We start from the raw sequence: 72,089 nt of genomic DNA on the forward strand, positions 1-72,089 counted from the left end.
ACAGAGGGATTTTTTTTTCAAATTTTCTTTGTATTTTTATTGTTTTTTAATGTTTGAATTTTATTTTATTTATATTTTATACATATTAGTGTATACATGTCAATCCCAATTTCCCACTTCATCCCACCACCACCACCACCCGCCACTTTCCCCCTTTGGTGTCCATACGTTTGTTCGGACAGAGGGAATTTTTGCTACCAATTTTTGCTCAGATTTTACCTTAGTTAAGAAGTTAGCTGTTCAACAGCATTAGTTCATGCTTTCTCCCAGGGCTAGTGTATATTTTTAATGAGCTTAAAAACAAAAGAAGCCAAAGATGAGATTGAACTCAATTAACATGCCAGGATTGCCATGAAAGTCACATCCTTGTGTATATCTGTGAGGTGACGGTGAGGAAAGAATTGGAGAATAGGGTGGGGGAGATCGCATGTTCCCTCCACGCCATCCTCTCCATCACACCCCATCACTTATATCCTGAAGCTCCTTTGAGTGTGTCCATCTCCTTATATTCAAGAGTTTCTAATAATATGACAAAAGCAGCACTTTAGATCAATTTGGCAATGAACCAAAATGGACTGGAGCTGACCAAGATGAGGAGAAGGAGACCTGTGGAGAGCCTGTTACAGAGATAAGAGTTAGATATGAGATGGTGAACGCCTACATTTTTATGGTGTCAACCTGAATGGAAAGGAAGGAATAGAAATGATATTTATTTTACCCTGAAGGTTCTCAGGCTCCACCATCCTGTGGATTCAATTAACATTGAAGCAACATTAACACCCCAAGTTCCCTGGATCATCACTGCCACCTGCTGGTGTAAATCTCATCTTCCCCATTCATTCCTGGGCCCCCAAAGGGACCTCTTAGAGGCTCCCATCCTTCTGCCTCAGCCTCCTCCTGGATGTAGGCTTCCTACACACCGCAGGAGGATCCTGCCTCAACACCACTGAACTGGGGCTCCCTGAGTGCTGACTGCTGTTCCCAAGGCTTCAGAAGTCTTGAAGTGACAGAGTGCTCCTTGACTGCCAGCTGAAAGTACGCCAGAGCCACACTGTGCTTGAGCAGTGCTGAGGAGACAAACACTCCCCCCACCCATTTGTTCTTTGTGGAGACTTATGGCACACAGAGCCCCAATGAAGAGTTTCATTAGAGTGGTTGATAATGTTGATTATATGCCACCGTCTCATTCACTGACTATTTCACATGGATATATGTTGACTAATCAACTAGATTGGACAGCCCTCCAGGGAATCTACTTTTTCTGTATATTCAATAGTGCCTAGAGTGGTACAACTGCATATTGGTCATGCTCAAAAAATCCTGGTTGAGTGATTAATAACCAATAAAGATGTGGCAAGATTCCCAAGTCATTGCTTAAAGAGAGGAAACTCCTTCATTCTCTACGTGATAAGAGTGACTGTAAGTGAAAGTAGAATCTATTAATTTGATCATACTATCTTCCGTTATTACTGGGGGCAATAGCCTGTGGGCACCCAAGACCTCTGACAGAGTTAAACTAGAAATAAAAACTATCTGAGACAGATGATCGAGGCAACAGAATGACCTTTGGACCTGTAAGATTGAGGTAGGAGATAGATGGGCCCCTGGGCCAGACAGCTGGTGTTTGTCACGTGGAGTAAAATTGAAACTCTGTTCTCCCCCAGACACTCCAAGGACAAAGTTAGTGGCGGAAGATGAGCTCTGCTAAAGTAAAGAGATAAGGTGCCCGCTCCTGAGGTCAAGGAAACCTTCCCTGTCTGCACATGCGCAAGAAGGCTCCTTGGGGGTCAGAAAGGGAGGGGGCACCACCCCATAATGTGTGTGGACATGTACCCACAGGCCTCTACTGTGGCATCCACCTTAGCAAAAAGTTGCACGGGCATCTTGGGGAGCATTCTAGGACCAGTCAGGTGTGAAAAGAGAAACAAGATAATTGGCCAAATGTAAACAAAGACCCGGAAGGACTGTCCTATGCAAGTGATTTAAATCACCTCTTTACTAAGATCCTCATTCAAGATGCCTGCATTTCTCTACGGGTGCGCATCTCCGCTTAGCTTCTAGCTTCTAACTTACCGCACTCCTCATTAGACAGAACACCCGTACCCTTTCTCTCTGGATGTGTATTTCTGCTTTGCTTCTGTCTTTTTATTATTTATTTATTTATTTATTTATTTATTTATTCATTCATTCATTCATTCATTTAGGCTGCTTTGGGTCTCCGTTGCTGCGTGCGGGTTTTCTCTAGTTGAGGCAAGCAGGGTCTACTCTTTGTTGCGGTGCGGGCTTCTCATTGTGGTGGCTTCTCTTGTTGCGGAGCATGCGCTCTAGGCTCATAGGCTTCAGTAGTTGTGGAGCCCGGGCTTAGTTGCTCCGCGGCATGTGGGATCTCCCCGGACCAGGAATCAAACCCGTGTCCCCTGCATTGGCAGGCATATTCTTAACCACTGTGCCACCAAAGAAGTCCCTTGTTTCTGTCTTAAATAAACTGTTTCTCTGCGTGCTCTCCCATACATTGTGCTGTGTCTCTAATAATAACTTTTGTACCTGTTTTTATACTTTTTGCCTCCTTGAAACATTCTTGCTTTCAAATGGGGGAGAGAGCCAGGGCCACTTTTCCTTCTAGCCTCTAGCCCCTGGTGGTCTAGCGGCTAGGATTCCTGGTTTTCATCCAGGCTGCCCAGTTTCGATTCCTGGGCAGGGAACTAAGGTCTCTTTAGGGCTGCTCACTGCTGTCCCTCCGAGATCAAGATTATACACTGGGGGGCTTCCCTGGTTCGTGCCCCGGTCCGGGAAGATCCCACATGCCGCGAAGCAACTAAGCCCGTGCGCCACAACTACCAAGCCCGCACGCCACAACTACTGAGCCTGCGCACCTAGAGCCTGTGCTCCACAAGAGAAGCCAACTACCAAGCCTGCACGCCACAACTACTGAGCCCGCGCACCTAGAGCCTGTGCTCCACAACAAGAGAAGCCACCGCAATGAAGAGTAGCCCTCGCTTGCTGCAACTAGAGAGAGCCCGCATGCAGCAAGGAACACCCAACGCAGCCATAAATTAATGAATTACTTAATTAATAGAGTAGGCCATGGGAAATAGAAAAGGGAAAGTTGCAGAGATGAATGTTGGCAGCACCTCCTCCCAGCCCTCAGACACCAGGGAAAGGTACCCCAAATCATGTTTTAAAACAAAAGAAAATTTCTCTGTGTACACACAAGCCCTAAGAGGGAAGTTAGTGGAAATACACTCTTTTTTTCCAGTGGCTGGTCCAGTAGCTCAGTTGGTGACAGCAAGTTGCTGAATGGTAACAACACTTCAGATTCATCACTTTGATAACTGTGATTTATAAAAGTAAATTTCTATTTGTCTTCCTCCTGTTCCTGGCACAGAGTTCCTAAAACCCTTGGAATTTCCAGTGAGGAGAGCAATCAAGGTAGCTGTTGTTATGGTAATGAGGTGACTCTCAGAAAGCACCTAAGGATGAGGGCTGGTAGCCAATAGAACCAACCAGGGGATTAGAGGGTTGAACTTTTAGTCCTACTGTCCTCACCGCCCATCCCCCAACTTCCTGGGAAGAGAGGGGCTAGAGATTGAGCTCAATCATCAATAGCCGATGATTTAATCAATTGTGCCTATGTAATGAAACCTCCATAAAAACCCAAAAGGAGAGGGTTCAGAGAGTTTCCTTGGTGGACTCACACATGGAGATGCTGGGAGAGAGCAGGGAAACTCAGTGCCCCTTTCCCCACACATTGCCCTGTGCACCTCTTCCATCTGGCTATTTCTGAGTTATATCTTTTTATAATAAACCAGTAATCTAATAAGTAAACTGTTTCCCTTCCATGAACTACTGAAGCCAATTAATCAAATCCAAGGAGAGGGTTGTTGGAACTTCCCATCTATAGCTGATGGGTCAGAAGCCCAAGTGACAGCCCAGACTTGCAACTGGTGACTGAATTGGAGGATGAGGGGAGAGAGTCTTGTAAGACTGAACCCTTAACCTGTGGGATCTGATGCTACTTCCAAGTAGACAGTGTCAGAATTAAGTTATAAGACACCCAGCTGGTATCAGAGAATTGCTTGGCCATGTGTTTAAAAAACACACACACACACATTGGAATTGTGGCAGAATCATAGCTGATGATGAAATCGAGCAGGACCCTGTGGGGCCCCTGCGTCCAAAGCCTTTCCGTGTCCCCCATTTCTTGTTTGTAGGAAATAGGCTTCATTCAGCCTCCGTGACCTTCCCTGAGTTCCAAAGGACAGGTTCAAACAGTTGCTAATCAGGGAAGGGAGGGGATGCTGAGACAAGGGAGGAGCAGTCAAGAAACAATAGTGCGTCTTGGGGCAGGGTCCTGGCTCCTTCTCAAGGAATATACATAACAATATTTTTGAGCTCTTCTGCAGAACGAAGGCTGGCACCCAGACGGAGGGGGGCCACTTCCGGCTGAGCACAAGATTCCTGGAGCACCGCCCTGTTACCTCATCACCAACTTATCAGAAGAAAGTCACACACCCTGCAGCCCTCACCCCAAATTTTGCCTATAAAAACTTTTTTCAGAAAACCAACGGGGAGTTCAAGGTTTTTAAGCTCTCCTTTCTCCTTGCTTGGTCCTGCAATAAACCTTTCTCTGCTCCGAACTCCAACGATGTTTTAGTTTATTTGGCCTCACTCTTCAACAGGCACACAAACTTTGTTCCATAACAATGATCAGAATTGGGATCAGAATCAGAATCATAAGCACTCATTTATGCAACTGGTATTAAGTGACTACGTGATAAAAGGTATTCAGCCAGGTTCTTTGTTTCCCCCAAAGATATATACAAAACCACGCAAAACAAAACATGCTCACTAATAGCTACAAAGGCAGTTTGTGATGAATTCCTTGAAATTCATAACATAATGGGAAATTAAGGCAAAGGATAAAATTGAAGTAGCACTGAATTTTGTCTCGAACAGATAAGGTTTTGGTAGGTAAAAGGACAGGAGAGTTAAGGTTTTTCCTCCTAAACCAGCTATATCTGTTTTTCAGATATACTGAAGCTGCTAGGTCAAGAGTCTGTAAAAGCGAACCCATCATCACTACAGGACTGACCATTCAAAAAGACAAATCCAGCTGATGGCGGACCAAAGATACCCTTGTGATACAAAAAAGTTATACAAAAGAAAGCAGACCAAAAACTGTGGGAATAAAAATTCAGAGCTACGCAAGACAAAGTCTGGCAGCAAATCCACGCCTTCCGCTGGTGCAGCATCAAACCCTGCATTGAGCCACCTTGGAAGCCCTTCGATTGAAGGGGAAGGCATTCAAGGCAGGAGGTTCGCACAGGCAGTTAAACGCAGAGGTTGTGCTCCCTTGATTTTGCAGCCTTAGAAAACTGGGCCATTCCATCACTACTAACAATGTAGGCAGAGGAGCAAAGACAAGAACGCTTTGCTTTTGAAGTTAAATCCCCACAGGAAAGCTGCTTTGCTCCATGTGGGTAGAAACAAAGAGTTGCAAGAAAACGGTCACATCCTCTAGCACTTTTATCTCCTTGCTGCCTAGACATTTTCATGTGGAGAGGGAAAATTCTCATGGAAGCCTGAGAATAAGCAGGCACCGTGTCTTATGAGCTTGAATAACACTACCTCTGTGAGGTTTAGTAACATGGACTCTGAAGAGCTGCCCCCAACCAAGAAGTTCTGGAGAGTGTTCTTACCTCTTCAGGTCTTTTCATGTAGAAGCATATATCCAGCTGCTTCTTGGGGCTTTCTCCTCAGGCTGCCAGGAGGAAGAGGAAAGTGGTATTATTGGAAGCCAAAGGAATATTGTGGTTTAAAAATAAGCATGAATAAGCTTAATAGCATCAGCTTCCTTCCATAGCCTTCTCACTCTAGCATCTCGACAGGACAGTCCCTGTTTCTGCTAGTGCCAATCCAGTGATGGCAGCACAGCTGGCTTCCACCATCATGGGCTCCTCCAGCTTCCAGAAGGAGCTTCCTAATCTTAAGCCAGAATTTGACTCTCAGGGATTCTGAGAAAACAGCAATAAGAGAAAGGAGAGGAAAAGGGACAGTTGAATAGAAAAATATTTCACTGAGCAGAAATAAGAATTCACTAACTACCTAACATCAGAGCAGTACTTAAAAAAAAGGGGGGGTGGGTGGGTCACAGGGGAGCCTAAATCCAAAATACATGTATCTGGAGATACTGTGGAGAATTTCTGATTTTCAGATCAGGTAGACTTGAAACCAAGCAGGACCCTGTGGGGCTCCTGGACATGGAAGCCTTTCCATGTCCCCCATTCCTTGTTTGTAGGGAACAGACTCCAGCCTCCATGACCTTCCCGGAGTCCCAAAGGGGAGATTCAAACAGTTGCTAATCAGGGAAGGGAGGGGATGCAGAGACAAGGGAGGAGCAGCCAGGAAACAAGAGTGCAGCCTTGGGGCAGGGTCCTGGTTCTGCCTCAAGGGATGTACATAACAATGTCTTTGAGCTCTCTACAGAAGTAAAACCCCCAACAAATGGAGTTAGCATTCTTCATTCCAGAGAAGACCACCAGAGGCTAGATTAAAGGAACCAGAGAAGCTCATTAGGAGATTACCTGAGACCAGAGTAAAGAAGTGCAGGCCCTGTGCACACCCTAATCTTATCAGCGACCTTGCCCTTGAACTATTGCTACAAACACTCCACCAAATCCTCCCAGGTGGGGACACACAGTTATCGAGGACAGGAGCCCACTGTGTCCCCTTTTGCCTGGCAAAGCAATAAAGCTATTCTTTTCTGCTTCACCCAAAACACTGTCTCTGAGATGAGATTTGGCTCGGCATCAGTGCATAGAGGCTGGGTTTTCAGCATCAGACTAAAAAGTATAGAAAATTAACGTTAACAAATACGGTTTAATAGACATCTATAGGTACACAAATAACACCGTATTCCTTAGAAAAGAGAAATTTTCAAATGCTCCCGGGACAAAATTTGTTTAGGCATTAGATTACTAAAATACTTTTAAGATTATAATATGCAATAAAAACTGAAATAAGTAAAAAAAACATAGTGTATATATACACACAAATAGTGTGTGTACATATATATATAATATATATGTACACACACACACTAAAAACTTGAAAATTTTAACAAATTTTCAAACAACCAAAAACAACCTGAAGTTAGAGGTTATTCAGCAATAATGAAAAACTTACTAAGCATAAGCATTTAATTGTAACTTGTGTGTCAAACACTAACCACTTTACACTTAATCTTCATAATAACACTAAGAGGTAGATGCCCTGATCTCCATTTTCCAGGTGAGGAAACTGAGGCACATAGATGTCAAAAAGCTTGCCTAAGATTATATAGATAGTTAGTGGCAGAAGCAGAATTTGAACCGAGGCAGCCTGGTTCTAAAGCATACATCCTTAACCACTATACCATGTAATTTCATATAAAAACACATGGGCATGGCCAAAGCCATAAAGAGGAAAATTCATACCTTTTATTTATTTCATACCTTAATAGCTTTTCTTTTGAATTTTTGAATTTTATTTTTTATACAGCAGGTTCTTATTAGCTATCTATTTTATACGTATTAGTGTATACATGTCAATCCCCATCTCCCAATTCATCCCACCACCACCACCACTTCCCCCACCAGTTTCCCGCCTTGGTGTCCATACGTTTGTTCTCTACAGCTGTGTTTCTACTTCTGCCCTGCAAACCGGTTCATCTGTACCATTTTTCTAGGTTCCACATATATGCATTAAGATACGATATTTGTTTTTCTGTTTCTGACTTACTTCACTCTGTATGACAGTCTCTAGATCCATCCACCTCTCTACAAATGACCCAGTTTCGTTCCTTTTTATGGCTGAATAATATTCTATTGTTTATATGTACCACATCTTCTTTATCCATTTGTCTGTCGATGGGCATGTAGGTTGCTTCCATGACCTGGCTATTGTAAATAGTGCTGCAATGAACATTGTCATACCCTTAATAGCTTTTTATATTAAAAAAATAAGTTATTTAACACAAGATTGCAACATGGTGGCAAACTTTAGTAAATGATCCTGTTGTCTCCTCCTGCACTAAAAACTAGGGCACGGAGTGGGAGAAGGAAAAAAAAAATGGAAATGGTATTACGTTGGCCAAGGATTTACCAGTGTCTATGTGGATGATGTTTAGGTAAGACATGCAGACCTGTGTATATACATTGATACAAGCTAAGAATTGGTGTGAATCATGGCTCTGACTAGCAATGCCACAAGTATTACAACATCTGTGCATATTGAGTTAAAATTAGTTCTGTGCATATTGAGTCAAAATTGAGTTCTAAGTGATTACATCTCTAATGACTTTGATTACAGAAACTTGCTAAATTGCTATAAATGGGGGCCTCTAGGATAAAGTGTTTAAGAGCCCAGGCTGTGGCGTCAGATCTCAGCTTCAGGCTATGGCTTGGCCACCTGATAGCTTTTTGACCTTGGTGGGAAAACAATAGCCACCACCGACTCTATCATTTCCTGGGGTTGCTGTAAGAACTAATTATAAAACACTTGATATGGTGCCTAGCACAGAACGGCTGGAAAACAAGAAACGGTTATTCGCCGACCAAAACCTGACAAACACCCATCTTCCAAAAGTTAAAGTAGGCAGAAATACTTCGTCAGAAGAAATCATAAGACTTCAGATTCTCTGTAGTAATGGGCTAGGATATTTGGACAAGCTCTCTTGAAAACAAAACACACACACACACACACACACACACACACACACACAAAACCACTAAGGGAATTACCTGGCAGTCCAGTGGTTAGGACTTGGTGTTTTCATTGCCCAGGGTCCCGGGTTTGATCCCTGGCTGGGGAACTAGGAACCCACAAGCCATGCAGCACAGCCAAAACCACACCCCGCAAAACAACAAACAAACAAGAACAACAAACAAACACTAAAATCTCTGGGTAAAGTGTTAAAAAATAAAAGAAAAGCAGACATATTTCTTAAAAGTAAGAGGAGCTAACACCATAGTTAGAAATAACCAGAACAAAAGGAACTCCAGAGATAAATGAGCGCAGAAGCCACTTTTGTCCTGAGGGGATCTGCCACTCCCACTAGACTTGAACTTGCATGTGAATGACTTTTGGCTGCAAATGGTACACAAATCAAAGCTCAGACTCATACCAGGTGGGATGTCTAGTGGGACACTCTCCCCTCAGTAAGCCTGGGGCCCAAAGGTGAGGATGAACCAAAGGAATGGAGGTTTTCTGTGAGATCTTGCATCCTAAATGGACCCAGACATAAAGTCTTAAACTAAGATTAGGGTGGTCCTGGATTAGGATTGTTTTCTGGTGCCAAGCAGAAGCAAACTGAAGCAGAAGCTCTCTGGAGGACCTGTAGCTGTGTTCTAGTTCTCCACTTCTTCCTAGAGATAGTTCCAAGTACAATAGTCCAGAATCAATGATGAAGATGCACGTTAAAGATGTTACCATGAAGGAGAAAAGCAGAATCAGGCATGTGTGCATGTGCACACATGGACACAAACAGATCTACAAAGGATTCAGACTGATGATAAAAGCATTCTGCTTATTATGCTTAGTGAAATATATAAGATATGCTCCATCTGCAGGGAACAGGAGACTTTTACCAAGTGATCTTGCAAGTGAGAAAGAGAACCAAATAGAACTTCTAGAATTTAAAAATGTGATAACTAAAGTTAACTCAGTGGATAAGTTAATAGCAAATCAAGCACGTTCATGAATAGGGATAAAAATCAAAAAGAGTTATCCAGAATGTAGCCTGAAGAGACAAACAGAAAATGCAGAAAAGCTGGTAGGAAATAGGAAGTACAGATGTGAGATCAAGGGTATTCAGTTGGGATCAAACACATTTAAAGAGATGGTGGCTGAGAATTTACCAAACCAATCCAGATTCAAGAATTTCAATGAACTCCAATCGGAATAAATAAAAATAAGTCCACACTTACACACATCATATGAAAACTGCTGATAAGCAAACACAAGGAAGATAACCCTTAAATGAAGTCCAAGAAAAAGCAACAGATTTTCTTAAAAGGAGTGTCGAACTAACAGTAACAAGAGACAAAACAGTAGAATGATCTTTCCTTTTTGTATGTTGAAGATTGCTGTTAAGCTAGAATTCCATTTCCAGTTGAAATATTTCTAGAAAGAAGGTGAAATAAAGACACTTTTAGAAAACAAAAACAGAATTTATCACCCAGATAAAGGAAAATCTAACAGATGATCTTTAGGTAGCACATATGACCCAAAGTGAAGATCAGAGATGTGAGAAGGATTTGTGAATTCATCTAAATAAACACTGAATGCATAAACTAGGTCATGCGGGTTTTATATACAGAAAGGTCATTGCATTTTCCAGAAGGAGGGTAGTTACCAATTAACTTTAAACATTGATACATGTTGTAATTTTTAGGATAAGATCTAAAAGGGATTTAAAAAAGAATGTATAATGTCTAACCTCGTAGAGGAAAAATGGAATTATAAAATAATTTAAGAGATGTATGAAAGAAAAGCGTGCAACAAGATAGGGTAAGTACAAAGCACAAAATAAGATGTCAGATTTAAGCCCAAATAAACCAATTAAATTCATATTTTAATAGATTTGAAATATAAGAATAAAAGAATAAAGAAAATCCCTATGAGTTGACATAGGGTGATTTTCAGGATATATTCTTAAGTGAAAAAGCAAGATGCAAAAATTATGTCACATTTTGTGTGAGAAAAAAATAAGAATACACGCACTTATTATTGCAAAATTAAACAGAAAGGACAAATGAGAAATAAAATCAGTGGCCAACAAGGGTGTGGAGGTTGGTATCCACAGGGTGGGAGGGATAGAGAAGGGAATGAGACTTTTAAGCAGAACTTTTTATAGAATTTTGACTTTTGAACCATGTTAATCTTTTATATATTCAAAAAATAAATTGAAACAAGAAATGAGGAAAATTCTAACATTGAAGGCAGATAGAAACAAGACCATATCACAGTGATACATAATTACCCAGAAGGAAAAAGAAAAAATTTCTGACCACAGTACTCTGACAATACACACCCAATGTAATATAGTTCAGTCTTAGAACAAAAAGAAATCTTAAACTAAAGTTTGTTGTTGATGAATCAATTATGAAACATTTTTAGATTACTGCATGACTGAGCAAATATACTGTTGGGAACCCAGGTTCTCATTGTGGGAGGAGAGAAGTACAAATAGCCAGTGTGGGCAGGACAGAAAAAACCCTGTGGTGTTAGGATGAAAATGGAGACATCGTCAGTATGAACTTGAGATTTCTTAAGCTCTTTCCACGGAAAGGGCCTGGAAGCAATCACATCTCTGTACCAAGGAGCACACCTAGCATCCAGATCTTAGTTTTGAATACTATTCCCCACTACAAAGGAACAGCAGGACGTCTTGGAGAAATGCCTGACTTCAGGAGGGAGACAGGGAAAGTAAAAAGGAAGCCTGGAAGATCTGGTAGCAGAGAGTAAAAAAGTGCCCAAAACTTATGGGAACTATCAAAAACACACAGGATCCCGTGACTCAGAAACTTAAAGGAGCTCACAATGGCCAAATATGGGAGAATTTAAACTTCAAAACAAATAGTGACAGGAACAGATTGTAATGCTGAATAAAAATAATTCATAAACCCACACTGGTTCTAAAATCCCTTTCCTTTAAAATGGATGGGGCGAGAGGAGCAAAGGGAAAGTTTTCCTTAGAGCAGGTACCAACTAACTGGTGTAGGAGGAATAAGAGAAATAGAAAATCATTATGTTACATTAGTAGAAATCACCAGTGGATGATAAAATATGGGGTAAGAGATTGTTAGGGAGCAGAATGTGGAGAAATTTGACAGACACCCACCTTAACCAAGTGTTCAAACTTAGTATCAGTAATAATGGAACTGTGTCATGGACCCCTCACACACCACACTGAGGGGAACACGGCATGGGGCACCCCTGACAAAAAAAAATGTTTACCTGGGCCTGATTGTGAAGAGGGGAAGAGTCAGACAGATGCAAATATGCAGAAGGATGTCCTGCAAAATAACTGAGGTGGATCCTTTAAAAAGGAGAAAAGAGAGAAGAAAAGGAAAGAGAGAAAAAAAAGAAAAAATGCCAAAAGGCTGGGGACTTGTTCTACCTACAGAGAAAACTAAGTGTGGTTCATGACCCTTAACTGGGTCCTGGGTGGAAGAAAAATTGTTAAATACTTTACTGGGACACCTGGGCATATCTGAATGTGGACTGTATATTAAATGATAATATTGCATTAATGTTAAATTTTGGAGAGGATAATTATACTGTGGTAGGAGACTGTCCCTGTTCTTAAGAGATAAAGGCTCAACTCTCATCCAGTTAGAAGTATGTGTGTGTATGTATACATATATAAATACATACATGTAAAAATGAATGATATACATATGCATTTGTATATACACATATTCACAGAGTGTAACAAAGTGTTAATAATTGGTGAATCGAATTGATGTTTATTATTCTTGTGAGTTTTCTGTAGACTTGAACTTTTTAAAAATAAAGTTTGGGGAAAATTTAAGATTTATTTATCTAAAAGACAAATATTGTTATACTAGGTAAAGGGAGAAAATCCAACTAGAATATGCAGTGTAAAAGCTACATTTAAACCTAAATATACTAAAAGATTGAAAATAAAGAAGATTAAAAAAAGAAAGCTCAGGTGGCTCTATAAATATCAGACAAAACCAATTTTAAACAAAAAGCATTACCAGAAAAAAAAGAGTTGTCTCATAATGATTTTTCAAAAAGTTCAATTCACAAAGAAGTGATTAAAAAATCCCTAAAACGTTTACATCGAATGAGGTCTTCAACATATAAACCCAAACTGATACAACCACAAGAAGAAATAGAAAAATCTACATTCATAGTGAAAGATTTTAACCTAAATCTCTGTAATTGATAGACTAAGTGGCCACAGTAGAATTCAAACAAGAGAGGAAAAAAATCCAGACATGCAAGGACCCAAAGTTTAGCAGCCACAAACACCTTCTGAAATACTAAAGGATATCTCATGCTAAAGAAAAAAAAAAGAATCCAAAAGGAAGACATGGAGTACAAAAAACAATGGCAATCAAGAAAGCAATTAAACAGATTGGTTCAAGATGGCAGACTAGAAGGACGTGCTCTCACTACCTCTTGCAAGAGCACCAGAATCACAACTAACTGCTGAACAATCATTAACAGGAAGACACTGGAACTCACCAGAAAGGATACCCCATATCCAAAGACAAAGGAGAAGCCTCAGTGAGACGGTAGGAGGGGCGCAATCACAATAAAATCAAATCCCGTAACTGCTGGATGGGTGACTCACAAACTGGAGAACACTTATAGCACAGAAGTCCACCCACTGGAGTGAAGGTCCTGAGCCCCACATCAGGCTTCCCAACCTGGGGGTCCAGCAACGGGAGGAGGAATTCCTAGAGAATCAGACTTTGAAGGCTAGTGGGATTTGATTGCAGGACTTCAGCAGGACTGGGGGAAACAGAGACTCCACTCTTGGAGGGCACACCAAGTAGTATGTGCATCGGGACATGGGAAGGAGCACTGACCCCAGGGGAGACTGAACCAAACCTACCTGTTAGTGTTGGGGGGGTCTCCTGCAGAGGTGGGGGGTGGCTGTGTCTCACTGTAAGGACAAGGACACTGGAAGCAGAAGTTCTGGGAAGTACTCCTTGGCGTGAGCCCTCCCAGAGTCGGCCATTAGCCCCACCAAAGAGCCCAGGTAGGCTCCAGTGTTGGGTCATCTCAGGCCAAACAACCAACAGGGAGGGAACCCAGCCCCATCAATCAGCAGACAAGTGGATTAAAGTTTTACTGAGCTCTGCCCACCAGAGCAACAGCCAGCTTTACCCACCACCAGTCCCTCACATCAGGAAACTTGCTCAACCCTCTTAGACAGCCTCATCCACCAGAGGGCAGACAGCAGAAGCAAGAAGAACTACAATCCTGCAGCCAGTGGAACAAAAACCACATTCACAGAAAGAGAGACAAGATGAAAAGGCAGAGGGCTATGTACCAGATGAAGGAACAAGAAAAAACCCCAGAAAAACAACCAAACAAAGTGGAGATATGCAACATTCCAGAAAAAGAATTCAGAATAATGATAGTGAAGATGATCCAGGACCTCGGAAAAACAATGGAGGCAAAGATCGAGAAGATGCAAGAAATGTTTAACAAAGACCTAGGAGAATTAAAGAACAAACAAACAGAGATGAAACATACAATAACTGAACTGAAAAATACACTAGAAGGAATCAATAGCAGAATAACTGAGACAGAAGAACGGATAAGTGACCTGGAAGACAGAATGGTGGAATTCACTGCTGCAGAACAGAATAAAGAACAAAGAATGAAAAGAAATGAAGACAGCCTAAGAGACCTCTGGGACAACATTAAATGCAACAACATTCGCATTATACGGGTCCCAGAAGGAGAAGAGAGAGAGAAAGGACCCCAGAAGATATTTGAAGAGATCATAGTCGAAAACTTCCCTAACATGGGAAAGGAAATAGCCACCCAAGTCCAGGAAGCACAGAGAGTCCCAGGCAGGATAAACCCAAGGAGAAACATGCCGAGACACATAGTAATCAAAATGGCAAAAATTAAAGACAAAGAAAAATTATTGAACGCAGCAAGGGGAAAAAGACAACATACAAGGGAACTCCCATAAGGTTAACAGCTGACTTCTCAGCAGAAACTCCACAAGCCAGAAGGGAGTGGCATGACATACTTAAAGTGATGAAAGGGAAGAACCTACAACCAAGATTACTCTACCCAGCAAGGATCTCATTCAGATTCGATGGAGAAATCAAAAGCTTTACAGACAAGCAAAAGCTAAGAGAATTCAGCACCACCAAACCGGCTCTACAACAAATGCTAAAGGAACTTTTCTAAGTGGGAAACACAAGAGAAGAAAAGGACCTAAAAAAAAAAAAAAAAAAAAACCCAAAACAATTAAGAAAATCGTAATAGGAACATACATATGATAATTACCTTAAACATGAATGGATTAAATGCTCCAACCAAAAGACACAGGGTCGCAGAATGGATACAAAAACAAGACCCATATATATGCTGTCTACAAGAGACCCACTTCAACCTAGGGACACATACAGACTGAAAGTGAGGGGATGGAAAAAGATATTCCATGCAAATGGAAATCAAAAGAAAGCTGGAGTAGCAATACTCATATCAGATAAAATAGACTTTATTTTTATTTTTTATTTTTTTTATAAAATAGACTTTAAAATAAAGAATGTTACAAGAGACAAGGAAGGACACTACATAATGATCAAGGGATCAATCCAAGAAGAAGATATAAGAATTATAAATATATATGCTCCCTACATAGGAGCACCACAATACATAAGGCAACTGCTAACAGCTATAAGAGAGGAAATCGACAGTAACACAATAATAGTGGGGGACTTTAACACCTCACTTACACCAATGGACAGATCATCCAAACAGAAAATTACTAAGGAAACACAAGCTTTAAATGACACAATAGACCACATAGATTTAATTGATATTTATAGGACATTCCATCCAAAAAGAGCAGATTACACTTTCTTCTCAAGTGTGCATGGAACATTCTCCAGGATAGATCACATCTTGGGTCACAAATCAAGCCTCAGTAAATTTAAGAAAATTGAAACCATATCAAGCATCTTTTCTGATCACAATGCTATGAGATTAGAAATCAATTACAGGGAAAAATATGCAAAAAACACAAACACATGGGTGCTAAACAATATGTTACTAAATAACCAAGAGATCACTGTAGAAATCAAAGAGGAAATCAAAAGATACCTAGAGACAAATGACAATGAAAACACGAAGATCCAGAACCTATGGGATGCAGCAAAAGCAGTTCTAAGAGGGAAATTTATAACAATACAAGCCTACCTCAAGAAACAAGAAAATCCTCAAATAAACAATCTAACCTTACACGTAAAGGAACTAGAGAAAGAAGAACAAACAAAACCCAAAGTTAGAAGGAAAGAAATCATAAAGATCAGTGCAGAAATAAATGAAATAGAAACAAAGAAAACAATAGCAAAGATCAATAAAACTAAAAGCTGGTTCTTTGAGAAGATAAACAAAATCGATAAACCATTACCCAGACTCATCAAGAAAATCAGGGAGAGGACTCAATCAATAAAATTAGAAATGAAAAAGGAGAAGTTACAACAGACACCACAGAAATACAAAGCATCCTAAGAGACTACTACAAGCAACTCTATGCCAATAAAATGGACAACCTGGAAGAAATGGACAAATTCTTAGAAAGGTATAACCTTCCAAGACTGAACCAGGAAGAAATAGAAAATATGAACAGACCAATCACAAGTAATGAAATTGAAACTGTGATTAAAAATCTTCCAACAAATAAAAGTCCAGGACCAGATGGCTTCACAGGGGAATTCTATGAAACATGTAGAGAAGAGCTAACACCCATCCTTCTCAAACACTTCCAAGAATTGCAGAGGAAGGAACACTCCGAAACTCATTCTATGAGGCCACCATCACCCTAATACCAAAACCAGACAAAGATACTACAAAAAAAGAAAATTACCTGCCAATAACACTGATGAATATAGATGCAAAAAAAAAATCCTCAACAAAATACTAGCAAACAGAATCCAACAGCACATTAAAAGGATCATACACCATGATCAAGTGGGATTTATCCCAGGGATGCAAGGATTCTTCAATATATGCAAATCAATCAATGTGATACACCATATTAACAAACTGAAGAAGAAAAACAACATGATCATCTCAATAGATGCAGAAAAAGTTTTTGGAAAAATTCAACACCCATTTATGATAAAAACTCTCCAGAAAGTGGGCAAAGAGGGAACGTACCTCAACATAATAAAGATCATATATGACAAACCCATAGCAAATATCATTCTCAATTGTGAAAAACTGGAAGCATTTCCTCTAAGATCAGGAACAAGACAAGGATGTCCACTCTCACCACGATTATTCAACATAGTTTTGGAAGTCCTAGCCACGGCAATCAGAGAGGAAAAAAAATAAAAGGAATACAAATTGGAAAAGAAGAAGCAAAACTGTCACTGTTTCCAGATGACATGATACTATACATAGAGAATCCTAAAGATGCCACCAGAAAACTACTAGAGTTAATCAATGAATTTGGTAAAGTTGCAGGATACAAAATTATTACACAGAAATCTCTTGCATTCCTATACAGTAATGATGAAAAATCTGAAAGAGAAATTAAGGAAATACTCCCATTTACCACTGCAACAAAAAGAATAAACACCTAGGAGTTAACCTACCTAGGGAGACAAAAGACCTGTATGTAGAAAACTGTAAGACACTGATGAAAGAAATTAAAGATGATACAAACAGATAGATATACCATGTTCTTGGATTGGAAGAACCAACATTGTGAAAATGACTATACTACACAAAGCAATCTACAGATTCAATGAAATCCCTATCAAATTACCAGTGGCATTTTTTTACAGAACTAGAACAAAAAGTCTTAAAATTCGTATGGAGACACTAAAGACCCCAAATAGCCAAAGCAGTCTTGAGGGAAAAAAATGGAGCTGGAGGAATCAGACTCCCTGTCTTCAGATGATACTACAAAGCTAGAGTAATCAAGATATTATGGTACTGGCACAAAAACGGAGATATAGATCAACAGAACAGGATAGAAAGCCCAGAGATAAACCCACGCACGTATGGTCAACTAATCTATGACAAAGCAGTCAAGAATATACGATGGAGAAGAGGCAGTCTCTTCAATAAGTGGTGCTGGGAAAACTGGACAGATACATGAAAAATAATGAAATTAAAACACTCCCTAACACCATACACAAAAATAAACTGAAAATGGATTAGAGACCTAAATGTAAGACTGGACACTATAATAAAACTCTTGAGGAAAACATAGGAAGAACACTCTTTGACATAAATCACAGCAAGATGTTTTTTGATCCACCTCCTAGAGTAATGGAAATATAAACAAATGGGCCCTAATGAAACTTCAAAGCTTTTGCAAAGCAAAGGAAACTACAAACAAGACAAAAAGACAACCCTCAGAATGGGAGAAAATATTTGCTAATGAATCAACAGACAAAGGATTAATCTCCAAAATATATAAACAGCTCATGCAGCTCAATATCAAAAAAACAAACAACCCAATCTAAAAATGGGCAGAAGACCTTAGCCATTTCTCCAAAGAAGACATACAGATGGCCAAGAAGCACATGAAAAGCTGCTCAACATCACTAATTATTAGAGAAATGCAAATCAAAACTACAATGAGGGGGCTTCCCTGGTGGCGCAGTGGTTGAGAGTCCGCCTGCCAGTGCAGGGGACATGGGTTCGTGCCCCGGTCCGGGAAGATCCCACATGCCGCAGAGTGGCTGGGCCCGTGAGCCATGGCCGCTGAGCCTGCGCGTCCGGAGCCTGTGCTCCGCAATGGAAGAGGCCACAACAGTGAGAGGTCCGCGTACCGCAAAAAAAAATAAAATAAAAACTACAATGAGGTATCACCTCACACCATTTAGAATGGGCATCATCAGAAAATCTACAAACAATAAATGCTGGAGAGGGTGTGGAGAAAAGGGAACCCTTTTGCACTGTTGGTGGGAATGTAAATTGATACAGCCACTATGGAGAACAGTATGGAGATTCCTTAAAAAACTAAAAATAGAATTACGATATGACCCAGCAATCCCATTACTGGACATATACCCAGAGAAAACCATAATTCAAAAGGACACATGCATCTCAATGTTCATTGCAGCACTATTTACAATAGCCAGGTCATGGAAGCAACCTAAATGCCCATGGACAGATGAATGGATAAAGAAGATGTGGCACATATATACAATGGAATATTACCCAGCCATAAAAAGGAACGAAATTGGGTCATTTGTAGAGACGTGGATGGAGCTAGAGACTGTCACTGAAATAAGTCAAAAAGAGAAAAATAAATATTGTATATTAACGCATATATGTGGAACCTAGAAAAATGGTACAGATGAACTGGTTTGCAGGGCAGAAATTGAGACACAGATGTAGAGAACTAATGTATGGACACCAACGGGGGAAAGCGGCAGGGGGCGGTGGGGTGGAGGTGGGATGAATTGGGAGACTGGGATTGACATATATACACTAATATGTATAAAATGGATAACTAATAAGAACCTGCTTGTATAAAAAAATTAAATTTAATTTAAAAAATCAATTAAACAACAATGAAGAAGAAATTCTCCAGAAACTCTTTATTACAGGGAATAATAACCCTAGAAATATTATGAGATTATCTTAGTATGAGAGTTAGATGGAATAGAGGAAGGAGGAAGTGAAAGCATGCAAACATTATCTTGTACAAGAGGAAGTTATAGATTCTGGTTACCTGGTTACCTCCAGAACACAGAAATATATTTACATACACATCAAAAATTTAAGGTTAGCTAGTAGAAAAACACTTCATTGTTTTGAAACCACCAGAGTAAAAAACAAAAACAAAAGCATACAAGAAATTGATCAAAAACAGGAAAGGAACAAACCAAACAAAAAACAAGCATGGTAAAACAACGTGTCAATCCAACACATGACAGTAACAGATGCCTTGCATGAGGGAAAGCAAAGCTATGGCTATGAGCTATTTACAAGAGATACTCCTAAAATAAAATGACAGCAAAAAATTGAACATAAAGGGATGAAAAAAAAACATATCAGAAAATGTTAACTAAAAGAAAACGTGTAACATAATATTAATCTGACAAAATAGCATACAAGGAAACAATTGCTAAGAGACAACAGTGAGGGATGTTTTTATTTTTAAAAAATTACAATCCACAGAAATCATAAGAGTGACAAACAGCTGTCCATTATCCCCAGAATTTCAAAATACATAAAGCAAAAAGTCTTGTAAAAATATAAGAAGAGGAAAATCCATAACCACAGTAGGTCTAACACCCTTAAAATCCACTCCTATATATTCTGCAGGTTTCTCCTGATAGATTAGCAAAGTCTTACAGTGTGTGTAGTGTGTAAGTTGTTTCTTCCCAGATGTTAGTATATCCCTATCCCTGGAGCATGCAGAGAATTGACCCTAGTTACAGGGCTAATGGTGACAAGGGCTGGTTTGGGTGGGTCTTGAGGAGAACAAGCATCCCCTTTCAAAGCATCTGCCCCAGATGAGGTTAGCATGGGGTTTTCAAGCAAAGGAAAGCTAGTCTCTTCAGATACCAGAGGGCAAGATAGTTCCACTGGCAAGGGAATCCTGGGGTGACTTGGGGTTTCAAGATTGTTAGTTTTAACAGAATCTAACAAGATGTTTCTCTTCCAAGTTTCAGAATCCCGTTCTTTCCTAATCAGTGCCCTAAACTTTAACATAAGAAACTTGGCATCACTGTGAATTTAGCAATCATAATTCAACAACCCACACAATTAAATTTTGTATAACATTTCAGCGATTATCAGCCCTGTGGCTATAAGAAATAATCCTTGTAAGGGCTTAAGAGAAGTTCTGTGACATTCTATAGTCAGACCATGACTTGAGCTGAGAGTTGAAGTACCTGACCTTGTCATTTTCTCTCCGTAAATACTCTAGTACCCTCAGCACAATCCATCCCATATCGCAGTCCTCGTTGTTATCATGACTGCCATTAACAGTCAGTCCAGCAGTTGCTTGGGATTCCAAGGCATTTGCTTCCACTGATATTGCACCATAACGAACCACAGGTGATAGCCTGATTAACCGTGGTGCCGCTACATTACCAGCGTCCCATTTCCCACTGGCAAGGAGCTGAGCACTGCACTTAAGCCCAGACCAATCCCCAAATACTATTCATGTGTGTGGTTGCAGGGGGGAGGGGGACATCTAACTACTGGGACCACTTCCGCTATCAACTCTTTGATAGTCAGGGTCCAGACAGAGACAGAAACTACATAGGAATTTGAATATTTGCAACCATATGGGGATGGTTAATATAAAGAACTATTTACAGGGAGTACACACTAATAAAGAAAGAATACCCGGGCTTCCCTGGTGGCGCAGTGGTTGAGAGTCCGCCTGCCGATGCAGGGGACACGGGTTCGTGCCCCGGTCAGGGAAGATCCCACATGCCGCGGAGCGGCTGGGCCCGTGAGCCATGGCCGCTGAGCCTGCGCGTCCGGAGCCTGTGCTCCGCAACGGAAGAGGCCACAACAGTGAGAGGCCCGCGTACCCACCCCCCCAAAAAAGAAAGAAAGAATACCCTAGGACTGAGGAAGAATAGCCAAGGAAAGAACCAACTTTCCTAGGCTGAGATTCAGATCTCCTTCCAGAGACAACGCTGCAGCCCACTACAAGGTGGAGAAGCTCTAGATGCCCGGGGCCAAAGCTGGTCCAAAATGAGTGAGCTGAGGCTGGCGGCCAGGTGTCACAGGCAGAGCACAGGGGCTGGGGACTAGCATTACAACTCGGTAGAAGGCGAGCACCACTCAGTGTCCTACACTTAACGCTGGCAACCATGGGGCACACTGAAAACTGGAAGGCACTCCTTTCCTCCTACAATGTCCCTCCAGCACCCTCTACTGACAAATTTAGCACTGTTCCGGATGGCAGAGAGTCTGGCTCCATTATCAAGGCAATGAAGGGTGGGATGGAGCTGAGAGGTAGTAAATTGGTAACCATCTAACTAACTTGCTGTCCATTGAACCTCCTTTTCCTTCAACCAGTCCCACAGCTGCGGGGGCTCTTTACCTGGCACAGTGCCCTGAACCCTCATTCCCAAAGGGGCTGACAGCATTCCCTGCCCATTTGTGTTTTTTTCACCCCAAAAGCAACACTATTGACCCAAGAATGTCAAACCCGAGTGGCTCACCTTTGTAGCTAGAGTCTCCTTCCTTGATCTCAGAGCGGTACATTTTCCGAGCTTGGAAACACTACAGCGAGAACTAGTCGTGGGTCCACACCTTGGGCGAGTGTATAACCACACTTCCTACCCTGTGGGCAGTGGACACTGAGTCTGGCTCAAGCGTGGTGACTGGTTTTGCAGGAAGGAAAGGCAGAACTGGTGACGAGCGGGGAGAAATCCAACCTTCTGAGGGAGGGTGAGCTGATCTTTAAGAATGCCTCCAAGCCCGAGCTTGGCTGTTTGTTTAGAAAAGGAACAGCAGCTGTGAAGGAACTCAGCCCTTATGGGTGGTTAAAGGTCACGAACGCGGCTCCTTCAAGAGATGGGGGCGTGGCTAACGCAGCCTCCAAATACCTATTTATGGCTCCCTCACCTGCACGCATACTAATGAGGGAAGGAGAAACACGTGGCTGAGGTTAGGGCAAATAGTACTGGGACCCACTGTAAACAGAGTCTGTTTTTTTTTTTTTTTTTAAGATGCAGCTAGACGTAATCTAATAGGGAAAGAAATGGCCGTGCTGTGGTTATTCTCCGTGAGGGTGAAACTTCAGAATATTGTGACTTTCATTTGTCTAGGTCACCCCAAGACCAGGCTCCTTTGTGGGTTTAGAGATGTGAGCTAACTTGTCCAGCTCTAAGTGCTCAGGCAGGGTCAGCCGCTACTCACCCACCGCTTCCCTCTTACCAATGAGTCAAGTGAAACAGGAGGCAGAGCCCCCCTTGGGGGACGTTGTAAAATGAGAAGTGCCTCCAGCTGCTGCCACCCAGCAGGCGCCACACCTCACCCCTCCTCCACGCTCCCCGAGCCCGGCCTCTCCTCCGTGGCCTGACTGAACCCTGGTTCCTGCAGCCCTGGCTCTCAGATCCTGGATGGCAAACCGCGAATCTGCTTCACAAGTGAGTGCACGTGTGAAGAGGCCAATCAACAGCCTACCACCATTTTGGTATATTTTTAGTAAAACAGCTTTCACCTTTTGTTTAAGTGTCAGCTGGAATTACTTCACTTGTTTATCACAAAACCCGAAGGAGCCCACATTGGCTCTGTGTGATCTGGAGGGGCCTGCCCTGCCCAGTGCCCTTCTGAGAGAAACAGCCCTAAGCAGCCCTATAGGGATTCTACCCCACCCCCTCCATCCATAACCCTCGTGAACACCTGCCTCCAGGGCAGTCAGTCCAGATTTCTGGTCTGGCCCCAAAAGATGAGCTTTGCAAATCATACTCTTTCCTTGGGAATTGGAAAACTGAAAGCAGCTGGAATGTTCCATAAGTGGAAAGTCACATAGCAGGAAAGTTGTATAACTAGGGTGTCAGGAAACGCTTCAGCTGAGAGAGAGTGGAAGAGAAAGAAAGAGAGAGAGAGTTTCCTAATTTCTGACTGCTCTCATGGCTCCTGCGCTAGTCCAGTGAGCCTTGCCCTGTTTGTGGGCTGTTCTTGGACGCCCACGACATTTCCTCTGGAATCCAGACCCCACCAGAGCACTTCCTGGAGGATGAGCATGGGGGCCCTCATTTAGCAGCAGACCTTGGAACAAAATCCCGGCCTCCAGACCAAACGGATGGGTCTGCCCTCAAAAGCAGGGGTGAAAATTCTTGACAGTTGTGTGGCCTAGGTCCCACTCGTCAGAAGGGAGGTCTGGCCCTTCAGATGCCAGTAGGTGTGTGCTGGTTGCCAGCCGAAGTCAGGTGAGTCATGGGAGTTGGAGGGAGGCCATCGAGAATGGCTTCACGCCCTTCCCTAAATGAAATACTGTCTTAAAAGCTCACTGTAAATTATCAGGGTGGCACAGTCTACAAATTGCTCCCATCCAGGCTTGGCTCTGCAAGCCTCACTCCCTGTTTGATGGGGCCAGAGAGGAGTGGAGTGGGGCCCTTAGGAAAGACAAGAGAATCGCCCCTGGTCTGGCATGCAAACCAAATCCACAGGTGGAGCTAAAAAAGTCACTTCAAATTTTGGTTGCTCTGCACGCACATGAGTTAGCATGAGTAAGGATGTGGCCATCAGAGAAGTGAGAATATCTCTCTCTGAAGCTCTTGGGGGAGATTTTGTAGGTCCCTGTAAATAAATACAGTGCTGGTGGCCATGGTGAAAAGCACAAGCACACAGCCTCCAGTAGAGGAGGGGGGCAACTCACTCCTTCAAACAGGCCCTTGGGGAGCACTCAGGCTTTCTCAGTGATGTCCAAACATTTTTACACACCCCCAGCGAAATTCATAAAAATAAGTACCCCCTGCATATTTGAAAGCTGATATCTGGTTTTCATCTTAAGCTTAAACAGTTGCAAAGAATACAACTTCCAGTAAAGATTGACATTTTAACGTAAAACTCTTCCGTTACTCTCTTAAATGTAAAAATAAAACTAGACCATGAGATAGAATGACTGGAAGGTGAGGTGGAGGAACACTAAGAGTGGAGATCCTCTTTAGGGAACCGGGATCTACATGACCCATCATCATCCACACAGAACGGTGGGAGCAGACCACTCTAGGCAGAAGGAACGAGTGCAAAGGCCCTGAGGCAGAGACAAACTTGACTTGTTTGAAAAACAGAAAAATGCTAGTGTAGTGAGAGATAGGCTGTGAGGGGGAGGTGGGGCTGGATCATGTAGAACTCCGGATACTATTGTGTTCTCTTCATTTTGCCTCTCCACATCCTCTACTGTTATGGCCCTGTTCTGAGCCACAAAAGCCTGACCTGACCTGTGTCTCTGTCAGTGGGCAGTTGACTGGTGACTTCTAGATGTGCTTATCCGAGTGTACTCCAGCAGTTCTGACGAGGGAAAAGCAAGAGGGTGGGATGTTTACTACCCCAGCTCCCTTCTTGCAGGGTCCCATGGGCAGGCTGGGTTCCTTCAGCAAAGGTCCCAGCTCCTGTCAGGGAGCCTCTTTGTTTCTGGTTACCATTTCCTTCCCTTTCCTTCCTGCAAGCCTTGGTGCCTGGGGTGGTACCACCTGCTTTGGAACGTTGGGTACTGCGCTGTCTCATGGTTTCCCTACCTGCTCCCCACCTTGGTGAAAAGTCCTTTTATTTAACTCTCCTCCAATTACCCTAATTTGTAGGTGTCAGCTGGGACCCTGGCTGTATTCTATGATTAAGTGGTCCCATTTTATTAGTAGTATTCTTAAGTCCTTTGATAATTGTCTTCCATCCTGTGAAGCTATATCACAGACCTTTTGGGGTTTTTTTTAGCTTTTGTTTCCAAGCGCCTATTACAGTGTTATAGGAAAAGCATAGTGACCGTGTACATAATGCACAACAGAGCCAAGAGATACTTGAGAGACAACTGCTCCATGGAGAACAAAATGCAGTTGGAGGCCATGAAGTTCAAGTCTGGAACAGCATTCCCATGCACAATCCTCTCTGGGGAACGCAAACTCCACTGCCCTCCCCAGGTTCAAAACTTCCACTTCCCCCTAGTGTTAGCTGGAAAACTTTTAGCCATAACCATATTTAGTCATATCTGGGGAGGGGGGTCAAAAGTCAAAAAGAAGAAAAAGAATGTATATATGCTTACGTAGCTAAGGTCACAGTTACTTCTAACACACTTGTCTGGGAAAGCCTCAGTCAGAGGGCTCAGGACGAAAAAACAAACCAAGCCAAATAAAACCTTTCCCTTCGGTTGGGTGGACACTAGCCGCTTTCATTCATCTCAATCCAAGAATCACTCTGTCAAGTCATGGCTTTATCACACTGTGGAAGCCTTAGGTGGCTGCAAGGCCACTGCCGATGGGAGACTCCACGCTAATCACTGCAAGTCACAGCTGTCTTGTTTTTTTTTCTTTTTTATAAATTTATTTATTTTATTATTTATTTTTCGCTGCGTTGGGTCTTCATTGCTGCGCGTGGGCTTTCTCTAGTTGCGGCGAGCGGGGGCTACTCTTCGTTGTGGTGCACGGGTTTCTCATTGCGGTGGTCTCTCCCGTTGCGGAGCACGGGCTCTAGGCTCACAGGCCCCAGCAGCTGTGGTACGCGGGCTCTAGGCGTCCGGGCTTCAGTTGTGGCACGTGGGCTTCAGTAGTTGTGACACGCGAGCTCAGTAGTTATGGCTCGCAGGCTCTAGAGCGCAGGCTCAGTAGTTGTGGTGCACAGGCTTAGTTGCTCCACGGCATGTGGGATCCTCCCAGACCAGGGCTCGAACCCGTGTCCCCTGCATTGGCAAGCAGATTCTTAACCACTGCGCCACCAGGGAAGCCCTGTCTTGTTTTTTAAAGCATGTTTCCTTCATCAAGATCATATTAATTTACTGACAAAAGGAAATCTACAGACAGACAGCCCAGAGAGGAAGCAGGAGGTAAAAGTGGATTGTCCAGTTGAAAACAGGACCCTGTGCCGAGGAAAAGTTTCCCTGACGTTGGTAGCTAAGCCAAAAACTTTGGTGCAATACATTGTACCCAGACATTTTGCTCCCACCTTCTGAGAAAGCCAGAAAAGGCCAAGAAGTGCAGGGGGCCCATGAAAATAAGAAGCAAAGAAGAAAGGATGTAGAGGTTGGTTAAAAATAAAATTTATCAGATGAGAATTGAGTCCTGAGAATGTTATCTCTTCCCACAGGAGGATGGAAAAAAAAAATCTGCATGTCAAGGAGAACATAGGCCACAGGATGAATAAGCATAAAAATAGGAGGAAATGACCAAGCAAACGTGCCAATCCTGCAGGAGGAGGGCTTTTCAGGAGGTGCTGACCTTCCAGGACAGGCGTCACCCTCCAGGGATACAGAAGAAACTGGCCGAGGGGCTGATTCTGGTGGAGAGAGACATTTTGTTTCCCTCTATACCTTTTTCAAACTGTTTGCTTTCCGTCCCCACCCCCATGTGCATTTGTTACCTTTTCAGAAAAATAATAGGTCTTTGGAAAACACTCTAGGGGAATTCCTACTTCTCAGCATTTTTATGGCAGGTAACCTTGTCCCAGTGAATTTTTCAAAATCCAGAGAGTTAGCAAATGCTTAAACTGGGTTGAGGATGAAGGAAGCTGGCAGCAAGCAGCCAGCCCTTGGCTGCTAGGAACCCACCCCCAACCAAACCCCCACCCCACCCTCAATAGCTTATCTTGAGATCTGCCATTAATTTGGGCTGCTCTCAAAGCTCTCTTCAAAACAGGCCTACCACACCCAGACCCCATTCCCATTTAACTGCTATTACAACTGATAAATGAAGTCCCAAATCTTCTACCTTATGACGGATCCGCCAGCATCCGTCATAAGGGATAGGCCGTTTTTCCTTCAAGAAATAGGCACAAAACAAAGACAACCTATTGAATTAATTTTTAGTGACCCAATGTAAATAATGAATTTTGTTCCACAACTGATCTTAAATCTGTATGCAAAATTGTGACAATAAAACACAACTGCCATTCCCTATCTGAGATGTTTCTCTAACCTTAAAAAAAGAATCGCAGAACGGTCTTATAAAATTTCTGAAAAATCTCAGTACTTCGGAGCACGAGCAGCAACTTCTTCCAAAAAAGCTGACTTTTCTAAGTACTAAGTTTATCAAAGGTCAAACAAACAGAATTCAAGAAAGAAATCTGGGCTTCCCTGGTGGCGCAGTGGTTGAGAGTCCGCCTGCCGATGCAGGGGACACGGGTTTGTGCCCCGGTCCGGGAAGATCCCACATGCCGCGGAGCGGCTGGGCCCGTGAGCCATGGCCGCTGAGCCTGCGTGTCCAGAGCCTGTGCTCCGCAACAGGAGAGGCCACAACAGTGACGGGCCCACGTACCACAAAAACAAACAAACAAACAAACAAAAAACAAAAAAGAAAGAAATCTGGTGCTTTTTCAACACTCATAGTCTTTCGGGGTATTTAAATAAGCAAAAGAGCTGTGTGTTTAAAGAATTAAAATGACATCCTTCTATAAGCCACCTTAAAATGATTAGATAAGAGACTGTCCAAGTGCTTTGGAGAAATAAAAATGTTTCTAAATCTCCACTCAATGTCACTTAGAGGTGATGACAAGAATTCCCTAAGATGACAGAGCCTTGCCTAGCCTCCTCTCTTGGTTTCCATGTATCAGATGGAGAATTGTCAGTAATAGAACCACACGGACATCTCAGCCTTAAGCCCAAACTGGAAAGTTAGGTGTATTTAAAAAAAAAAAAAGTTTTCTTTCCTCCTCTCAGAGGGCATCAACATAGGGACATGAGGGCAGCAGCTTGGACGCTGTCCAAATGTCCCCATGCACTGTGGCCTGCTGGGAGGCCTCCAAACCGCACCCAGGAAGTCCCAATCTGTTTTTCTTCCAGATGGCCCACAATGCATAACTCTGCTCTATGGGGAATGGCACGCTCCATACAGCTCATGCCCACGGTTAGCCGGGAGGCCAATGTTGCCCATACTTCCTCCACCATCCTGGGAGGCATGCAGCCAAGATCCCATTGCAAAGACAAGGGAGTATTCAACTATGACATTGATGTTTTCTGCTCATGTGGTTTCTACTGAATAACTGACATTCCTTTAGAATACTGGGCATGAGACCCTTGCTGATAACCCAAACCTCATGTAAAGATATCAGGCGGCAAGCACTTACAAGATTCCCCTCTTCCAACTCGACTCATTCCTGCTTTTGTCTGGCATCTCCTCTGCAGGAAGGAGACACCAAAGACAGCAAATACCGAGGAGCTGGAAGTCTTGAGTGTGCTACTCCTTCCCCATGTAACGTCTGACAAGGCATCTAATTGCTCTGAGTTCGTTTCCTCATCTGAAAAGAGGAAGAGCTGTCTCAAAGCTGCAAAGAATAAACATGTGAGGGCACGTAGTACAAGCCTGGCATAGAGCTATTCTCTGAGTATGCAGAGTCATCTTACCGACTGCACTAGATCGGGACAGGAACCTCTGACCTTGGCCTTGCAAATGTAAAGAAGATAAGCCACAGTGAGTCCAGGATCTCAAAGGATCTAACCTATCAACAAGGAAAGACAGCAACATATTAAAAAATCACTTTTGGATGGGCGTAGAGTCGATCTGAAGCCAGACTGGGTCTTAAACATAAACCAGCATATATTAGCCAAGAGTTCAACTATAACCAGCTACACCTTGAAAAGAACTATTTATTTCCATTCTGTTTTGACAATAGTCTCTAACCACCTGGCTAACCAGTACTCTTTTCATGCCATTCAAGAGTCAAGACTGAAGCTAAGTCAATTTTGTATTACTTTTATTTAAAATAACTTTACCAAGTACATTCCTTGGGCTTGTCCTCATAGTTGATCAAATATAAAAGTACCTGACATGTCCAAACCCCTATTTTATATGAACTGCTGACCCAGCATAGCATTTCCCATCACTGCTTCCTAAATCACAGGAAATTTCAAGACTGTAGGGCCAAAAGAAATTAGGATGACCCAGCCTCTAAAAAACCTGAATTATTTAAAGAAGAAAACCAAAATCATATCTGAATGGATAATTCATGATCCAGACAGCCCAGCATTTAATTGGTATTAACTACTCTACGAAAGGCCTGTTTAATGCACTTAGGTAACACTTTTTATTGCCATGAAATTGGATCTTTGGTTCAAAATTTAATCTCCTGCCAAGGACTCTGCACTATGTAGGTGACGTAACACTGAGGTAGGCTCTTAACATGTCATTGCCAGGAATATAAAAGAAATTGATCCGATTATTTGCTAAAAAATGTTTCTTCATCAGGGCTAAATCGTCCCCTAAGTGTGCTGTCACAGAGAGGAGCAAAAAGCAGTCACTATTAGTTGTATTTTTCAGGACTCAAATTCAGCCATGAAAGACATCAGTGCATTAAAAATTGATTTGACATATAGTTTATTAGGTCATAGGACCTTTGTCTGGAAGGAATAAGCAAAGCCTACGAGGTCTGATCTTCTGGCAAGTCAAAATATTGATTAAAATGAAAGATACAAGACATACTATTGGAACGACATGATATTCCTTCAGAATATCATCATTATCATTCTCATGACATTAGTAATCATGAAAAAAACTTAGCTACTGGGCTTCCCTGGTAGCGCAATGGTTGAAAGTCCGCCTGCCGATGCAGGGGACACGGGTTCATGTCCCGGTCCAGGAGGATCCCACATGCCGGGGAGCGGCTGGGCCCGTGAGCCATGGCCGCTGAGCCTGCGCGTCCGGAGCCTGTGAAAACAAACTTAGCTACCATTTTAGGGAATATAAAATCCCTAATAAATAACCTTCTTTCATTCTCTCTTGCTGAAGTTTTTTGAAATTGTTCTGAAGGAGGAATGTAGTCTGTCCTATCTGAAGCTACTCTTATGTTACTCCCACGGTCCCTGGACACAGAGGGCAGAATCCCCTTGGTTCAATCTTCAGATTCATTGTGGTCAATGACCTCTTCAAACAGGCAAACAGATAGGAGAGGACACTGTGACCAAAGCTTTCTAGCTTTCTTAGCCTAAATTTACAAGTCGACAATAAGAGAAAGACGTATGTGCAAAAATTCTAGCGAGCCCTTCCTGCCCAAGATGGAGGAAATGAATCAAACCATTAAAATGCGACGACAGGGGCTTCCCTGGTGGTGCAGTGGTTGGGAGTCTGCCTGCCAATGCAGGGGACACGGGTTCGAGCCCTGGTCTGGGAAGATCCCATATGCCGCAAAGCAACTAAGCCCGTGAGCCACAACTACCGAGCCCGTGTGCCCAAACTACTGAAGCCCGGGCGCCTAGAGCCTGTGCTCCGCAACAAGAGAAGCCACAGCAGTGAGAAGCCCTCGCACTGCAACAAAGAGCAGCCCCCGCTTGCCGCCATAGCCACTAGAGAAAAGCCCGCGCGCAGCAACAGAGACCTAACACAGCCAAAACAAAATAAATAAAATAATTAAAAAACAAAAAAATGCTACAGTAGGAGAGTGAGTTTATTCAACAAGTATTTACTGAGCCCTTACTATGTGCCAGGCACTATTTTAGGTGCTGGGAATACATTCCATTGATTAAAAACATAAAAAAATCCCTGTCTTCATTGTGCTTACACCCTAGAGGAAGGATACCAGACAATGAACATAATAAATAAGTAAATTACATAGTAAGTTAGGAGGTGATGAGTACTACAGAAAAAAAACAGAGCAGTCGTGAGAATGAAGACAAGTCTTATCTGGAAATTTTCCAAACCAGACACACACACACAAAAATATGCCTCTTTCTTGGAAAGTCTATGTATCTGTCAGTGACCAAAGAAAATATTTCTGGCCCCTTAATGTTCATGGGATTTTCAAGCAAGAAATTACAGGGATTTAAAAAATATGAAAATGGAGTTGAAAACTAAGAAAAGTAACTTGCATAAAACAGGAGCTCAATGGAGAGTTCTTGAGGCAGCGGAATCTGTGCTTACTGTAGGAGCAGAGCTTCCCACAGTTCTAGCAAATTCCATGATTCTGGCCACACTGCCAACCACAGTGGATCTGAAGAGTCAAATCTGTTGAAAAGAGGCTACTAGGGTCAGAAAATGTGGAAGAACTCAAGCAGCTTTTCAGGATTTTTTGTTTTATTTCCATTTCCTTTTTAAAATACAGTGCCCTAGTTTTTGTGATTTTCTTATTTTGTTAAAGAAGAAGGGTGAGCTCATTAGAAAGGAAAACTGAAAAACAGGAATGCCCACATTTCCAACTCCATCTCCAATCTCAAATCATTCAAGATGCACACGTTTAATGTATATCAGAGACCCAGGTCTTTTGATGCCATTATCAGAGGTTGTTGGCTCCAAACTACCAGGAAGATGTTTTTCCCCTTTGATTTAAATTCAAATTTCACTTCAACAAAGCAACCAGAACAATTAATGAATTAGGTTCTCTAAGTCAGAAGTGAAAATAGAAAATAAATGGTGTTGTCATCTTTGATCAGAAAGTCATATTTTCAGCAAAATGGGGCAGAGGCAGCAAGTCCAGTTTGCAGGACCAGGAAAAAGGAGTGTCCACCCACAGGATACTTAGAAATTGATGACTATGACAGCAGCCCTTTCTAGAGGTAATAACGTCATTAGGTTGTGATAATCCTCCAGAAACCCCAACAGCCCTGGATTAAGAACATCTGGAAATTGTTCAGATGACACAAATTTCTGTTTCCTGCTGTAAGGGCTTCAGTGATGCCTCTCTGTGGCATCTGTCACCATCTAACTTCTTTGCAAACCTCCTCCTTTCAAATCAGGAAGTGTACATAAAGTGCAAGTAAGATTCAGTCCCTCGCCTGTGCTTCCAGGTTCTTGCTTTGATACCCAGGATTACCAAATCTGACAATTAAACCGCTGGCCAGCTAGGTCGTCTGCAGGTATTTCTGGAGTTAGCAAGTGAGTTCATCTGGCAAAGAGAGTGTCTGAAGGTAGATGGAGTCTTGGCAAGAAAACACAAAGTACCGTACGCAAGACAGGGATGTGAATGATGCAAGCAATAGGGGGGTGCTCATCACCGAGTCACTAAAGAAGTGGCCTTCTTTGGATCTCAACTCTTAAAAGTGAATTCAGGAACTGTTACTAAAATGAATGAGGCCAGCGGATTTCAGATCAGGGTCAGTCCTCAGTGAGGGCAGGTTCAGTTTTCCCTGGGTTGGGAAGAGAAAAGAAAATGAAGAGGGTAAGGAACCAGATCTGATGACTTTCATGTCACAAACGTCACCCCAAAAGCCTCCAGCAAACACTTCCCATCTTACAGAACAAAGTTGAGCAGAGTGCCTCCTGACAGGGCTTAGCAAAATGTGTTTTCTTTGGGATTTGCTAGGTAGACAGTCCAAATGGATCATGGGTTAGGCAATGTTACATACATCTTTAAGATTTCTTAGATTAATTTTTCTTGATTAATATGCCCATAAGCACTGTGACTCTTCAAGAAAGAGATACAGTATGTAACATTTCCCACATTTGGGGACCAGGAATTTTACCTTCCTGCAAACTAACTTGGCTTTCAATACAATGTATTTTGGGAAACGCTGCCTTACAATACTGGTTGGAGGGGACAGGAATGACCTTACGTCATATTCAGTTTATATTACATGAGCCCAGTTTTTTTAATGAGAGTCATAGTCCCGTACCAATATAATAAATTAACTATCGTTGTTGGGATCCACTGTATTTCCTTTGCAATGTGCCAAAATCATGGGCAAAATTTAACGTTATGTTTGACGGACAAACATTAATGATCAAAAGTTAACTATTTCCCATCTATTATAAACTGTCACACAATCAGTGGACAGTCACAGGGGATGTCCTTTGCATTTTTTCTGATTTTTCCAGCAGAGCTAAGGCCAAATTTTCAGAATTAAGCCCACCAGGCTGTCATCATATATATATGCAGTCTTGCATATATATATGGCTGAGACTGAACAGAGTATATTAGAATATACATAAAAATCTCAAATAAAAGTCAAGGATTGACTTGATCAAAAGTCACAGAAAATTATCAAACACATACTAGTTAAATTCCTGAATTTCTTTTTGGCTTCTGCCCTTTCTTCAGCATCAAAGTACCAAACAGTCATGGCATATCTGTGAAAGATAAGTAGATATTAGAAAAGAGGTTTAAAAATACTACCCCAAAAAAATACTATAAATTTCACATAACAGTCATTTGTAAAGCCAACATTTGAAATTTTTCCTATTATCAGAGGTCCATCCCAATTTTAATTTAAAATAAACTTCTCTGGTTTCAAGTCTATTTAAAGGTAATAAAACATTTAAGGAATTCCATGTATGCTCCAGGCATTATCCTGGACGATGGGAATTCAAATGGTCATGTGAATACATCAGCCTCTTTCTCAGGGAGCTCAGGCTCTAGCAGGCAGGAAAGGCAATTTGACAAATAATGTAACAGGTCAAGATGATCTACACAGAAAGGGCTAGAAGGGAGTCATTCTGCTAAAGACTGAGAGACCTAAGTTGATGGGGAGAGCACAAAGGAGTGAAGCTTTGAAGAATAACTTATCAAATGACAGGACACTTAAAACTCCTGGCTTTTTTCTTTAGTTTTGGACATTGGGGCAAAGATGCAATGGAATACTAATGGCCTCAAGCTTTCTACTGCGTCCCATCTATGGGACAGACTATAATAGGAGTAATTTCATGCATGAGTTTTCAAAAAGTTTCATTTTATTATTATTATTAGTTAATGGAATTTCTATAGCACTTGATTTTTTCCAAAGGCTTCCCATCAACATGTGCTAATGTTTCCCCTGTGACCCTGGTCATAAAGGAACTGGGGAAGAACGAGGGAATTCTGCACAAATGACAGGGTCCAATTATTGTACAACATTAAACAAGCCACGAGCAGGCTTTGGTGGTAGAATCAGTTACCTGCTCACCCAGGGCACATCCCAATTTGATATTTCATATGCAACTCTATGTGGGGCTCAGATCTGTGATTTCTGGAAGGGGCCACATAAACCTTAAACTCTTAACACCTGTGATTTTGATTTAATCAGTCTTGTTATGGTTTAGTCATTATCTTTCTACCCAACCTCTCTCCTCCCTGCGCCCAACTGCTATTCCCAATTCAGGCTGCACCCCACAGAGCTCCAATACCACCTGGTTTACAGCTTTGGCCATAAAACAAAGGCAAATGAGAGGCAGAATCTGAAATTAAGATTATATCAAGAGTTTCCAGATTAATACTAAACAATACTAAATTGTTCAGTTACTCTGAAAATCTCCCCATGCATGATCTAAAGAAAGAAGTCTGAAAAATCCAATTGTTGGGACATGATGGGTGCAGTAAGCCCAATCTAATTTTAAGCTCAGGAAAGGGTAAAAAGGAAAAGAAACCAAAACAAATTCCTCTTTCTTTTTTTTTTTTTCTTTTAAATTTGTATTGGAGTATAGTTGATTTACAACGTTGTGTTACAAATTCCTCTTTCTTTTCTCGAGGTTCTTTCTCTGCTTGCAACTGGCAACTTGTAAACTCATCCAGAGCTAACCAGACAGAATTCCTGTTATGTGGCAGCCAACATTCTCTAGGGGTGGTTCAACATCAGGTTTTTTTTAAAGGGGGGTAGGGGGAAGAAAGGAGAGGAGAAAAATGCTCTGGGAAATTTGGAATCCAAGATGCTCACCTAATGGAAAACAATTTGTTAATAGTTCAAACTGATGTTAGGTTTGTGTACTAAAGAACCCCAAATTTCTCCTTTAATTTTTATTGACTTAAAACAGGTTTGCTATCAGCTTTGGGGGGTGGTTGGTCCCTCATCTGCATAGAACACAAGTTTAGAGAATTCTCTGATGGTTTGTACACGAAGCTTCTCAAGAGGAATCGTGGCCCTGGCTGTTACCTGGTTGCATAGGAAGGCTGGACTTCATGTGGGTTCCTGCGGTCTGACCAGAAGAACAAGAGTCTGTCAAAAATGGGCTCCACATCCGCTATGAACGACTTCCCTTCTGGAAATATCCGCAGGACCCCACCATGTAGCTGAGGGCCACAAAGAAGGTAGATTATTTCCTCACACATAGTTCATTATCAATGATATTTCAGCCTCATCTAGAAGCAAAGCCATCTTCCAACCACCACTCCAAGCGTATATTACTCCCAAAGTTTTACTTCAGCCTCCTCCTTTGTATTAAATGTTATTTCAAATTTGGCTAGACATATCTCCTTATTCACCCCCCACCAAATGAAGCCTTCCCACCCTCACAATCACGGAGTCCATGGATACACCATGGAGTACTACTAGGTCAAATCATACAGAATTGCCAATATTCGACTGTTTCTGACCTATAACCCCCTCCCGCCCCTCCCCCCAGCAATTTCATATAGTTCAGTCTAATATTAACAGCTCCCTAGGATAGGGCCCACACATAACCTCCCCTTCAATTAGAATTTACAGCTTTCTTTTGAGCTCCCCATCTCCTATCTGATTTCATCAGTTGGAAGTTACATGCTCTTTTCTCTGAACTCTCAGACGACCTTATCTTTCATGACATATATCACTCTCTTCCTTGAATTACTTTTTTTTACATGTACACCCAAGCTGTCCTACTAGAATAACCATGTCAAGGTAGAATTCAGACCTCACACGTCGACGTTTCCTCACAGCACAATGCCCGGCACTAGCAGGCACTCAAATATGTTTTGAACGATTTCATACTTTGTGATTTATCATCACTGATCTGACAACTTTACCCTCTTGCCAATAACACTACCTTTCAAGAGTTTAAAGGACAACTAAGGGATATATTTCAGTCACATTACCAATAGGGAGATGACAAAAACCTTGTCACTGATTCACTGGTTTCCCAGGTTTAGTTTTTCTGACCCCAGATAAAATATCCTTGCTTTATGACAGCAAGTATCTGGCCTAATGAATAGCGAAAGGAGATACAGAAGGTTCAAAAGGCAAATAAGCCTGAAAAGTTCTCCAACTTCTCAGACTCCTAAATCATCCCTAGCTCTCAGAAAGCATACAAATTCCAGACAAATGTTTGTCAGTGTGGAACCAGACTTCATATCTCTATCTATATATATGTTCAAAAATATAAAAATAAGCCATAAAACCTTTGGCATTCACAAACCATAGTAAACCATGGCAAGAGGCCACCAGGGAGACATTTTACTCCAAGAGGGAGGACTGTGTGGGAAACCTCACTTGGGGATAGTTTAATATCCTACAGTTCTATTTTTGTGAAATTCTCTCAGTGTTGCTCCTGGCAGGGAAAAGTATATATCTTATTCCACATTGAGAATCGAGAATCCTATCAGCTCTGGATTAGACTAAAGAAATTGATCCCCATTCCTAAAATTATAAATTATTTTCTCTTCATCAACCATCAAATTATAACCTATAACCTAATAATGGCCCTACCCACCCACCCCCATCAAATTAACTTCATATCTATTATTTTCATCTCATCAACTTTAGTACTAACACCGTAAGAGGAAAAAAGAAAAAATATGAAATAGAAAGGATTCATCAGTGGGGATTATGAACTGCAGACTTTCCTCTAAGTCATCTGAATTCTTTTCCTATAGTTCCTAACCCCTCACTCTACTCCCATGAATCCAAGTACCTTGGCATCCCAGTTCTTGTTCAGATAGTAGATGCAGGTGATGCAGCGGCCGTCACCGCTGGGGTTGTCCACATGTCGAACATAACCTGTTCCATTTCCTGGGTAGCAAGCCACCATCGCCTATGGAGAAATCCCAAGGAAGCTGGTTAACAAAGCTGAACCAATCTTCTGCCACCAGTGAACAGCTGAGTAACACAGTCTCCTTGGGTGCCACATGACATAGGTGACTGTTGGCTTCTTAACTTCACGTACAGTACATGAATTTGGACTCTTCGGCATATATGATTAACGGCCAAGTTATACCTTATGGCTCAGCCCAGTGGAAAGTAGTTCAACAATATTCCCACAACTCTAGAACATTTTGAACAGTATCTATGGTTGTCGTTAGGATGCCCCGCCTTTCTTCAATCTTTCTTTTTGAAAAAGCAGGTTCTGGGTTCCCACCCTAGAGCCACAAAATCATAATCACTAGGTTTGGAGTTTAGGGATTATGCATTATTGACAAGTGCCCCTGAATCACCGAATCGCCCACTGTCTTAATCAATGGCTAAAGATACCTGCATTTACAAAGAGACAGGAACCAATGACGAAGGAGAAAAAGGTTAGGCTTGCTCAATAAAATGCTTAGGACAGAAAGAAGAGGGGAGGGTCAATGGAAGCTGTGTCCCGACTTGTCAGCACAGATGACAGTCAGATCCAGTTCACAGAAAAAGCCACAGACACATCTTAATGCATTTTTCAATGCTTGTCTTCTTCCTACTGACAATTATCAAATTAAATGATAACCTGAAATTCTCTTCCTTTTGCCCAAGCGCTACCTGTATCAGTCAGGTGGAGAAATAAAGCAGGAAGCCAAACTAAAAATCCTACTAAAGATTACTATTAGGGAATTACTACAAAGAGAGTAACAAATCTCTAATCGTTCCCTGGAAAATTTATAGCATAGAGTAGAAAAAATTAGACAAAGTGTAAAAAGCCAGTTCTTTTCACAGGACACTGCCTTATTTCTAAAATATCTTTGTAGGGATGAGATACATGCAGGGAAGATATTGGTAACATAAGATGAGAAAAAGGATATTTTTTCTGTTTTGTTTGCTGACGTATTCTTAGTGTCTAGAACAGTTCCTGATGCACAGAAGGTATCTGATTAAATTTGATTTTTTTCTTGGAGGGGAGGGGGGTACCGCGGGTCTTGTGGATCTTAATTCCTCAACCAGGGATTGAACCCAGGCCCTCAGCAGCGACAGCACGGAGTCCTAACCACTGGACCACCAGGGAATTCCCTTTTTGTGTTTTGTTTTGTTTTAAAATTTGATAAATAAATGAATGAATAGCAAACAGCTCTTTCCTCTAAACAGTAAGTTTACTTTCTGCCTAGATCAATAGAGATTTTTGTCATTTTAAAGCATATCCTCAAACATATATGTAGCGATCCAGTTCACATTTTCCTTCATAAATGGCAAGACTGTTTCATTGGTAAAATAACCAGTCAGGTAGAGCCCAAACTAATAACACTAGTGGCTCAATGAATCAGCTTCAAAACCATGGGTGTCAAGTCACTCCCAGTGGTAACACGAAGACATGAACTAGGCATGTACTTGAAAGGCTTCTTGCATACTAGAACAAAAATAAGGCTGAGGGCTTCCCTGGTGGCACAGTGGTTGAGAGTCCGCCTGCCGATGCAGGGGACATGGGTTCGTGCCCCGGTCCGGGAGGATCCCACATGCCGTGGAGCGGCTAGGCCCGTGGGCCATGGCCACTGAGCCGGCGCGTCTGGAGCCTGTGCTCCGCAGCGGGAGAGGCCACAACAGTGAGAGGCCCGCGTAACTCAAAAAAAAAAAAAAAAAAAAAGGCTGAATAGTAACTTGGCTTTACACTGATCTTAAGGCTTAAATCACCATATCTCTCAAACGTTATATCCCTATGCGGCTAGCAATCCCCATATCCTGCCTTTGAATGTCTAAAATGTCAATGCAATGTCATCTTAGAGCTGAAGTTAGGCTGTTAGCTTGAACATGTTTCAGACGTGGAATTCTGAGGATACTGCAATCGAGATTTAACAAATGTTGGTACCACCAAGCAAAGGACGGCTTGGGGAAAGGTGATTGGGAGCAGACAGAAATGATGAGTCTAGCTGGGGAAGAAGAGATAAATGAAGTCACCTATAATGACTAGGGAATTACCCATCCCTGGAAGCAGCTATTAGGATTATAAGAGCCACCACTGAGCCAATAATGAAAGTCACTTAAGCCACAAACAATTATAGGCTGAATTCCCTACCAACTCAGCCTCTCCCCACTGTGAAGCTCTGAAAAGAAGAAAAAGTACTCCATCAATGCTACATAATCAGGCAGAAACAGAGACACAGATGTAGAGAACAAACGTATGGGCACCAAGGGGGGAAAGTGGGTGGGGGGAGGTGGTGGTGGTGGGATGAATTGGGAGATTGAGATTGACATGTATACACTAAAATGCATAAAATGGATAACTAATAAGAACCTGCTGTATAAAAAATAAATAAAATACAATTCAAAAAAATGCTACATAATCTTATATTCTTAAACAGCTCTACTCGAAGGAAAAGGTCAGTGGTCTGGATGTCTGCCATCTAATTTACTCTGTAACTAATCATGTGATCCCAGGCTTGGTTTCTTTCCTGTAAAAAATGGCTTGGGTTACCCAGCCTCTGATGGTCCAAGAAGATCTCAGACTCTATCGAAGCATCAACCCCAGAAGCAGCAACAGAGTTCTTCACGGCATTAGGAAGTGCTTAACTGCCTCAGGACTCAGCTTAGATTAAATACTGATAAAAAGAGATACAAACTCACAAAAGTACATCCTTTTGTATGTACTGCTGCATCTATAAAACCCATGCATAGAGAAGGAGCTAGCACATTCCAGGGGACTCATCAATAGGACAAAACTCCTAAGTGTCAGCAAAGTATCTGATTGCTTAAGGGAGAGATATATAGAGAATTTTTCTGGCCAGAGTCAATCTTCACCTTCTCTCCTGGTTCCTGAAACCATAGCATCAAGTTCAAAACAATGCAAGCAAATCATTGTGAGCCTCAGTGGGCCTGTTGAAACTACACAGGCCAATTTTAACAGTGTTTTCTGGACAAGAGCCACAGGAGATGGGTCTTGGCTTGGGCACATTCCCAGTATCTGTTGGATTTTGACACAGTCTAAAACCAGGAGGCTAAGGATGCGCTGAGAAGCAAGGCTCACTTCAATAACATCATGCGTTTCTGTGCCAAATCATGCACGGGGCAGAAACAAACCCCGGAAACTGATCAGTTAGGTCTACAGAGCTGCTATCCAAACCTCATCAAGCCAGGAAGGGATTTAGAGTGTACAGAGGAGGAGAACGCGCCAGGACAATGAGAACATCACCAGAGTACTTCAATGATCACGTGACAAACACGCTGCGCAATAACACTGACACCCATCAGGAGGAAGTCTCACTTATCGCCGACTTTTTATCTGCCAGAACTTGCAGACTAGATTAATATTTGAAATTTATACAAGTTTAATAACATGTTAGTGTGACCTGCAATAGCACATACAATTTAGTCCTATACTTCTATTCTTGGATGGGCAGATAAATCCACATGTCCCCTTATGTATTCACCATCCCTTCCTATGGCCCCATCGTGGACACCCCCCACCCCCTGCACCATCCCCAGAGGCTTCTCCATAGCTCTGTAGCAAAAGGAAATGAGTGGAGAGGGGTGAACCCCTCCCAGGCTCCCAAACTGGCTCTAGACCAGAGATATGTGCTCTGGATACCTAGGCGGCCACGTTCAGGCAGTAAATGTGTAAGGATTCTTTGAAAATGTACACAGACATATAGAACTTTTTTTTTTTTTTTTGCGGTACGCGGGCCTCTCACTGTTGTGGCCTCTCCCGTTGCGGAGCACAGGCTCCAGACGCGCAGGCTCAACAGCCATGTCTCACGGGCCCAGACGCTCCGCGGCATGTGGGATCTTCCCGGACTGGAGCACAAACCTGTGTCCCCTGCATCGGCAGGCGGACTCTCAACCACTGCGCCACCAGGGAAGCCCCAGACATATAGAACTTTGACAGCCAAACCCAAGTAATAAAATCTGCTCCCCAAATGCCACAGGTGGAAAAGAAAACAGTTTCTGTTAAGGGGTATTACTGAGTTGGCTTCATAAAAAGCCATATCTCATCAATCCCAAAGGTAAAGTTGAAAAAGCAAAGTCCAGGATTTCCATCCCAGTGCCTAAACAGAATGTTCTTAATTGAAACCAGTTTGATGGCATATATACACCATTTCAAAAAACTGGCATCATTGACCTCCACTGTCCATTCATGGGCGGGAAGGGGATACATCTGTCCCATCCCAGCCTCCACTCAGATTCACCACTTCTCTAAAAACAATCAACAACATAGATGTTTTATAGAAACGTATTTTACATCACTCATGACTTCTGCGTCAGTCATTAGTATGACTTGATCTTAAAAAGAGAGTGACGGGGGCTTCCCTGGTGGCGCAGTGGTTGAGAGTCCACCTGCCGATGCAGGGGACACGGATTCGTGCCCCGGTCCGGGAAGATCCCACATGCCGCGGACTGGCTGGGCCCGTGAGCCATGGCTGCTGAGCCTGTGCGTCCGGAGCCTGTGCTCCGCAATGGGAGAGGCCACAACAGTGAGAGGCCCGCGTACCGCAAAAAAAAAAAAAAAAAAAAGAGAGTGACGTTTTACATAAAGTTTAACTCAGCAAATTAAAATAGTAATCAAGACTTATTTTATTTACCAAATTTGCAATAAATATGAATCCATTTTTTAAAATTTGTCAAGAATAGCATAACTTCAAAGCTGCCAAGCTGAGTGACCTTTAAACTGGTATTTTGGTCCACGGCCAAATGCTAGGCCCCTCTAACTGTGAAGCAGAAATACCAGACAATCTTGGTAAGGATTTGTTTTGAATTACGAACGGTCCCTAGCAGAGCATATTTTAATAAAATATAACCTAAGCGCAGAATAACCTGTACTTATCCTCTTCACACCTCAGTTTTCTCATCTGAAAAATGGGTTTATGAGGATTGAAGGTGATAATCCATGTAAAACAGTGCAAGGCTTGGCACACACTAAATGCTGCTTAATGTCAACTATTTTTAAAACTGATGATGTGCATGTTTTTGTCTTCCCCTCCACTGGGGCTTCAGAATGTCTCCCCTTCAGGGATCCGATCCTACCTAAGTGCTTTGTAGCTTCGAACCCGGGGCTGGCAAAGTCATATAGCCTGTGGCACTTGCAAGTAACATAAAAAATTGAAGCCCACCAGGTATAGATGTGTCAAAACTCTAGAGTGTGTACTATGCTACCTATAACTAGGGAATTTTCTAACCTTGGCAATGAGGGGCTGGTGTTACAAAATCTTCAGATTTTAGGACAGTAGCAGGGAACTGAACCGGATTTGTATGTAAACTCTCCTGTACATTTTTTATCCTGATTGTTAAATCAGGGCCACAAAAAAACATATCAGACTGGATTTTGAGATCACTGTCTGAGGCTCTCCTAAGAGATCAAGCTACTCTGTGTTACTTCCTGAGCTACAAGGAGTCACCTTCCCCATTTCTCTTTACCAGGCTCAGATGTATCCTTCATCCTTCAGTGCCATCCACATTGCACAGGCCTCTGCCAAACCTCTCTCCCCTCAAGTCCTTCCCCCATGTCCGCTCTGGATATAGCAATGGGGGCCCAGGATCCCTCCTCTCTTTACCATAAAACACTAACCACATAGAGTATTAGATGTGTAAAGACTTGAAAAGAAATACACAAGGCCATGCACCTTGTTTAGCTTGGAAAAACAGCTAAGCAAATGTAATAGCTGAAGTTTTCTGGCCAGAAGTGGGTCCAATTTATATTACCTAAATCGGACAAAAATCATATGATATCACTTACATGTGGAATCTTAAAAAATGATACAAATGAACTTATTTACCCAACAGAGATAGACTCATAGACATAGAAAACAAACTTATGGTTACCAAAGGGGAAGGGGTGGGGGATAAATTAGGAGTTTAGGATTAAAATATACACACGACTATATATAAAATAGATAACCATCAAGGATGCACTGCATAGCACAGGGAACTATACTCAATATCTTGTAAGGACCTATAATGGAAAATAATCTAAAAAAGAATACGTGTGAGTGTGTGTGTGTGTGCGTGTGTGTGTGTATATAAGGGAATCACTTTGCTGTACACCTGAAACTAACATAATATTGTAAATCAACTATATTTCAATAAAAATTAAAAATATATATATATTTCCTAAATCACTTAAATTCCTACAATACAATATTTACAACGCATCTTTACAACATAGTTGCAACTATGCAAAGCTTTCTTCAACAGTTTCAAGAAAATGTCACTAAACAAGAGTTCACCTTGCGGCCAGTCTCTTACAAAAAAGCAAGCTCTCAGTGTGACAATGAACAGCTCATAAGCAGAAAAAGTGCTTTAGAGTCTTTATATTCATTCTCACGCATCTAGATTGGCATAAAGAAATTAGCTGGAGATAATGTAGGCACTTTAAGGAAACAAGTATGCAAACTGTCACTAGTTATCTTGGCATCTTGCTTGTGACCTGTCTTGTTAGTTAAGAGCAAGCCTAGCTAGTTCCTTCCTCCTAGTGCCCTAGTTAAAGACTGATGTAATGAAATGAGGGAGAAATGGGAAATATGCTTTTGGTGGGCAATAGCAAGAGCTGTGTCCAGCTACCACGTTCCCCTTCCCAAAGTTTCAGCATCTGACCATACAATTCAGAAGATTCAGCACATCAGACAGTCAATATCCATCAGGGAAGTAATCTTGAAAACGAACCCCAAGTTATTCACTAAAATGTCTTCTACTATTCTATTTCTATCCTGGGAACGTCTGCCTTCCTCATGCGCCCTAAATCCACACGAAAAATTCCTCTCCCTGAACCCACGTACCCAGAACTCTGCTACATATAACCTCACCTCCAATTTAGAACAATAATCATTATGCTCCCATACCTGAACTTTGCTGAAATGCAGGAGCTTCAGTAATTCTGAAAATGAAAAATCAGAAGTTATTGATATAAGCAACTCTCAGTTGCTCTGGTGAAGTAGGCCTGCTGGTTCCTCCTGATCAGGCAAGAGCATCCTGCCTAGAAGGGCAGGGAATTTACCATATTCACTTGAAAACCTGTCCTCGGGGAGACCTTTTTCATCAATGCCCCTCTTTACTATGAACTTGGTCCTAACTCTGGGATCATTCAACCAACTATCAACAACTATCAAGACTCTGAAACCTTCTACTCAGTTCTCTTAGCTTCTTGAGATTCTTACATTAAAGCGCTGGGCTCCCACACCCACCCTCAGAAATATGCATAGATGTGCACACACACACACACACACACACACACACACAAGCATGCATAAGGTCACAAAGGATTCACGGGCTTGTAAGGTCTAACTGAACTAGATCAAGATTCTATTTCAGGGGATCCTGTACTTCGTGCATGAACCTGAGTAAATCACCCTGAACTTGAATGAATCACCCTTCCCCAGAAGCCACTGAAATTCTCAGGGGCCAGGAATTTAAGAGACTATTGTCACTCCTTTTCGAATTCTGCTTAATTCCTCTCCTTGGAGGGGATTCAAGCAGAGTCCTGCAATTAAGCACAGTAAACAGGCCCCGGAACATCGACACAGCAATACAGGCTGTTTGGGTTTGGGAAGGCGGCCCTTCCCGCAGAGGCCTGGCTCCCGGCCAGCGGGGTGACGGCTGAGTGACAGGGCTACGTGCGCTGCGTGAGGGTGGCAGCCAGCCCACACCCGAGCACACAGCCCGGCAGCCCGCGGAGGGAACCGGCACGGGAAAGCCCTCCCCCATCACTACCCCAGTCACCAGAGAAATGTACTCAGTAAGGGCTTCCTTGCAATTATGAAATCCGCAAAAGTCAGCCAGGCCCTGGGTTGAGGACATTAACACAGGCATTTAACCATATCCATTCCGCTACCTTTCCTCAAATCGTTAACAACTGCCATTTCCTGAAGACCCATGAAGCCAGGGAGCACTTTAGGGTGGCAATATACACATATTCTCTCATTTAATTTCCAGGTTAAGGGGAAGGTGAGCAGCGGTCACCTGCCCTGAGTCACCCTGCCCACAAGTCTTTGGTAGAAGTCATTAACCCTGGAAGCTATCATATTGACCTAGAAGTTACCTTATTCTTATAGAAAAACAAATTCATGAGTAATCCTTAAGGCAATATGGGGGTAGGGACATTTAACTTCCTTTGATGTGAGAAACAGACTTATCAGTAAATAAAACTTTACATGTAGCTCTCTAAAGGCTTGAGCCGAATAGAAAAAAAAGAATGTCTGTGACCACAGGATTGTCAGAGAATTAAATACGGTCGGCTTTAAATTCTCATCTGGAATGAATCCTAAAATACTTGAGGGAAGCCATGATAACTTAAATACAGTTGGTAAGACAAGGTTTTATTGAGTAATATACAAAAATATATAGTTACCAATCAAAACATGTCAAGAAAAATGCCTCGAAGCAATGTTCTTAAGAGAAACCAGGAAACACTTTACTTGCAAGTCCCAGTCGCTCTGAGGAGTCTTAACGTGGGACAAGGTAACTATGTTGGAAAAAGAAAAAGTTAAAGAACTTTCTAGGAAACCAGATCTTATACTCACATTTGGATTTCAGCACTTGGAAAAATATATCTGCTGAATGAAAGGAATGACACACAGCAAGTCAGAACTAGAACTCATGAAACTCGGGAGGCACATTTATTTACTGAACAAACATGTGTACGTGCCTGACACTGTTCTATGTGCCTCCCAAATATTACCTCATTCAATATTCATAACAGCTCCATGAGGCAGGAACCATTATTATCTCCATTTAACAAATGAGGAAACTGAGGCACGAGGAGTTTAGGTACCCGGCCTTTTGGAAGCCAGTTAGTCTGGCCTCAGAGAGTGAGCTCACGCTTTACCGGCGCAGCTTATCCTTTGTCTAACGTTAACCAGTTCACCTCTTTTTTTTTTTTTTTTTTTTTTTTTTTTTTTGCAGTACGCGGGCCTCTCACTGCTGTGGCCTCTCCCGTTGCGGAGCGCAGGCTCAGCGGCCATGGCTCACGGACCCAGCCACTCCGCGGCATGTGGGATCTTCCCGGACCGGGGCACGAACCCGTGTCCCCTGCATTGGCAGGCGGACTCTCAACCACAGCGCCACCAGGGAAGCCCACACCTCTTTATTTGAGAGAACTAAGATCTTCGGTTCTTCTTGAAGTATTTGACTTCTTCTCACCCTCGCCTATCACCCTTGCCATAATGATAGAAAATCACAAAATGCAAAAAGAAAGAAAGAAAAAAAAGAGTGTCCTTGGTATTGAGTCTGTGAACTAAAAGCTCCAGGGCAGTGAAGCGGGTAGGGGGTAGGGCGCAGGTGGGGTTGTATTTCAACAAAAGCCGAGAGCAAAGGAAACTGATTCAGTCCTGCAGCAAAGCACTAGGTGTCCAAGTTGCCTTTGATTGGTTATTCCCACTGCAGGACAAACTCAAGCCAACTCTAAGCTCTGTAGCCCCATATCTGACTGGGATGCAGTTGGTCAGCAATCAGTCTTCTCCCCAGGCTGCTCTTCCCCTTACCTCGGGGTCTGTGGAAGGAAGTCAGCCTCTCCAGGACCTTTCCTTTTAGCTCAGGTGAACACCAGCCAAGGTTTTCAGACTTTTTCAAAGTCAGAAAGCAAATGACCAATTAAGAAAAAACTTTAAAGGAAATACAAAGTATATTTCCCTTGGGAAGGCACCTGGTAAACTCCAAAGGAATCCCAGGGATGAGACAAATTTTCCTTACTCAGGTGCAAAGCTTATTCAGGAGACAACTCCACTACTACCACATTAATTAGAATTCACTGAGTACAGAACTTTCTAATACCAAGTGAATTAGAATACACTGGATACAGACCCACTATGGCTTACAGGAGGGGTGAGATCTAGAGGACCACTCAGACACGTGAAAAGTAAAAGGCTCTTCTGAGAGAAATGTATAAACTACTTTGGGGGACTTCCCTGGTAGCGCAGTGGTTGAGAGTCCGCCTGCCAATGCAGGGCACACGGGTTCGTGCCCCGGTCCGGGAAGATCCCACATGGCGCTAAGCGGATGGGTCCGTGAGCCACGGCCGCTGAGCCTGCGCGTCTGGAGCCTGTGCTCCGCAACGGGAGAGGCCACAACAGTGAGAGGCCCGCTTACCGCAAAAACAAACAAAAAAACAAACTACTTTGGGGAGCAGCAAGGGGACTAGAAATAAAGGAGTTGCCTGGCTCTGAGTCTAGGGGGCAGCTATGGTGAATATAATTGTACCTATGTCCCTTCAAGATGGGGCTCCAAGAGAAGCCCCATTTTACAAACGTGGAAACTGAGAGAGACAAAAAGTGACTTATGGGACATTACAGAACTAAGCATGGTCTTCCCACTGCTAAACGTTGCTTCTAAAATATCAGGAAAAAGTTGTTCACTGAAAACAGGTGCAATTATTTCCAGGGTGACCATGAATGAAATTGTCTTCCTTCAAGATAACACAACAAAGGATTCTCAGATGATTATCATGGCTTATCAAATAGAGGCTCAAACTATATTAACTGGGAAATCAAAGCCCTCCATGCAGAAGTAGGAAAAGGCAAGTGCCAGCTACTCTCCAATCTCTACCTAGTAAAACCTCTGATTACAGTCAAGCTGGATTCGTTTTTCGGCTTTGCTTCCCCAAAGAGTCCCACACCTCAGCCATCTTACCCTAGAGGGTCAGAAACAACCCTAGGCTTCTGTGTGGTGTTCAGTTAGCACATAATAGATACTCAACACTGACACAATCATCTGCTCTTTTCCAGTTGGTTCTCACCCCAAATCACTACGATGCTTTCTTGTTCTCCCTGGTGCCTTGAGCTTGCACTCCCTGCCAGGCTGTAGGATACAGGGGAGCAATACTGCACAGATATTAACAAAGATTGTTCCCCTCCATTCAACGCAACAGGAGAGAATCAGTTCCAAATTATACTCCAATTCTGGTTCTGGAAAATTAACTTTTATTGGAAAAAATAATAGAAAAATTGTGTGCGGTGTGTGTGTGTGTACTTAACATGTTAATGTGTTTTTCTCAAAAATTTCCCAAATGAAACAAAAACACTTGCATTTTTTAGTTTTAGTGATGAATAAGCTCAGATCTGATCAACTGATTGAACGCCGATTTTCTCACTGATAGAGAAACTCTAGGAAGATAGAGCACCATCCCCGTCTAGCCTCCTCATATTCATTTTATTCAGTGGTTCTCAAACTTCAGCCTGTATGAGAATTGCCTGGAGGACGTGTGAGCTTCTGATTCACTAGGTTTGGGGAGAAGCTCAAGAACATGCATTTGCAGCACGTTCCCAGGGGATGATGCTGCTGCTGTGGCAAAGCAAGAGTTTTTGTGCAACGCCTCACCCTAAATAATAAAAGGTCAAGGGGAATTAGAATTAGTCACCTGCACTAGTTAACTTGGAGAACAGGAGGTAGTGGGTAGAGCAGGAAGTGAGAAGAATTCCTATAGGGCAGTTTCTGGCACAGCCTTTGCATCGTGATTCCTGAAACTGGCAGGAAACATTCCAATTACAACTCTGTAGCATTGCTGAGGATTACTGTCCTGTCAGCGCTGGGGTGTGACTGTGGATAGAGTCAGATCTCTTCTTCAGGAATCCAATCAGAGGCACGGAAAGCACCTAACTGCCCTCTCAAATAAAATTATAGTCTCAATTTTCATTGAATTCCTTATCATATGGAGGTAGATTTATATTATTGTACCCATGTTATAGATGAGAGTGAGGCTCAGAGAACTGACTTGCCAAAGATCACAGTGAGACAAAATAAAATGTAAAATGTCCACCCCAGTGCCTAATAAGGTACTGACCAAATTAAGTTCAAATATAAAAATAAAAATCGACCTTGTTCCTAAAGAAGTGGAGATTAAGGTCCTGAGATGCTGCCTGCCAGGGTCTGAGCAAGGACCAGAAGCCAGGCTCCTAGCCTCGTGGTCCCGGGCTTCTCTGAGGCAGACCTCTAAGTATGAGCTGCCAGGATCTGATGTGACTTGGAACTTTCTAGGGCCAAGCATAGAGTATCAGAACTAAGAAAAAAAAAAACCTTACAAAGCCAAAGTCCCTCCTTTGAGATGGTCCCTCACAGCCTGTTAATGTAATAGTTAAACCCTTTAGCATCAAATTAGGGAAGAAGTTGTAAAACCTTTCTTTCTCTTTTTTCTTTTTTGGCATAACAAAATATTTATAGCACGAATGGATAAAGAAGTTGTGGTACATATATACAATGGAATGTGGTACATATATACTCAGCCTTTAAAAGGAACGAAATTGAGTCATTTGTTGAGACGTGGATGGATCTAGACACTGTCATACAGAGTGAAGTAAGTCAGAAAGAAAAACAAATATCGTATGTTAATGCATGTATGTGGAACCTAGAAAAATGGTACAGATGAACCGGTTTGCAGGGTAGAAGCTGAGACACAGATGTAGAGAACAAATGTACGGACACCAAGGGGGAAAAAACGCAGTGGGGTGGGGATGGTGGTGTGCTGAACTGGGAGACTGGGATTGACATGTATACACTGATGTGTATAAAACTGATGACTAATAAGAACCTACAATATAAAAAACCAAACAAACAAATAAACAAACAATACTAAACTTTCTTTGGGTTATTTGTATGGAAATATGTTAATATAAATGTTTCAGACATTACATGAAATTTCTAAAATATATATATATATATATTTATAGCTTTTTTTTTTGACACCCTGACATCTTAAAATCGAAGTTCCTTTTAAAGATGAAATTAAGTCAACAGTAAAGGACTACTGGAGGCACTAAAAATATATATCAAGCTTAATAGTCTCTGCCTTCAAAGAATTTATAGGTAAATGAGGGGCGGGCAGGGTAAGCAGCAAAGAAATAAATGTACTGGGGTGGCCCGGGTTGAGCCACCCACAGAGTTCTAGGAAGCAGAAGGGAACTTCACGGAGAAGGCAGGAGGATGGATTTTTGAGGAGAAGACAATGGGGAAACTTGGTTTGCCCGGCAAATCCGTTTCTAGCACTTCAGGGATCCGGAGGGAAGGAAGGCTGCCAGCGGGAGATTAAATGTAGAAAGGTCAGATGGGGTCAGACGTGGAGGGCCTTAAATGGCACGTTAAATTCACAGCATATACCGTGGACAATGGGGAGAGAGCACAGTTGGGTGTGTTTTTGTTTTTGCTTTTTTAAGCATGGAGACTGCTTGATTAACGTTGGGTTTTACACTGCTTAACACTGGCAAAGCTCATTAAAATGGATCACAAGGGCTTCCCTGGTGGCGCAGTGGTTGAGAGTCCGCCTGCCGATGCAGGGGACACGGGTTCGTGCCCCGGTCCGGGAAGATCCCACATGCTGTGGAGTGGCTGGGCCCGTGGGCCATGGCCGCTGAGCCTGCGTGTCCAGCGCCTGTGCTCCGCAACGGTAGAGGCCACAGCAGTGAGAGGCCCGCGTACCAAGAAAAAAAAAAAGAAAAAAAAGTGGATCACAAGGAGAACAAGAACCAAGGACAGGTGGTTTCTTTCTTTCTTTTTTTTTTTTTTTGCGGTACGCGGGCCTCTCACTGTTGTGGCCTCTCCCGTTGCGGAGCACAGGCTCCGGACGCGCAGGCTCAACGGCCATGTCTCACGGGCCCAGCCGCTCCGCGGCATGTGGGATCCTCCCGGACCGGGACACGAACCCATGTGCCCTGCATCGGCAGGCGGACTCTCAACCACTGCGCCACCAGGGAAGCCCAAGGTAGGTGATTTCTGATTAAAGTAGGTATCTTTAAAATACTTCCCTCCTCAAGGATTTCTACTGTGAAAGAGAAAAAAAGTTAGTTTTTTAAAAAAAGACAAAACTTAAGGTTCCACAGGGAGCCTAAAAAAAACCCTCAAAAAGCCAAAACAGCACAAAACAGCCAAATTTTGACCAATAATATTGCACATTCCTGAATGAACCTTCAACGTTTAAAACAGTTTTGTTTACCTACTCCAAACAATCAAATTAAACTGCAAAACAATATAAATAGGAAAGAAGCCATCCAAAAAAAAAAGAAAGACTCATTGCCAACTTTGTGTGGGGTATTGAGATTTCTAAGTAATAGTCCCTCAGGTTTGACTAGACAGATAAGTAGAACTGGGAGGGGATGTGGAGGGAGGGGCACAGGCAGGATCTGTGATCTATTTGTCTGGAGAACACAGAGCAAGCTCCCCCCAGATGTTCAGACTGTTTAAAACAGTGCCTCTTTACTTCCAAGCAATGCTCAGAAAGAAGAGTATTATCCTGAATACTTCAAAACAACTTCCAGTTGCCCTAAGAGAACCAAAACTAGATGTCACTGACACCTGGAATTGTGTTTTTCCATTTGTCTTCTTCCCACTGGCAAATAATCAAGACTACTATCATATTCTTTGAATCTCTGTATTTTGGAATTATTTTTATATGGTGATATTATTTTGGCTTCATTTTGGAAACAAAAATAAGAGTTAATATGAGATAGGTACATTTACTCCAGAACTTGAGAAACGGTGATCATTGCATCTCCTAAAGAATGAAAAATTGGTTTGACTGAAAATAGAACTACCATATGACCCAGCAATTCCACTCCTGGGTATATATCCAAAGAAAATGAAAACACTACTTTGAAAAGATACATGAACCTCAATGTTCATAGCAGCATTCTTTACAACAGCCAATATATGGAAGCAACCCAACTGTCCATCCACAGATGAATGGATAAAGAAGATGTGGTATATATACAACGGAATACTACTCGGCCATAACAATGAACGAAGTTTTGCCATTTGCAGCAACATGGATGGACTTGGAGGGGATTATGCTAAGTGAGATAAGTCAGATGGAAAAAGACAAATACCGTATGAATCACTTGTATGTGAAATCTAAAAAATACAACAAATGGACAAATATAACAAAACAGAAGCAGACTCACAGATACAGAGAACAAACTAGTGGTCACCAGCGGGGAGGGGGGCAGGGCCAAAATGGTAGTGGGGGAGTAGGAGGTACAAACTATTGGGTGTAAGACAGGTTCAAGGACACATTGTACAACACGGGGAATACAGCCAATATTTCGTAGTAACTGTAAATGGAAAGTAACCTTTAAAAATTGTATAAAAATAAAGGGCTTCCCTGGTGGCACAGTGGTTGAGAGTCCGCCTGCCGACGCAGGGGACACGGGTTCGTGCCCCAGTCCGGGAAGATCCCACATGCCACGGAGTGGCTGGGCCCGTGAGCCATGGCCGCTGAGCCTGCGCGTCCGGAGCCTGTGCTCCGCAACGGGAGAGGCCACAACAGTGAGAGGCCCGCATACTGCAAAAAAAAAAAAAAAAAAAAAAATTGTATAAAAATAAAAAATTAAAATAAAATTGGTTTGACTTAGGAGGTATTAACATTGTACTGAACATGGAGGACACTCAGTAAGCAGGAACCAAATGAAACCAACACAAGACATGAAAGCCTGCATTACACAGCAGCAAACCCATGGGTCTGTAAGGCTGGGACTGGGCAGAGGCAGGGGGTAAAAAATATGACACTCAGTCACTACCAGCTCACCAAAAACAAGAATAGGGACTCACCTACAAATCAATATGAAAAGAAGATACAAAATTAAGGTAAGAGCCATATTGGTTTAAGATTGAAATAATCGAGGGAAACAGGGTACAAATTTCTATGTATAAAGAACCAAGCTAACTAATCTTGCTTGGCAAACAGACACATAGTTCTGAATCTGAGCCAAATCAACGGCTCCTGGCAATCTGCCAAAGCCAAATTCCTTAGTCTGGCATCATAAAATGATTTGTCTGTCGAATTTACAATTCCAGTGTCTCTGGATTCAGCTACCCACTGGGCACCCCTGGCAGTTGCCTAGCAGAATACATCTGAACTATCATTACTGTCAGAACATGTGCATTTGACAAACATTGGAGAAAAATGACACTCATTTCTTAGAGCAATATTATTTAACAGCTACAAAGTGCTGCTGCAAAGGAATTATCAAGTCTGTAGCTATAATAATTAACAAAGAGTTAATAACCTTCTCCATAGTGCTAACCTGCAAGCTGCTCCTTGGTGTTCAGTAGACATGGGTCAAACTGTCATTTAATTTACTGGAGGCCACAAAGGCAAGTCAAAATCAGAGGTCTTGCCAAACTGAGCAAACATGGTCCAAAGGCGAGATGCCCTCTGAACTTTATCCTCAAGTGCTAGGATGCTTCTCAGATGCGCCCTGCTTATCATGGGTTAAACTCCACCCCCAGTTTTAAGCTCATCAGAGAAGTCTCCCAGACACGGTGCATTTTCAGTATAGAGTTGTAACACGCAACTCCAAGACTGCTTGTTATTTATAAAATCTGAAATTTTTCTAGCCAGAGTTGGGAATCAGGGAAGAATTTACAAATTTTGCTTGAGCTGAGTAAGGTCACAAAGGGAAATAATTCATGACACCCACAAGTCGAATGCACAGATTGGCTACTTAATTCCCACCTAAGGATGGGTGCTAATCAATTTTAAGTCAGAATTATACTTAAAAATTATAAACCACTGGCCACCTGAATTTTAAAACCTATTTTCCACATAAATAATTCTGAAAATGGTGAACATATTCTAATTTCTTCAAAAAAAGAGCCAGATGGACAAATGAGATAAGCAACTGTTTTAAGATATTCCTGGTAAATTAAAGACCATGATTGATTTTAAGAGGCTACATCCTAGCCCTAGTTTTCTTGAGCTTAAAATAGTTAATAAAGTAGAGCAACTTTTTTCTTTTCCTTAAAAAAAAAAATTTCCCAAATAAGACACTAATGCAGCTGACTTAACCTACCGACCGTGTCTCCCAGTCCACCTGACTTATGAAGCAACCCCAACCAAGGTAGCCCCTTCTCTATTAAAGCACTTTGCTCAAGCCCAAGACCTACTCCAATCTCTTCTCAAGGGCCTATGCAAGACCTCATCTCTCCAAATACAAAAACCACCTAATTGCTGAATGATTGAGGAATTGGACAAATGTAATTTCTGATACCTCCCTAGCTCCAAAAACCTTTATTATTGAAGTCCTAATAGTTTTGGTCACTTATTTTAGTCACTTCATGTTAAGTAAAGAGAGAAATTGGACAAAGCCCAAAGAAGAGAAACAAAAATGACTTATCAGTGTAAAACTGGTCTGTTTAACCAGAAAAAGAGAAAACAAAGTTGGTGACAACCATTTCACGCCACTCAACTTTCAGCTTACTTCTTTAGGTGCTTTTATCATCCCTTTCCACCTCCTTTCTCCCATCCATGTACAGATCTACCGCAGTTCAAGGCATTTAATGATTTGTGAAAGAATAAATTAAATTGATACCCCCTGATTTCCCGCTTCACTGCAAGCAGACAAGGTCGTAGTGGAGTGGCCAGTGGCCCAAAATTGAACAAAAGAAATTATAAAGGAAACACACATATGCACCTTCTTTTCTTTGTTCCCAAGTGTCATTCAACAAAATAGACAAAGAACACTATGAAAACTCACCCTATGGAGAAACTTGCTTCACTGTCACTGAGGCTGTACAAAACCTTTTATTAAGAATCCTCACATCCTTATAGAAAGATGTTCCAGTGCTTCAAACTCAGTGCCTCCTCCCCCTAAAATAACTTATTTTTTTAAATTAATTAATTAATTTTTGGCTGCGTTGGGTCTTCATTGCTGTGCGTGGGCTTTCTCTAGTTGCAGCGAGCAGGGTCTACTCTTTGTTGTGGTGCACAGGCTTCTCATGACGGTGGCTTCTCTTGTTGCAGAGCACGGGCTCTAGAGCGTGCGGGCTTCAGTAGATGCGGCGCGTGGGCTTCAGTAGATGCGGCACGTGGGCTTCAGTAGATGCGGTGCGTGGGCTTAGTCGCTACGCGGCATGTGGGATCTTCCCGGACCAGGGCTCGAACCCGTGTCGCCTGCATTGGCAGGCGGATTCTTAACCACTGCGCCACCAGGGAAGCTCTAAAATACCTTATTCACAGATAAATTTTTAAGATTTTAATTGCAGAGACACCATGTATGATGCCTAGTCCCCAAACCCCATGCTCTAAGAACTGCACCTCTCATGGACCCTGGCAACTGTATTTGTGATGTATGATTCCACATGCCCTCCCAAACCATCCCCACCCAAGGTTGACAGGTCCTCTCTCAGGGGATGAAAACAGGGATTCTAGAATGTTAGTCAAGTCTCTGTTGAACTCAAACTGAGGCTGAGATGGCCACTGTGGGATAGCCATCTTGAGCTGTGCGCATGGAAAAGCAGCAAAAGCTGCATAGAAGGTAGAGAGGGCTAGAAATAAAGAGTACAAGCAGAGAAGCAAAGATGGAGGCCACAGAGCACCAGAGAAAAGAACTAACACACCAGCTCTCCTGGAAGTTAAGGACTTTCTAGTTCCTAGTTCATGGCTTCAGGCTTCTGTGAACCCGTTGCATTTCCTGCACTTGGGTCCTGAGAGAGATCCTGATCTTTGAAATTCATTACCCCAGGTTTGTCTAAAGTAGTTTACAACCATGCTAAGCTCCATCGAGTCATGAATATTCCTGATATCACAGGAGAAGGAAGGGTCAAAACTTCTTGCTCTAGCAGCAAAGGAACAAATCCACCATTTGTAACATATTTTCTGTTATCTACAACTTACTGCTGTTTCATCATTTCTATGTACAGTTTCCAGGGGAGGACTGACCTGCTGATTCATAACACAACCCCCGTAACCCTATCAGCCACAGCTACTCCAGTTGGGGATCCTAACAACCAAGCTGGTTAACAAATGCTTTTCCTGCAAATAACAGTAGGAAAACATTAGCACAGCATTCCATTCTCTTCTTCAAATGTACTTAACTGACCCACTTCAATGTTTGGGTTTTGTCTTTTTTCTTTTTTAAGCTTGAGAATAATCAAGTGTGGGCTAGAGGATCCTACAGTTCAAAAGTACACGTGAATGTAAGTTCTAGGGGGCAGGGATGATGCCTGTCCACCTTTGTGTCCCCACCCCTGCACAGTACCCCATGCTGAGTGAACATTTGCTGAGGGAAGGAAAGGAGGGTAAGTAGGAACCTAAGAGTCAAAAACACAAACTCTGGGCTCAGACAGACCTGGGTTAGACTCCCAAATCTCTCCTTAGAACACTTATGAAGGCTCAGAATTCTGCTAAGAATTTTATGTACACTGTCTTATTTCATGCTCCTTCCCCCGCCAAAGCTTTAAGGTATTCTCTCTCATTTCACACTTGGTAAAAACTGTGCAACTTACCTGTGGCCACAAGGTTAGTCACCCCAAGTCCAAGACCCTAACCCCTATGACAAACTGCATTTACTGCTGACTTCGTGTCCTTGGACAAATGATTTAATTACTCAATTTGCCAAAGATTATGGTTCTGAAGACTGTCAGACGGTGTCTGAAAAGTGCTTAGCACAGTACCAGACGGAGCCAACGGCTCATTAAAAGGTAGTTATTATTATTAGAGTTACTAACTTCTGCTGCAAGCAGAAGCACTCTGGGTTCTATAAATTACACATTCTCTGGAAAACAGCCATGTCCAAGATCTAGGCAGCCAAAGCAAAAGGAGCAAATGAGGACCAATATTTATCTTGGATATGATCTAAGTTCTCCAATAGGGAGTAACAGATAAGAAATCTTTTCATAGCCTGAAAGCAATGATTGTGCTTGAAGTTAGGGGGCACCATACTGCTGTATATCATAGAAACATCTGCCCCAGAGTCTTCAGCACCCTTGGATTTTTCTCCAACAAAGCGGAGGTAGATAAATTCTGATCAGTTAACACCTTTTGTGGCAGGGAGGGGAACACTTTAATATTTCTTTCCATACCCTTCCACAATTTCAATTTTAGGCCCACTATATTCCTATTCTATTTCCAATGCCTCTGCAATTGTTTCATTGAGATAAAGAGAATTATTACCTTCTTCAATGACCTTTAAAAGTTCAGGGAAAAAAGTATTTCATTAGGATTAACAAGCATAACACCAAGAAATGTAAAGTACCTTAAAAAAAACTGGTCTAAAATATGTAAATGTATATATTGGCAATTGTTGAAAATGGGTGGTAGGAGCTCATTATACTAGCCTCTCTACATTTATATATGTTTGAAATTTTCCATAATAAAAAGTTACAAATAAATGTTTAAAATAAATGTACAAATTCTACCTTTTAATAATTTAGTTTTTACTGAATACCTGCTTCGAGGATGGAGCAGGAAACTGGGTCTATATCACTACTCTGGGAAACAGCACAGAGTAAGGCACTCAGTTGAGGGAAGAGAAGCAAATAAGGTTAAATTAAGGTGGAACTAATATAAATCATATAGAAATAGAATGTGTTTCTACAATGCTTTAATAATGAACTTCAAGTAAGAGACCCAGGGCTAAAAGACATCACTAAGGAGACTTCTTTATACAAACAAACCAAACTTTTTTTTTTTTTGAGTACGCATAATAATTGTTTGCTCAAGCCTGGTTTACATTTGGTTTCAGCTGGCCAAGGAATATCCCAATTTGGAGGTGATTTTTCTAAAGGGCAGAAATAAAGAACTTTCTGCCAAACCGCTAAAGGAAAGCTGGAAATCAAGGTACGGGCAGATGCCTCTTCAGTGGACAAAAGATGAATTTTCTCTTTTCAATTCACAGTCACCTTCTGAAAGGGTTAACTGAAAAGTTATTTGTTCTACCCAGATGATAATCCATAATTGAAACATCATATCTAGAGATCTTTTATTTTTCCTTACCCAGACGTACACAATGTTTTTCATTCAATTTGTGGAGTTAAATTCTAGCCTAAAACCCTACCATTGTCCATTAAGTCAAAGCTAAAATAAGAACAAAAACCAATAAAAACTTAACTTTCAAATGTAAGTGACCTCTTTCTATCAACAAATTCTGATCTCCCTCCCGCAGAGCAAATTCTGTTCCTAGAGTGCTAGGGGTGAATTTCCTAACACCAAAATTTAAAAGAAACTCTAAAAAACTGATAAGAAGCCACCTGCTGTTCTAGGTTGAAGCTATGTGCACCTCTTCAACACTGAGGATAGCTGGTCCCCTCCTGACCCCATCCCAAAGGCGCGGTCATTTACAAAACAAGTGCAAAACCAAAACTAATCAAGACAAATGGCTTTCTACTCCATCACCAAAACGATGCAACAAGAGTAAAGAAACACTTTACCATCAATCTTCTCCAGAGTCCGGCTAACTGAATTTTCCCCTAATCAAAGTAAAATTTAGGAAGCAGCATTTTCTTCTAAGATTTACTTTATTTGCATTCTATTAAAAACAGTGCTTTCAGATATTCTAACCATGTCTTCCTGGCTTGAAAGGTATACAGCAATCTCTTCTCTATTCCACTCGCCCAATCCAACCCCTTCATTTCTATACACTTCCAGTCTTTACCACTTGCCCTTTATTAAAAGTATTCCTCTTGGTTTATGGGACAAATGAGACAACAATGGTATGTTTTATCACAGGATCAATCTTAAATTGAGGAATACTACATACAGTGTGACAGAGTAGTGCATAGGTGAATGTTCACCTTCCTTCTCACGCTAGTTATGTTTTGCCTCACTGTGTTAAAGTAAAACTTGTCTACAGTTCCGAGTGCCCCTTGACCAGTCCACAATAAAAGAGGTACAAAATCACTCTCAGAACTGCCCTGAAAAACTGGCTGGATTATCATTTGTAGAAAAGACTGAGTAACTCGACTGTCCCAACGTAACGTACACGCACCAACATCATGGTACTCCGTGTTCCCGTATTTCTGCCAATCTACCTGTAAATGTTTCCAAGAAAAATTACCACCCGGGGAGTGACTGCTGGCCATTTGAACAAAAACATGGTTTCTTTCCAGAGGTACTTGACTACCCTCTTCTGATCACTTAACTGGTTGTTCTCAGTGGATTTCCCCAGCAATTGATAGTTAGGAAAGGGGGCTGGGGCTCAGCACCAGGAGAGAATTTTCAACTCAAGTGGATGATCAAATAATGTCCTGGGCGCAGAAAGCCAAGGGCAGCACTAGAAAGTGATGATGACGAGCCTTACTCCTTCACAGGTCAAACTCTTCCCACACCTGCCAAACTCCACAAAGCAAATGCCACACTGTGAAATCACACTCTGGAATCCCCTCTGAACACAGTGAAGGGCTGACGGGCAATATTAGGTGACTTGAAAGTGGACATTTAAGATCATGAGTTCGCGTGTCTCGGACCACACATAATGTTTCTAATAATCTGTCCCAACGTGGGGCGGGGGAGTGGGAGGTGTAGGGGCAACCAGGCGGACTTCTTGCTTCTTGGTTAAAAACTAAAGTTCGCTTGCAGCCCTGCGAAGGCGACAGACAACGGACTCCGAACGTCCCCAGTCCCCGCGGGCTGCAGCAGCGGCCGGGCACCCGCGCGCGTCCTACCTTGGACCTTTCCTTGACGTAGTATTTGCCCAGCCGGCTCCCGCAATACAGGACCAGCCTGTCGATGAGGGACAAGAGGAAGCTGATGGCCTCGCAGCCTTCCTCGTTGCCCCCGATCCACGTGATCTGGTCGCCCCGCAGGTGCCGCTTGGAGACGCCGGCGCGGGGCCCGGCCAGCTGGCCGTCCCGCAGGGCCCCGTTGCAGTGCAGCTGCTTGACTCGCTCCAGGACACAGTCGCCCACCACCTCGCCCAGGAAGTTGTCCAGGTAGCAGAAGCCGACCTCGTGCAGACAGGGCACGATATACTCCAGGGCGATCTTCTCCAGATCCAGCCTCATGATATGTCCTAGGGGCATCTCGCCCGCAGAGCCGAGCTCGGGGACCCCCAGCGTGCACCCGGAGAGAGAGCGACCTGCGAGCGCGCTCAGCCGAGGCGCAGGGAGAGTGGCCCGGAGTTCAGCTACCTGCGGCGGCCACGGTCCCCGAGACACAGCGGCGCCAGGGAGAGGGGAAAGTTGCTCGCAACTCTGGAGAGGAGGGATCCCGTTCAGGGACCAGCGGTAGTTGTGCGGGGCTCCACGACTCAGCGCCGGACTGGCCCAGCGAGGAGTCGGAGGGCCCCTTTTGGAATCGCGGAGCCACCACTGGCGCGGCGGCGGCCCCAGGCGGGTAGAGGCTGAGGTCCAGCCCCTGAGCAGGCCGACTCCGCGCGTCACGGGCCCCGCCCAGGCTCCGCCCCAGGACCGCCTCCGGGACAGCCCTTCCCCCCCCGGCCCGTCACCCCGCAGGGTTTACCCCTTGCCCAAGGAGCTCGGCGAGCCCGGCTCCAGCCTCCCTTGTTTGTGACCAGGAGAGGGGCTGTAGAACAGAGGGCATTTTTAGAATGCTATCGATTTGCATATTGTTTTGCATAAAATCCCATAATAAACTTGAAAACCTGGATCCCAACTCTGAAAATGCAAATGGATTAACAGCACAGTTTACTGCCACATTCTAGGCTGGTCACCTCCCAGGCTTTTGAATAAAATAATAAACCCAGGAACAAACAAATATTTCAGCAATGATCTCGTTTTAGCTTTACCTGGTGCCTTATTCCCCTTTCCTCTGCTGTTTGACCCAGGTCGGGAGGTGCAAAGACACTGAGAGACTGGGAGGAATCCAATTTTAAATAAAATTAACAAGCACCTCCCTGACCCCTACTATGTTCAAGGCCCCATGAGCTCAATGAAGGGGGGTGTGAACAATGAAGAAATACTGGGTCATATCTCACTGAATCCTAAAAATACTGTATTTTTCTTTGCTGAATGTTTTCATCCACTTATTTTTCAAGCTTCTTACTAAAATATGATGTTCTGAAGGTCTGCCTTCAAAATTCACCACATGCTCATGTAACAGCTAACACAGGTATGTCCCACAAGACTTTTTACTTATCCAAAGGTAAGCTGATTGCTTAATGAATTTTTTTTTTTATTCCCTTTCCTACCGAACACCAGAGAACAGACTCCGGAGAAAAAGATTCATAAATTGCGTGCAAAGCCATTTCTACATTTTTAATTTTACGTAAGTTTGCACTTGGGTTCTTCATGTAGGTTGAACAAAAGAATGTACAGTTCTCACATTAAGTTGTAAGTTACAGTGCATTAGGTCTTATATAAAGTTGAACAACAAAAAAATGGGTAAGCTGTTTCTGTGTTTCAGTTTAAATAAACTGAGTAAAAGATAAAAGTACAATTAACATTTGTGAAGAAGAAGAAGGAGAATGTACGGGTTTTTCAGGTATCATTTTGTACACAATCCCCCACAGCGTTTACATTTTTATTCTCCTGCCCATAGCTCTCTCTTTTCTTCATCTGAGAGGAGAAATATGAAAGGAGAAATGGAGTGAAGTCTGGGTCAAGAACAAAGAGCAGAACAGGAAAGGCATGCTGCTGCTACTGATGGAAAGAAGCAGACAGAGGCGCATGGTCATCAAGTAAGAACCTGAAGAAGTGGTCCATGAGAAACTTGGTGAAACTCCTAGTTATACAGGGAAGAGGACCTCTGCCGAGATGGCGATAGTGGGCACCCTTGGTATGACCTTTCGGCAGGAGATGCACCAACTGGGGTAACGGCTTGATTGGTCAGCATCGAGGAGCTGCCGTCTAAATTCCCACAGCAGCTCCTGGATGACAGGAGCCCATCATCCTTGGACCCCCAGCACGTAGCCCATAGTAAGTGCCTAATAAATAGGTACCGGGAACCTGGTGTCTGACCCTGAGCCATGGCAACCTCCACATGGGATTGTGGCATGTCTGGGCTTGTACAAAGCCTGCCCAAGGGTCTATTTGCATGAAGGGACGGGGTTGGGGGGGGGGGTAGCTTCCCCAGAGAGAAGTCACTGGGAGAGTGTCAGGCAGAGCATCCTGGCTCAGAGCAAAACCTCAGGGGCCAGTGAAGGGGGCAGTCAGGCATTCTGTAGGATATTTGTCTCCTGGCTTTGCCTCCCTATCCAGCCATGGTGGATGTTCAGGGACTGGGGACTGTTCATTTACTGCAAGGAGTAAAATGGAGCTGCAATACCAAAAGAGAGGAAGGTCCTTCCCCGACTTGTGCGGGAACCCTGCATAGCCACAATACCTTGGCCCATCCAGTGATCTCCTTCAGGGGCATCATGGATAACAAGTAACCAGGAGAAGAACTGTCTGAGGCCGCCTGAATGTGGGCCCTGGTAGGCAGTGGCTTGTGTTTTTTGCAGCTTCGGGGTTTGTTGTAGACCTCAGAAGTAGATATCCTTGAATTTAAAAGGGGGGAAATGACAGACTTGGTAGCTGGCTGGAAGTTTTCTGAAGGTTCTTTGGAAATACACCTGACACTCCTAGGAATAATTAGGGGATTTACAGAGGACCAGAAATCCGCAGTAGAAGGTGGAGGAGGTGGTGGTCAATAACATACACAAAATTACATCCCCACCTCCCAGAATGAACATGTGGACCCAGGACTTTAAATCCCAGGACTGGTAAATTTGGCCCACTATTCAAATAATATTTCCATAATTTTAGAATAAAGTTACAACTAGTTTAGGTGTAACCAGAGCAATAGTCTATGAGCAAGTTTTAGTGACTGTAATGTTTAAATTGTTCTAGATTACTTTGGTTGCAAAGCATGGGCAGCTTAGAAAGGTATTCTACGTAAGAACCATCCCTTAGAAGAACCAGGGACTGGTTCTTGCCTACTTGGCAAGGGCACCTATTAATCAATCAAGGGCCTCCTAATCAACTCGGGGCTGCCAACACTGCATTTGGCAGAGCAGCCTTAGATACAGTGACTGGCAAAAAGCACAGTGTGTGATTACACCGAGGGGTGCAGACAGGCTGGAGCCATGCACAGGCTCAGAGGAGTCTGAACATCAGAGTGGCAAACACCAAGATAATGGTTCAAGTGCATTTGTTCTAGTTATTTGCCCATTAATTTGCATCATTATCACAATAAATATTAAAATACTTTTCCTGTTAATAACTAAAATTAATTTCCCTGTAATTTAATTTCAATAAATTGTCTTCCAATGTATATCTGCAGTACAGACGCAGTCATTTTTCAAGCATGTGGATGAGAGAGGGTAAAAGAAGGAAGCTGAATTTCTTTGCCTTGGAATTTGAATCGGAAGGGATACTGGTGGTCCAACTTCATTTTCCTAATGATGAGGAAACCAGGGCCCAGAGGGGCTGGACATTAGGTAACTTCCCTAAGAAAGGAATCTCTGGTCAGTGGAAGAGGAAGCCTGGAATGCTCTTGTGTTCTCAACCACAACAAGAAAGCACTCAACTCTTGTCCTGTTTATGTACGTATGTGGGTTTTTTTGTTTTTGTTTTTGTTTTGGATGAGGTAAAATTCACCAAAAATAGTGTGCAATTCAGTGGCATTTAGTACATTCACAGTATTATGCAACCACCACCTCTCTCCAGTTCCAAAACATTTTCACCATTCCAAAAGAAAACCCTGTATCCAGTAAGCAGTTACTCCCCACTTCCCCAGCCCCTGGCAACCACCAATCTGCTTTTAGTATCTATGGATTCACCTTTTCTGGATATTCCCTATAAGTGGAGTCATAGGATATGTAACCTTGTATGTTTGGTGTATTTCACTTAGTATAATGTTTTCCAGGTCCATTCATGTTGTACCATGTATTGTTCCTTTTTATGGCTAATATTCCATTGCACGGATATATGACATTTATCTATCTATCATAAGCCAATGGACATTTGAGTTGTTTCCACCTTTTGGTTATTGTGAGTAATGCTGTTATGAGCATGTATGTGTAAGTACCTGAGTGCCTGCTTTCAGTTCTCTTGGGTATATACCTAGGAGTGGAATTGCTGGGTCATATAGTAATTTTACATTTAATTTTTTGAGGAACTGCCACACTGTTTTACACAGCAGCTGCACCATTTTACATTTTTACTGGTAATTTGGGAGAGTTCCATCACATCCTTTTTTATTTCTGATGAAAACCATCTACATTTCTTTCACCCCTTCAACATCTTTCTGTGCCAGAGTTTCCCTCCCTCCAAGCTGGCATCTGAATATTCTTTTCTGTGTTTTTGCCATGCCATATTATCAAGAGGTTTATCATGACATTGAATGGCTTTAATGTGGGCGAGGATGATCTTATTTTTTGATTTATCAAACACTTTTTTTAACACCATATATTCCAGGCACTGTGCTAAAAGTATTACAAACACTACTTCTATGAATTCTTCTAACACCACCAAGGAATTATTATTTTCACTATTGTGAAGATGACAAAAATGAGGAGTAGAGAGGCTAAGGAACTTGTCCAGGTGAGAGAGCAGAAAGAACAATGCTGGGCAAAATCTAAGAGATTCCAAATGAGGTAAGATTGGGGGTGGGGTGGGGATCATTTTGAGCCACTTGCTTGACATAGCAACGTTTTTGCCCTTAAGTACTCTATTTTATTATAAACCTTAATTATAGCACGTTCACCTGCAATGACAATTTTAACTCTTGGTTTCCTTACTGATACTTAGTGTAGAAGGACAATAAGCAAAATTTACCACGAATTATTTAGTTGACTACATTGGGAGTAACCTTCCAAGCTACAAATTAGGATTTGCTCCTTGCTCCATTCCAATTATGGTGCAGTGTTTCCGGGAATCCCACATACATTCAGCGATGTACAGTCTGTTGAGAGTAGTCGTCAGTAATGAGCCACACCTCAGTCCACCGGATTGGATTGCGAGACTCACCCCTCAGGACACAAGATGTCCATTTCATTTAAATGGAGCTGGTGAAACAAGAGGAGAGCGCCTGAAGGGAACTTATGCTTGAGCTCACTGCTATGAATTGGGTTGAGAGAGAGATGCATCGGATGATGTCCCATTCCCTGTGGAGTCCAGCCATCCTACTCCTTTCCAAGTCTAAGGGGATGGCAAAGATGTGACTTGATTGGTTCTTAATTATTTCTAAGCATATGAACAAGTTTAAGCCTCTCTCAATTGCTCTTTGATAAAATTCTGCTGTGTGCAGGTTCTAGGAAGTCTGATATATCAGGAATATTCATTAGTATTTTCCAATTCAACTTTTGTTTAAGCTGAAAACGTCTAAAAAGCATTCTCTCTGGCTAAAAACATGGCACCAATCATAAAAATACGGCAGTGTCAAATTTACATTAATATGGAATATTTTAAGGAACTTTTTTTGCTTAATTTTATAAAGCTTTTTCCAAAGGTGTTTTCATTCATTAGAATTTCACATCTTAATATGCTGTATTTAAAATAACCTTATTTTAGAATAGTTGTAGATTTACAGGAAAGTTGTGAAGATTTATACAGTCCCCACATGCCGCATACCCAGTTTCCCCTATTGACATCAGATATTAGTATGGTTACATTTGTCACAATTTATGAACCAATATTGTGACATTATTGTTAACTAAAGTCCTTATCGTGTTCAGATTTCTTTTGTTTTTACTGAATGGCCTTTCCCCCCCACCCCAGGATCCTGTTGAAATTGTACAGTAGTTGAAATTAGTTCAAAGGGTTTTCAGGAAAGTATATACCAGGCCTGTCTTTTCAGCCCTTTAGCACCTACAGAAACTTCCAGGTTCCCCAGGGTAGGAAGGAATGGATACCTACAGCACATGCTTTCTTCCCATCTTAGCTTGGCCCACTGCTAAGCCCGTTGCTGTGGCTGAGGCCTGGTGGCACCGTTGGGAGGCCTCTCTGTACAGCTAGGCATCTGGGGGTTCAGGTGGCAGATCCCCCGCCCTGCTCTGGCCTGTCGGTGGGAGGAGGGAACGTTAAAAGACTCGGGGTCCTGGGGTTCACCATTCTAACAGACCTCGATTTTGTTCTCGTATTTATCTCCTCCCAAGCTCCAGAGAGAAGCCTGATTGATCTCAGGCCGTGGGTCTCAAACATTAATATCCATCAGAATCACATGGCAAGCTTGTTAAAACACAAACTTCTGGGTCCCACCCCTGGAGTTTCTGAGTCCATAGTCCTGGGTGAGGCCCAAGAATCTGCATCTCTGACAGGGTCCTGGGAGCTGTTTCTGCTGGTCAAGACCGGGGCCGGGGTCGGGGGTGGGGGGGTCACACTTGGAGGTCCATTTTTCTAAGCCAATCAGTTCATGGCATTACCCTGGTGACTGTTAGTCTAGGGGTGGGCAGGTGACCTAAACCACCCTAAACCAGTGGTTCTCTGCCCTGGCTGTACATGAGAATCAGCTGGGAGCTTCTAAAAATGACCCCCAGCTGGGCCCTGCCCCAGACTAAGATTTCTAGAGAAAAGGCCTAGGTACTGCAGTTAAAAAAATAAAATAGCAAATAAATAATATATCATCATCATCAATGAATAAATAATAAAGTACAAATGAAATAATAAAGTACAAATGAAATAATCACAATAAATAAATAAATGATACAGCACTCCTGGTGATTTTAATGTGCAGCAGTCCTGGGAGCCACTGGTCTGCTTGAGAAGAATTTGTATTGAAGGGAAGGATCTAATTTTCTTGCTGAACATGGAGAAGGGCAGGCAGCTCTGTGGCCTCTGGCAGCCATCTAGTCACCATGAATGCAGCCAGTCTCAGGAGGAAGGCAGAACAGAGGGTGGCAAGAACTTGGGACCTTGGTGACATCACTGAGTGGCTCATCTTACTATTCCAGTAGCCTGTCCTACCTCTGGACTTCCAGTTATGTGAGATAATGCATTTCCTCATTTTTAAAGCCAATTTAAGTCACGGTTTTCTGCTACTAGCTGTCAAAAGGATTCTAACAGATAACACCAGAGAAATGGTCACCCTGTAGCCATAATAATTAGCACCCACTCTTAAAGCCACCTTGTCTCCGTGTCACCCCTTCTGCACACTTCAGAGGACCAGCTTCCTCAAGAAGTCTGACTCTATGGAGACCAGGCATATGCACAGCAGGAGAGTTCTAGTGTATTCTGTAGCTAAAGCTCCTCTCCATTTCCAGCTCTGAAATTCTACTGTTTTCTTCTTCCCAAAAAAGGAAATGAACAGGATAAAGAAAGACCTGACATTCTACCTTATATTTAAAAGAATTAGTTTTCTCTTTCTACCTAAGCAAATAATCTCCTAATAGTCAAATTAGAGTTTACGACTGTATTCCTCATGAACTGTTTTCTTAAACTGCAAATTTGTCTTCAGGCAATAATTCCTTTTTTACATTTATAATCGGAAAATGTTTATAGAACATAAATATTCAACCCTAGGAGCTAGTTGTAATGAAGTAAATGTCCAGCAAATGTTTGATTGCAAAAATTTAGTGCAGTGGTTTACAAAACTGAATGTAGAGTTAGAGTCCCTTTTTGAGAGAGATTGAGATCAAGATGTTATTAATGATTGTTTTTGGGTAGGTGGGAATATGGAAGTTTTTACGTTCTATTGTTTTCCTTATTTATTTATTTATTTATTTATTTAATGGCTGCACTGGGTCTTCGTTGCTGTATGCGGTCTTTAGTTGCGGAGAGCAGGGGTTACTCTTCATTGCGGTGTGTGGGCTTCTCATTGCAGTGGCTTCTCTTGTTGTGGAGCATGGGCTCTAGGCACATGGGCTTCAGTAGTTGTGGCACGTGGCCTCAGTAGTTGTGGCTCACGGGCTCTACAGTGCAGGCTCAGTAGTTGTGGCGCATGGGCTTAGTTTCTCCGTGGCATGTGGGATCTTCCTGGACCAGGGCTCGAACCCATGTCCCCTGCAGTGGCAGGTGGATTCTTAACCACTGTGCCACCAGAGAAGTCCCTCCTGTATTTTCTAATGGGCACATATCGCTTTTGTTAAAAAAAAAAGAAGAAATATAATATATATTTTTTATAAAATATAGATTGTTTTTCCTACTTAAAACAAACCTTTAGTTCTTCCATGTGCTGGCCGTTGGCTTGCTTGTGCTAAGTACAGGCCCTGCCATTCTGTGTGCTGCTCTGTTGGAGGTGGCTGGGATCCTGTGAACTGCATCTCCCAGACTCCCTTGCCAGCCGGCCGAGTTAAATGCTGCCAGTGGGAAGCACTGGTGGGAAAGTGGATAAAATGAGGGAGGGAGAGACACCCCCCTTTAAAAACAAGCTTCTGACAGTGGCTGTGGCAGTGGCCTTCAGCAGCTCCAGCAACAGCATCCATGGTTGGGGCAGTGGGCAGTGCCAACAGCATTGGCAGCTTCCCGTGGTGTCAGATGCCAGGTACTCCTGGGCTCTGAAAACATCAGCACTTCTCTATTTTATCTCCAGCCTTAGGAGTGGTCCAAGACTTCTTGAAGATACTTATCTCTAGGTCACTGCATCCTCCCCTTTTGGTTCCTCCAACCTTTCCCACACTTTTGTAACTGATTCCTTAGGTTAAATTCCCTCCACTTGAAATACCTGGAATGATTTCTGTTCTCCCAGCTGGACACTGACTGATATGCCTACTCTCAGTTCCTACGTTGGACTCACCAACAACGCCCCTCAATTCGACTGCCAAGTTGTACCTCCAACTTCTCCTCCTTCCCAGTCTCACTGCCACAACCATTCCAGACTGCCATCATCTCCCGAGAGGATTACTGCAACACCCTTCTCTTGGGGCCCCCCACTTTTACACTTGCCCCACATCACATCAATCTGTTCTCTACATGGAAGCCAGAGCAATCTTCCTTTGACTTAAAGAAGCTGGCATCACTCTGCTTTGTGAAACCTCTGCACTTAAAATCCAAACTCATTACCGTGGCCTGGGAAGCCCCAGTGACGAGTTCATTGTGCCTCATCTTCTTTACCCACTGTGATCCAGTCACACCCCTGTTTTTTGTTGTTCTTGAAATAAGCCAAGCTCTCTTTCCTACCTTAGTAACGCTGCATAGGTGGTATATTCACCTTGCAATACACTTTTCCCTACCCTCCATAAAGGCAGCTTCTCATCATTTCCTCCACGTTACTTCTTCCATAAGGCCTTCCTTATCACCTGAACAAGAGGAGGCATCGCCCATCTCAGCTCCCGGTTTATTTCCTTTTCAGTGCCTATCAAAACTTGACTTTTTTTTGGTTTGAATCTGTTTTACATCTATTCCTCCCAGGAGTCTGAAGGCAGAATGGGTTCACCACAGCAATCCCAGTGCCCAAAACAATGCCTGACACACGTCAGATGTTCGCCATACACTCAATATTTAACTGTTATATATGCACTGCCTATTTAACTGTTTCTATATTCATGCACAGAACTCAAGGAAATCTGATTTTCTCAATAAAATTTTTATGGTTGGATGTTTAAATTATGTTTCCCTAGAGAATAAGCCGAAAGTTCATTAAAATCTAAGAAGTAGAAAGTAAAAAGCAAACATTTTGGAAAAACAGACCAAATGGATAAAAGATAAAGAACTGAAAAATCTTCCCATGATATAGTAGCAAAATGTTCTACCAAATCTCATTTGGTCCAAATTCTTCTGTTGACAAATTGGCTTTTGCCTAAATTGATTTAAGTCCATTAGCTAAAGTTGATTCGGTTATCCAAGCTGGGTTCCAAGTCACTTTTAAGGTTCTATGATGGACAAGCAGAGAATTTCAACTAGGATCAGACCTCATACATAAAACGCTTTGAGCACTTTCATTCAGTCACTGAGTCAGTCAACAAATATTTTCTTGCATGCCTTCCACGTGCCAGACACTGTACTAGGTGCAGGATGCAGAGTAAACAAGGCAGACAGGATTCCTGGGCTTCTGAGGCCCACATGCGAAAGGCAAACAGACAATCAACAAGGAAGCACATAAAATAGCACAATAGGGGCTTCCCTGGTGGCGCAGTGGTTGGGAATCCGCCTGCCGATGCAGGGGACACGGGTTCAAGCCCTAGTCCCGGAGGATCCCACATGCCGCGGAGCACCTAAGCCCATGTGCCACAACTACTGAGCCTGCGCTCTAGAGCCCACAAGCCACAACTACTGAGCCCGTGCTCCTAGAGCCTGTGCTCCACAAGAAGAGAAGCCATCATAGTGAGAAGCCCGCGCACCGCAGCAAGGAGTAGCCCCCACTCGCCACAATCAGAGAAAAGCCTGTGCGCAGCAGCAAAGACCCAACGCAGGCAAAAACAATAAATAAATAAAATAAAATAAATAAGTTAAAGGAAAAAAAAGCACAATAATTGCAGAGAGTGATTACGTGCTGTGAGAAAACACAACAGCAGGACGTAATAGGTGGTGAATGGGCACCAGCAAGTCACTGGTTGGAGAAACCTTCCCTGAGAAGGCAACACCTGACCTGAGGCCACAGTGACCAAAAGGAGGCAGCCGGGGCACACTGAGACTTTAAAGGCTTTAAACATGACAAGATTAGGGTGGCCTCCCTCCTTCCCAGCCCCTGCCTCCCCCAGGCAACTAAAAATATAAAAAGCCAATCAAGGCTTAAAGTAAGTGCAAAGAATGTCAATGAAGTTCTGCTTCCCTCACCCCTATAAGAACTACTTGAATACTTTGGGGGAAATATCTAAAATCAAATTCATTCCAAAATATTTTCTCATTTTTAGAGCTCTCTTCGCTGATTTTCCAAATAAACATTTAATCTGTTTACTGAGTCAGCTAGCACTTGGAGCCATCTATGCAAAAATCTGAGAAAGAGGATTCCAGGAAGAGGATGAGCAAACACAGACTCTGACCTGAGAACTTGGTGCATGCAGCCTGGGGGCCAAATATGGTTTTCATGGAACATGGCCATGCCATTTCTTTATGTGTTGCTGTGGCTGCTTTCACAGCCTTGAGAGTGACCATCTCCTTTAACTTTGTTTCATTGGATAACTGGCTTGCTTCACTCTAGCGCAGCCCATCTTTTGGGGGACAACAGCACAGCAGACACCGTACTGGACAAAGCCTGAAATGCTTACTTTGTGGTCCATTCCAGAACATCTTTGCTGATCCCTGGGCTTTGTTTATTCATTTATGTTCATAAAATGATATCAAGTGCTGTTAGAGAATTTTCAGCTGTGGAGGGAGCATGGTTTCATTTTCCTTTTCATTTGAGGATTCTGGGCTTTCACTGCTGTGGCCAGGGTTCAGTCCCTGGTAGGGGAACTGAGATCCCACAAGCCTCGCAGTATAGCCAAAATAAAAAGATGGCTTTGGCAGCTGTGTGGAGAATGTGAGGGGAGGGTGGGCACAGGAGAGAGCAGGTAGAGGCTTTGGAGATCGTTGTGGGGAGACACTGGGACTCGGACTTGAGAGGGAGTGATAAGCATCACGTCTCCTAAAGGGCCACCCCTTCAGCAAATACAACATGAGCCTATTTTTCTCTTGAAAGGACTCTCATCCTTCAGCAGAGTGTCCACCACTTTTCAGTAGAAAAAGATGCCTTTTGAGACTTCCTGTCCAATCGATCGCCTTGAGAGGCCTTTGATGTACTTCTGCCCAGTTGCAGGTCTTTGCAGGAACCTCTGGAACACTGGTGTCCCATTTTGTTCCCAGACATCAGGAAAGTGCCCCAGGGCCTCTGCCAGCTGTCCGGGCCATAAGGAATGCACTGTGGAGGCTGCTGTCTTTTGCCAGTTTCTCCAGGTGACAAGCTGGTGAGCTCCCTACGAGGCTAAAGGCAGAGTTCTGGCGCTGGGTCCCCTCTGTGGTCCTCATCACAGGCCCAGAATCTTCGGGGGCTTTGCTGATACACCTACCTGGCTTCCTTGCTCAAGAGCCGAGACTTTACCCAAAGCAGACCTGCGTCTCTCCCGTGTGATCCACGCAGCAGGGCCCCTCTTCTCTTCTCTAACCTGAGAGTTCTGAGTCAGCCGCAGCTCTACTTCTGCTTTCTTCTGGGTGTTGGCTCCTACCAGGAAGGGAAGTGGAGTGGGCTGTGGAGGGTGACGGAGGGTGGAGTTTCTGACAAAACTTCCTTGATTGATGGAGAGTGGATGGCTTCTTCCATATCTCTTTTGTTCACTCTCAATACAACTGTATTCAAGGTTCAATTCAATTTTTAAAAAAATAAATTGCTTTCCTCAAATCATTGTAGATTTGAATTAGAATCTTCCGTGTGGGGACTGCCCAGAGTGCCTTCATTTTATAAGGCTGAAGGCAAATCAGGTGAAGACAGAGGCTGAGATACACCTCATAATCATATTAATAATGAAAAAGCTTTACAGAACGTTTTTAGCTGTTTTTAGTC

General features: G+C 42.8%; 1 protein-coding gene across 1 annotated transcript; it reads right to left on the reverse strand.

The window, feature by feature from the left end:
* Positions 1-30,771: 30,771 nt before the first annotated feature.
* EGLN3 (egl-9 family hypoxia inducible factor 3) lies at positions 30,772-60,110 on the reverse strand. The gene is made up of 5 exons (XM_081227807.1): positions 59,462-60,110; positions 36,912-37,031; positions 35,180-35,316; positions 33,331-33,404; positions 30,772-32,464 (listed from the first exon to the last, which is right to left on the reverse strand). The coding sequence occupies exons 1-5, from the start codon at positions 59,816-59,818 to the stop codon at positions 32,433-32,435; spliced, it is 720 nt and encodes a 239-aa protein (XP_081083933.1). The 5' UTR covers positions 59,819-60,110; the 3' UTR covers positions 30,772-32,432.
* Between the last annotated feature and the right edge of the window lie 11,979 nt (positions 60,111-72,089).

Source organism: Mesoplodon bidens (genome assembly GCF_964165515.1).
Source record: "Mesoplodon bidens genome assembly, chromosome: 3".
Taxonomy (NCBI): domain Eukaryota; kingdom Metazoa; phylum Chordata; class Mammalia; order Artiodactyla; family Ziphiidae; genus Mesoplodon; species Mesoplodon bidens.

Bases quoted from the DNA above. Each gene is read 5' to 3' on its own strand.
- EGLN3 (XM_081227807.1), bottom strand. From the start codon at position 59,818: ATGCCCCTAGGACATATCATGAGGCTGGATCTGGAGAAGATCGCCCTG. The intron at 35,317-36,911 runs GTACTTGGATTC...TGTGGCCCTCAG, and splicing joins ACAAGAACTGGGATGCCAAG to CTACATGGTGGGGTCCTGCG. The intron at 33,405-35,179 runs GTAACAGCCAGG...TATCTTTCACAG, and splicing joins CAGCCTTCCTATGCAACCAG to ATATGCCATGACTGTTTGGT.